Source organism: Cervus elaphus, chromosome 9, assembly GCF_910594005.1.
Source record: "Cervus elaphus chromosome 9, mCerEla1.1, whole genome shotgun sequence".
Taxonomy (NCBI): Eukaryota; Metazoa; Chordata; class Mammalia; order Artiodactyla; family Cervidae; genus Cervus; species Cervus elaphus.
Window position 1 is genome coordinate 19,897,966 of NC_057823.1, and position 72,089 is coordinate 19,970,054.

General features: G+C 42.0%; 1 protein-coding gene and 1 pseudogene across 1 annotated transcript; one reads left to right on the forward strand and one right to left on the reverse strand.

Moving 5' to 3' along the window:
* Positions 1–5,181: 5,181 nt before the first annotated feature.
* Positions 5,182–53,934, reverse strand: LOC122699603 (adhesion G protein-coupled receptor E3-like). The gene is made up of 17 exons (XM_043911764.1): positions 53,909–53,934; positions 43,919–43,969; positions 40,434–40,586; positions 37,635–37,781; positions 35,358–35,419; positions 33,836–33,934; positions 32,149–32,326; positions 28,095–28,214; positions 26,620–26,813; positions 22,185–22,343; positions 19,803–19,997; positions 16,471–16,706; positions 14,698–14,764; positions 10,614–10,705; positions 9,163–9,343; positions 7,289–7,384; positions 5,182–6,034 (listed from the first exon to the last, which is right to left on the reverse strand). Exons 6-17 carry the CDS (start codon positions 33,899–33,901, stop codon positions 5,981–5,983), a joined length of 1,638 nt encoding a protein of 545 aa, XP_043767699.1. The 5' UTR covers positions 33,902–33,934; positions 35,358–35,419; positions 37,635–37,781; positions 40,434–40,586; positions 43,919–43,969; positions 53,909–53,934; the 3' UTR covers positions 5,182–5,980.
* On the forward strand, positions 19,136–19,706 carry LOC122699605 (annotated as a pseudogene).
* Positions 53,935–72,089: the final 18,155 nt, after the last annotated feature.

Consider the following 72,089-nt stretch of genomic DNA (forward strand, 5'->3'; position numbering starts at 1 on the left):
CAGAAAGGAAAAGTGAAAGTGTTAGTCACTCAATCATGTCTGACTCCTTGTGAACCCTTGGACTGTAGCTGCCAGGCTCCTCTGTCCATGAAATTCTCCAGGCATGAATACTGAAGTGGGTAGCTGTTCCCTTCTCTGGGGGATCTTCCCTGCCCAGGGATTGAATCTGGGTCTCCCACATTGCAGGCAACTTCTTTACCTACTGAGCCACACCAACAAATGTTCCAAGCCAGCCTCTTCTGGTGAGTGAGGAATCCATATTGATGTCAAGAGTGATCCTTTGTATCTTTTTTTTCCTTTTGTAAAATCACTTTAAGTTATCCAGGGAAGCCCTCAAAAAGGAAAATGGAGGGTTAACTGATAGAAGCATGGAGTGGCAGGGTGTCCAGAATGACACTCAGTGGCATAGGGTATTAATACCAAAAAGTGAGTTTAGGGGACACTGAGATACGGGTGATGTATTTGGAAAACTAATTGGTTCAGCTTGGAACCTGCTCAGTGAGAGGTGAGTCACAAATATTATCACTGGTGTGGTGGGTGGGCAGATGGATATTCAGTTCTGAAGGCTGAAGCCAGATGGGTGAATCTGTGAAGATTTCTAGTTCATGAATGGTATCTGAAGCCAGGGAAATGGATGGGATTGCCTGGAAGAAGCTGAAGATGTAGAACAGATGTGAGAACAGAACCAGTTTCTAAGAAGCATCGATCATTAAGTGAGATAGGGGATAGAGGATTAGGAGGAGGGGAGGAAGAGAATCAGGGAGTAAAAATGGTTATTTACAGTGGGAAAAAGGAACTTGGTGATGAGAGTATGGTTCAGGGGAATACTTGAGTGAAGAAGGGAGTTGGGGGTAAAAGTGAAGGTGTAATGTCTTGGGATTCAAAGAACCCTGTGATCTCTTTGTCTGAATGTCGGTGGATTCGGGGGTATTGGCATGTGTGTGGTTGACAGTAACAGAGACGGGAAGGTGAAAACATCCTCTAAGAGGATGGTGGAGGGGCAAGTCTGGAATTGGTACTGGTTGATGACCTGGAGCTTTCTGTCCTTGAGTTCCATCTGGCTGATGACCCAGAATTCAGTTCTCTGTGTCTGGTGCCTGTACTAGCAGGACTGGCATCAGTTGGGAAGCCAGAAATCACACTGTGGGTCTCTTCCTGGATTCACTTGGGTTTGGATCCAGAAATCAGAGTTGTAACAACCTTGTGAATGTCTGTGATACACAATGTAATTTGTGATTCATTTCAGCAGGGAGAGAAAAGGGTGGTTGTCCAAATGCTCTGAGAATGTTCTCCATGACTGGCAGTCATTTCATTCCCCCCTCCCCTTTTTTAATCATCTTCTCTTTATATTTAAAGAAAATTTCATTTTGCTTTCAGAAGAGAAGCTCAAAAGTAATATGATGCCTCAGACATTGGAGAAGAAAAGGCAATACTATTTAGACAAGTCAGAGCAGAGCCACTGTGATGAAACTGCACTTCCTATAAGGCTGACCAGCTGCATTTTCCAGAGACCAGTCACAAGGATAACCTCACATCCTGGCAATGTGGTCAGACACCGTCAATGTGAGGGGACCTTGGAGAAGCCCCCAGCAAGTCTGTGCGTTCAGGAGACTGCATGGTCTTCAGGCCTACAGCCCAGTAGGAGACCCTTTCAGGACCATGGACAGCGCAAAAGCTTCCAGGATCTTTGCCCAGCTTGGTGTGGGTGAATCTCTGGGCCATGTTGATGCCTGGTCTCTGCACACCAGCCCTGAGTCCATCCTTGCTCAGTCTTCAGATGTGGCAGAGCTGGACCCAGGATTGGGGCTCTCCTTCCCACACACCCTCTGCAGACAACCAGTAACAGATGGAGATATTCATCGGCAGTCTCGGAAAGTGAAGAGAGCAAGGAAGAGATTGGCTATGGCCTGGAGGGCAGACAGGTTTGCCAGGGAGGCAGAGAGAGCCAGGAGTCCTGAGAGCTAGATTGAAAAATAGGAGAAAATCATCCTGAAGAAGCTGAATGATGAGTGGCCCTTGGGAAGTAGTTTATGGGCGGGGGGTGGGGGCAGCCCTCCATGATACTTGCATCCTTGAATGTCAGCCCTGTTTCTTGATCTGGACTGAGATGCTTTGTTATATTAACACTGTACTCTGTCAAACCCTTTTGTTTGACAAATATGGGATGAGGAAATGTTTCTGTGGTTAAGAGGTTGGGTTTCACGTGACAAAAAAAAAAGATTTTTGCTTGTCCTTGTGCAACTCAATTTCTATTTACTGTGATTTTTAAAATTGACTTTTATATTAAATTCTACAGAGGTTATCTAGCCTGAAGGATTATTTAGTGTTTTATATGTTTTCTTACATTGCTTACACTCAAGGAAGAAATGCCTAAAGAGATTATATATATATATATATATATATATATATATATATATATATATCACATATAATAAAGTGATTCACTTATACATATATACATTAATATTCTTTTTCATTATGGTTTATTACAGGCTATCGAATATAGTTCCCTGTGTTATACAGTAAGACCTTTTTTATCCATCCTATATGTACTAGTTTGCATCTGTGCTGTGCTGAGTTGCTCAGTCCTGTTTGACTCTCTGTGATCCCATGTACTGTAGCCTGACAGGCCTTCTGTCTATGGGGATTCCCCAGGCAAGAATACTGGAGAGGGTTGCCATGCCCTCTTCCAGGGGATCTTCTCAAACTGGGGGTCTAACCTGGGTCCCCCACATTGCAGGCAGATTCTTTACTGTGAGAGCCGCCAGAGATGCCCAAGCTCCCAATCCATCCCTCCCTCTCTCCATCCCCCTTGGTGACCACATATCTCCTCTCTATGTTTGTGGCTGTGTTTCTGTTGCCCAAAGAAATTCATCTGTGTAATTTTTTCACATCCACATATAAGTGATATCATGTGGTATTTGTGTTTTTAAAGAGATTATATTTTTAATGTCAATTAGCTCTGTAGAAATCTCATTTTATTCAGCTTGCTTTTACATCTCATTCTAATGTAAGTTACATCATTTTTTTCATTTTGTGCTAAATCAAGCGTTAAGACATTCTAATGTAAATTTAATTAGCACTTATGCTTCCTGTTACATCCTTATCTGTTGCCTAAAAATTTGTGGCTATTTATTAAAATTAGATTTAACCTTAGATTATTAAGAAGGAACATGTTCTCTAAAAGCATTTGATGTGGAAAATGACTTGCCAGCAAACTTATTGTTTTTCCCTGAAATAGGTCTGGAGTCATTGCAATTTTTCCACCCCACAGTGTGGGACACATCATAATTTTGTAATTATTTAACAAACAATTATTCAATAAACAATTCATTTTACTTAGAAGTGACTTATTCAATAAAATAAGCACTAAAAGAAATTGAGACTCCATTTTTTTAAAAAAAAATTTACTTTATTTTTTATTTTTGCCTGCGCTGGGTCTTCATTACTGGGTGTGGGCTTCCTCTAGTTGTGGCGAGCAGGAGCTACTTTCTAGTTGTGGTTCAAGGGCTTCTCACTGCAGTGCCTTCTCTTGTTGGGGAGAACAAGCTTAAGGGTGTGCAGGCTTCAGTAGTTGCAGCACTTGGTCTTAGTAGATGTGGGTTGTGGGTTTGGGCTCTCGAGTGCCGGCTCAGTTGTGGTACACCAGTTCAGATGCCCCACAGCATTGTGGGATCTTCCCAGACCAGGAATTGAACCAGTGTCCCTTGCATTGCAAGGCAGATTCTTAACCACTGCACCACCAGGGAGGCCCTAGACTCCATTCTTGAAGAGCAGATGCACAGACTTTCTTGCTCTCTCATCCAGCACAGAGGCAGCAAGCTGAAAACAACCTGGTGCTCTGGAAAGCTGGCCTGGATGGCCCCAGTGCACATTCCATCCTCCTCTGGGATCCTGCATCAAGACCTCCTGCTCTGGTGATGCTTCCTGCTAATGCAGCAGCTGCCTTTACAGCAATCACATGGACACTTGGAGGGGATGAAGCTACCTTAGGTACCAGTCCTGCCTCTGGCCAGGGCAGAAACTACCATTGTGGGCATGTGTGTGAGTTTGTGCACTTGGAAAGGAGAGCAACCAGCTTTCGTGGTATTGGTCCAACCACTATGGCCCTGACCCAGATGCCCTCTAAGGGAAGAGTGGTATCAGTTCAGATTTGCAGCCCCAAGCTCTTGAGTTCCAGCCATGCCCCCAGCCAAAGCAGGGATGGCCATTACACCTGGGAGAAGCCCAGCTTCCTTAGGTTTCCTGTTCCAGCCCCAGGTGCCCTGACTCTGAAACTGCTGTTCATTGTTGCTGTTCAATCACTCAATTGGGTCTGACTCTCTGAGACCCCATGGACTGCAATACTCCAGGACCCAATCCTGGGTCAAGCTCTGCCTCATCTGAAGACTGGGCAAGGATAGACTCAGGGCTGGTGTGCAGAGACCAGGCACCAACACGGCCCAGAGATTCACCCACACCAAGCTGGGCAAAGATCCTGGAAGCTTTTGCGCTGTCCATGGTCCTGAAAGGGTCTCCTACTGGGCTGTAGGCCTGAAGACCATGCAGTCTCCTGAACGCACAGACTTGCTGGGGGCTTCTCCAAGGTCCCCTCACATTGACGGTGTCTGACCACATTGCCAGGATGTGAGGTTATCCTTGTGACTGGTCTCTGGAAAATGCAGCTGGTCAGCCTTATAGGAAGTGCAGTTTCATCACAGTGGCTCTGCTCTGACTTGTCTAAATAGTATTGCCTTTTCTTCTCCAATGTCCGAGGCATCGTATTACTTTTGAGCTTCACCTTTGAAAGCAAAATGAAATTTTACTTTGGATAAAAAGAGAAGATGATTAAAAAAGGGGAGGGGGGAATGAAATGACTGCCAGTCATGGAGAATGTTCTCAGAGTATTTGGACCACCCTCTTCTCTCCCTGCAGAAATGAGTCTCAAATTAAATGGTGCATCACCGGCATTCAGAGGGTTGTTACAACTCTGATTTCTGGATCCAAACCCAAGTGAATCCAGGAAGAGACCCACAGCGTGATTTCTGGCTTCCCAACTGATGCCAATCCTGCTAGTACAGGCACCACACACTAAGAACTGAATCCTGGCACATCAATCAGATAGGATTCAAAGACAGAAAGCTCCAGGTATTTACCCGAGAGAAGTGAGAACATGTGGCCACACACACGCACACACAAATATTATATTTGTATTGGAATATATCTTTATTTATAGTGGAAAAATGGAGATAACTCAAATATACATCAACGGGGGCATGGATAAACAGATTGTGATATACAATAGCATGAAATGCTACTCAGCAATAAAAGGAACAGACTAACAACATATGCATGAAATGGATGAATTCCAAAATCATCATCAAGATGAGTGAAACATGGCAGACACCAAGAGGTCATACTGTATGATTCCATGTATATGGACTAAAAGAATTGACAGAATTAGTCTGTTGCTATAGAAATCAGAATAATTGTTTCCAGGGTGGAAGACTGGGGATAAATGATTGAAAGGATTATGTGGGGACTTTCAGGAGTAATGCAAATACTCCATATCTTGACTTGACTGATGTAGTTAATAGATATACATGCAGGAGGAAGAGGGTTCAATTTCTGGGTTGGGAAGATTTCTGGGGAAGAAAATAGCAACCGATTCCAGTATTCTTGACTGGGAAATTCCATGGACAGAGGATCCTGTTGGATTAAGTCCATGGGGTCACAATGAGTTAGAGATAACAGTGACTAAACAAAAACAGCATATACATGTATATATATTTTCAAACTTAGCAAGTCTAAGATCTACATGTCTCTGTAAAATATCTTAATTGAATAGAGCACTGTAACACTACACAAAATATTCAACCAAAGCATACATTCTGTGAGCGATTCTACTGTAGGATGAAGCAGTTCTCCTGGGTGCTTGAGTCACATGGCTGATTCTTTCTCCAGGGTGATTGGGAGGATGACATGGAACTGTTTGTCATTTTCAGACTGAAGTGTTGCTTCTTCTTTTCCCCCATAAGTTAGATGATTTTTCCATCTCCATGTGCGAATTTATGGGAGAAACAGAAAGAGAAATAATGCTGAAATATTCCTGAAAGTAGTTATTGACATCATTTGTTGGGAATTTCCTGACAAAAAGGTGAGATTCATACTGAGGCATGGATCACAGACAAAGTCTGAGTGTTTTCCTTCCAGGCTTAATGTATTTAACTTTGTTTTTTGCATCTCAGAAAGTTGAAGGTATGAAAGTAATCATGATGATATGAAAGTAATCATGAAAGTAAGATGATGAAGTCTGGCCTACTTATCTCAGCCACGAGGAGAATGATGTCAATATCACACCCAAATTAATTTCAGAAGTAGGACTGAAACCAAGGTCTCATATTTCTACGTCTCACCTGAATCCATCCTGTTTATCCCTTCATTCATTTTCCTTCATCATTATCAAGTAAAAGAAGAAAAGTGTTTTGTAATGTCTATCACTTTCTTCAAGTACTATTTTGCATATACCAACAGTCCTTAAATTACGTCTTTTTTTTTTTTAAACACCAGTGTTCTACAAAATGTAAAGATGTTTTCTACAGGAAAAAAAAAAATCCTGGCTAAAGATGTTTGGCAAGTCCCGAGTTCTGTGGCCTCTTTGAAGGTTTACAAAGCATAGGCCTGGTTAAGGCTCAGAGCGTACCAGCAGTGAAACACCTGTTTGGCAACTTTGTGGAACTCATGAACTAGTATAACTTAGTAATGATATAATGTATCTAAGGAAAAGTTTCATTTGTGTTTCTGTAACTCCAAGGTTTGGACTCAGCTTGCTCCTATTGTTTAGTCGCTAAGTTGTGTCCTACTCTTTTGCGACCCCATGGACTATATAGTCTTCCAGGTTCCTCTGTCCATGGGATTTCCCAGGCAAGAATACTGGAGTGGGTTGCCATTTCCTTCTCTAGGGGATCTTCCTGACCCTGGATCAAACCCGTGTCTCCTACATTGTTAGATGGGTTCTTTACCACTGAGCCACCGGGGACGCTCTTGGACTCAGAAACCAATAATTCCAGAAAAGGAAAATCATTCACTGTGCAGATCATATGTGGTAAGTATGCTATTATCCTACCCTAGAGATGCTCAGAGTCAGATACTGCACAGTAAGCTGAGACAGAGACGCTAACAGGTTCCTGTACCAAGAGGCAACGTGTGGTCTCATCACACTACTGGGTGAGGGGCAGACCCAACTGCCGGCAGAAGAGAGTATTTCAAATTAGGAAACAGCATGGGCTAGAAGAGGAAATCATCTTACCACATGGGTTTGGGTGGTAGAGCTGGAAAGGGTGTAGCTGTCAGACTCTGTCTTTTTACTCATACTCCTAAGCCACTTCACATACTCCTCTCTCACCTGAAACAGATGGTAAGTGAAAATCTTGCATTTAAATACATTCCAGATATATGCACGAATGCTACCAAAATAGCATTTATTTTTCCATTTATATTTGCAGATAACTCATAGAGGCTATATCAAACAGATTGAACTATGAGTGATTGTGTGTTAGTGACTCAGTCATGTCTAACTCTTTGAGACCCCATGGACTGTAGACTGCCAGGCTCCTTTGTCCATGGGATTCTTAGGCAAGAATAGTGGAGTGGGTAGCCACTCCCTTCTCCAGGGGGTATTCCTGGCCCAGAAATCATACCCAGGTCTCCTGCACTGCAGGCAGATTCTTTAGTGTCTGAGCCACCAGAGAGGCCCCTGTGAGTGATTACAGAGATATTATTTGTGGATCAGCCCGTTCATATTCATGTTAATGATAACACAGCATTTATATCATCCCTAAGAACATGAGCAGTTTTCTGTAACTACTGAGAATTGCCTCCTCCTCTCAATGTTGTTGCTCAGTTGCTAAGTCTTGTCCTACACTTTGCAACCCCGTGGACTGCAGCATGCCAGGCTTCCCTGTCCTTCAGTATCTGCTGGAATTTGCTCAAACTCGTGTCCATTGAGTCGATGATGCCATCCAACCATCTCATCCTCTGTTCCCCATCCTCCTCCTGCCCTCCCTCAATCTTTCCCAGTATCAGGGTCTTTTCTAAAGATTCAGCTCATCCCATCAGGTGGCCAAAGGATTGGAGCTTCAGCTCCAGCATAAGTCCTTCCAATGACTATTCAGGGCTGACTTCCTTTAGGATTGACTGTTTTTATCTCCTTGCTGTCCTTAGGACTCTCAAGTGTCTTCTCCAGCACCACAGTTTGAAAGCATCAGTTCTTCAGTGTCAGCGTTCTTTATGATACCACTCTCACATTCATACCTGACAACATGTCTCTCTGAGATCCATACAACCCCACTGGAGTGAAACCCAGAGATATCTGCCTATTTACTGAGTCAGAGTGCAATGTAAAATCACTGCTTAAAAAGCTTATATGGTCCAGTCAATGCTGGCACCTGGATTGTCACTACCCACGCACTCTCCTACACTCAGAGCACTGTCCTCGCTACACGTCTTTGGGTTCTGGGACTGGCAAGGGTTTCCACATCAGCCTTACTTCTTTTCTTTGGCTGGTTGTCTCCTACCCACCTTAAGCCCCTCACTGTCAAGCCTAAGGAAGCCCTACGTGGTACTTTAGTATCCCCCTAACAATTTTCCCCATGGCGCAAATCACAGTTGGTTATTCAATGTCTAATTATGTTGTTTCCCATTTCTGATTTCTTCACTGTTCAGAAAGCAGCCCCTGGATCCCCCAAAGCCAGGCATGTAATAATCGTTAAAATCCAATTTGAATATTAAAAAATGGAAACCATTGTCCCCCAAACTTTAGTTTTGTTGGTGTCAGACCCCATATTCATGACCTGAGAAGATGAATGGGGAAGTTACTATCCACTCCTTATTGCAGATTCATGTATTGGGAAACTGGAAAACGGAGACTTGAACTCCCAAAGGGGAATCAAGATGGCAGAGTGGTAGGACATGGAACTTACCTTGTCCCACAAATACATAAAAAATGCATCTACAAACAGGGGCTTGAACTCCTGGACTCAGTGGAGAATGGTAGGCTTGGGGAAAATGGGAACACACCATCAGGCAGGAGGGCACTCATGTGGGAGAGAAGGGCTAGCCAGGTAAATGACATGAGAGGACCCAAGTTGGGAGCTGGGAAGAAGACAGGATGGGTCCTATTACCTGCTGGTTGAGGAGGCAGTGGACCAGGAAGATGTAGACTCCCTGCAGGACATTGGTGATGGTGAAAGCATAGGTGATGATGGATCTGATAGGTTCCTTTATCACTTCAGCGAGAAAGAAGCCAAGGCACCAGGAACAGCCCAAGAGGAAGAGCTGAGCAATGGCTTTAAACGTCAGCATCCTGTTAACACCAAGAAGGAGAATCACCAACTCACCAACTTCTCTCTTGAGTAGTATGTTGTCCTGTCTTCAGACCCCATCTGCCTTCCTCTCCAATGGTAGTAGTTTAGTCCCTAAGTTGTGTTTGACTCCTTGCGACGCCATGAAGTGTAGCCTGCCAGGCTTCTCTGTCCATGGAATTATTCAGGCAAGAATACTGTAGTAGGTTGCCATTTCCTTCTCCAGGGGATCTTCCCAACCCAGGGATCAAGCCTATGTCTCCTGCATTGGCAGGCAGATTCTTTACCACTGAGCCACCTGGGATGCCCGTTCTCACTAATTTCTTGTGAACTTTTCTCAAGCCAGTATGGACTTGGAGAAACTGTGGTGGTGAGTGCAATATTTGGAAGTAATGGCTATCATTTCCATTGTAAAAACTCTAATAGATGAACATGAGTTTATTCCATGGGCGTTTTCCTCTAATATGAATATTTATAATTATAATGATATTTTGTGGTGGTGGTGGTTAGTCATTAAGTCATGTCCAACTCTTGTGACCCAATGGACTGTAGCCTGCCAGGCTCCTGTGTCCATGGGATTTCCCAGGCAAGAATACTGAAGTGGGTTGCCATTTCCTCCTCAAGGAAAGGTATTTTACTATTATTTTTTTTTAATGTGGCAAAAACACATAACACAAAATTTACTACAACGATATTTGAACACACAGTTCATAGGCATTAAATACATTCACATTGTTGTGCCACTAGCACAACACTATCTTTCTACTGAGCTTTTTTTTTCACCCTGAAGAACTGAAACTCTGTATCCAAAAAACAATAAATACCTATTCCTTCCTACCCTCACCCCCTTGGCAACATCAATTCTACTTTCTGGTTCTATGAATCTGCTCATTAATTTCAAGGTTTCAAATATATATGATTTTAAGGGTGATTCTCATTTGACAGTGGCTCCTAACATGGTAGGCAACTCTCTACAGATGACTGTTTAGGGGCTTCTCAGGTGCATCAGTAGGTAAACATTTGGCTGCCAATGCAGGTGACATGGTTTTGACTGTTGTGTTAGAGAGATTCCCTGGAGGAGGAAATAGCAACCCACTCCAGTGTTCTTGTCTGGGAAATCCCATGGATAGAGTAGCCTGGTGGGCTACTGTCCATGAGGTCGCAAAGAGTTGGACACCACTTAGCAACTGAGTATGCATGCATTCTTGAGAAAGCAATCCTTTAGAACTACAACTTATGCTAAGCCCACTAAACTGTCTAAACCCATTTTACCTTGTGTTTTGTATCTTGGACACATCTTTATTGAGGGAAGAAAGTCGGTCTCTCAAAATCCACAGGGTTATCGAGTAAAAGATTAAGTTTATCTGAAAGAAAAAAAAAAGATACTAACTGTGGACCAACATACTGAGTCAATTTTTTGTTTTAATTTTTTTATTGTATTTTTTCCATTTATTTTTATTAGTTGGAGGCTAATTACTTTACAATATTGTAGTGGTTTTTGTCATATATTGACATGAATCAGCCATGGATTTACATGTATTCCCCATCCCGATCCCCCCTCAGAGTCAGTTTTTTTATCATGGCCACTCTGACCCGTGTGAGGTGAACTACTCACTGTAGTCTGATCTGCATTTCTCTAATAGCTCATGATGTTGAGCATCTTTTCATGTGTCTCTTGGCCACTGTGTGTCTTCTTTGGAGAAACGTCTACGTAGGTCTTCTGCCCATTTTTTGACTGGGTGTGTTTCTTCTCATATTGAGTTTCATGAGCTGTTTGTATATTTTGGAGATTCATTCCTCCTAGGTTGCTTTGTTTGCCATTATTTTCTCCCATTCTGAGGGCTGCTGTTTCGTCTTTTTATGGTTTTCTCTGACATATGTATACCGCCATGTGTAAAGACACCATGTGTAGAGAGCTGCAGATAGCTAGTGGGAACCTGCCGTAGAGTGCAGGGCGCCTAGCTGGGTGTTCTATGGTGACCTAGAGGGTGAGATGGGGGTGGGTGGGAAGGAGGCCCATGAGAGAGGGGATATATGTGGTGGCTCAGATAGTAAAGAATCTGCCTGCAATGTGGGAAACCAGGGTTCGATCCCTGGGTCAGGAAGATCCCTTGGAGAAGGGAATGCCAACCCACTCCAGTTATCTTGCCTGGAGAATTCCATGGACATCAGAGCCTAGTGGGCTATGGTCCATGGAGTCACAAAGAGTTGGACATGACTGAGTGACTAACATGCTACATGCTATAGCTAATACACTTTGCTGTGCAACATTGCAAGGCAACTATACCCTAAGAAAAAACATAGTCTAAATAAAAAGCACTGAAGATCATGGGAAAAGGTATGAGATTTTATGGTTAAAATATGTTGAAACTTGGGGACTTCCCTGGTGGTCCAGTGGTTAAGACTGCATACTTCCAATGCAGGGGATGCAGGTTCCATCCCTGGTCAGGAACTAGGATCCCACATGCCTCATAGCACAGCCAAATAGTTAAAAAAAAGAATATATTGAAATTATTTTGGAGCAGACTGGGGATACTTGTACAATACCATGAAGGAGCTCCTGAAAGCTCCCAAAAGAACGTGCACAGGTGGTCAGGTGGCACAAACACAGTGCAGTGTGATGTCTCCACCAATGCCTTTCCTTGCACACACGGGCCATGGGCACATATTTTCCAGGCTCACTTCAGATAGTCTGGGGCATGTGGCTGAATTCTAGTGGATGAGATGTTGGTCACAGTGACATATGCCTGAATCCTACAGTCTTCAACTCTTCCCCTCCAGCAACAACCAATGAGGTCATGTGTCAAAATAATAGAAAAGCTGAGGACTTCCCTGGTGCCACAGGGGCTAACAATCTGCTTGCCAATGCAGGGGATATGAGTTCAATCCGTGGTCTGGGAAGATCCCACATGCCTCGGAGCAACAAAGTTCACGTGCCAGAACTATTGAGTCCACGTGCTGTGACTTCTGAAGCCCTCACGCCTATAGTCTGTGCTCCACAATAAGAGAAGCCACTTCAGTGAGAAACCTGAGCACCCAATCAAGAGGAGCCCCCGCTCACCCAACTAGAGAGAGCCTGCACAAAGCAACGAAGAGCCAGCACAGTCATAAAGAATGTAAGGCTGAATCCCACATGGGGAGGAGCCTCTTGATCCACTCTGGGCTTTGCAAAAACAGCACACAAAAACGTATTTGCTCTGTCAAGCCTTTGGGATGTTGGGACTTCTTTGTCACTGTAGCATACTTTAGGCTAAACTGACTAATCATCAGACTATATCCTAAGAGTTGAACAAACTGAAGAAGATTTAAGAACACTTGGTGAAATAACTTTCAAATCACATAATTTTATCATATTGACAATTACATTTTTATACATCCACTCATTTGTTTATTCAATGAATATATATTAAGTATGTATGGTATGCTAGATATTAGAGATACAAGGATGATTTCTTCTCTGTTCCTCAGCATTTAAATATGCTCAAAAAATTTTATTTCCATTTTTTAGATTTTTATTTTTATAATTAAAAAATTTATTTATTTTAATTGGAGGCTAATTACTTTACAATATTGTGGTGGTTTTTGCCATACATTGACATGAATTAGCCATGGGTGCACATGCATGTGTCCCCCCATCCTGAAGCCCCCTCCCAGCTCCCTCCCCACACCATCCCTCTGAGTTGTTCCAGGGCACCGGATTTGAGGGCCCTGCTTCTTGCATCACACTTGCACTGGTCATCTGTTTTACATTTGGTAATATACATGTTTCAATGCTATTCTCTCAAATGATCCCACCCGTGCCTTCTCCCACATAGTCCAAACGTCTGTTCTTTATACCTGTGTCTCTTTTGTTATCTTGCCTGTAGGCTTGTCATTACTGTCTTTCTAAATTCCGTATATATGTGTTAATATACTGTATTGGTGCTTTTCTTTCTGACTTACTTCACTCTGTACAATAGGCTCCAGTTTCATCCACTTGTTAGAACTGACTCAAATGCATTCTTTTTTATAGCTGAATAATATTCCATTGTGTATATGTACCACAACTTCCTTATCCATTTGTCTGCCAATGGATATCTAGGTTGCTTCCATGTCCGAGCAATTGCAAACAGTGCTGTAATGAACATTGGGGTACATGTGTCTCTTTTGACTCTGGTTTCCTCGGTGAGTATGCCCAGCAGTGGGATTGCTGGGTTGTATGGCAGCTTTATTTCCAATTTTTTAAGGTATCTCCACACTGTTCTCCACAGTGGCTGTACTAGTTTGAATTCCCACCAACAATGTAAGACGGTTTCCTTTTCTCCACACCCTCTCCAGCATTTATTGTTTGTAGACTTCTGGATGGCAAAAATATGCTCAAAAAATTAAATAAAGACATATGCTCAAACATCTATTAAAAGGAAACAAATGAATGTTAAAATAGTGCCTATTTTGCCCTCCTACACTGTTGGTAGGAATGTAAATTGGTAAAACCAGGACGGAGATTAGTGTGGAGATTCTTTTAAAAAGTAAAACTAGAACTACTATACGATTCAGCAATCCCACTCCTGAGCATGTATCCAGAGAAAGCCATACTTTGAAAAGATACAAGTTCCCCAATGTTCACTGCAGCTCTGTTTATACTATCCAAGACTTGGAAGCAACCTAAATGTTCATCAACAGAGGAATGGATAAAGAAGATGTGGTAATATATACAATGGAACATCATTCAGTCATAAAAAGAATGAAATAATGCCGTTTGCAGCAACATGGTTACAACTTGTGATTATCCTACTAAGTGAAGTTAAGTCAGAGAAAGACAAGTATCATATGCTCTTGCTTATATGTGAAATCTAAAGACAATATACGAATGAATTTAAATACAGAAGAGAAATAGGTCGACAAACAGAGAGCAAACTATGGTTACCAAAGGGGAAGTGGGGAGAAGGATAAATTAGGAGGTTGGAATTAACATATGCACATTACTATATATGAACAGGTAAACAATAATGACCTACTGTACAGCGTAGGGAACTATATTCAATTCTTTGATATAATTATAATGAAAAATAATCTGAAAAAATATTCTTTTATATATATAAAAGACTTTTGTATGTATGTAAAACTTTTATATATATATAAAAGTATCCATATATACATACTTTTCCAGATTCTTTTCCATTATACATATATATGGCTGATTCTCTTTACTGTACAGCTGACACTAACACAACATTGTAAATCAGCTACACTGCAATAAAAAATAAAAAGTAGTACCTCTTTTGATCTTCAAATTAAGTTAAATACTACACACCACACACACATACTCTGTATACACATGGCACCTGAGGCAGGTACACACACACTACAAACCTACCAAGATGACTGCTGATATGGGTCCTAAGAAACTCAAGATAAATCCTTTCTCTATGTTGATCCAGCAACTGAAAAACAGAAAGCAACAGTAGCAGCATTTAAAAAAAGTCATGGAATACAATAAATGACCTGCAATAGATAATATTTACATAGGATTTTTTGGGATTCCCAGTGGCTCACTGGTAAAGAATCCGTCCAATGCAGGAGATGCAGGAGACGTGGGTCCAATCCCTGCGTGGGGAAGAGCCTCTGGAAAAGGGTATGGCAACCCACCCCAGTATTCTAGAGAAACCCATGGACAGAGGAGCCTGGTGGGCTACAGTCCACAGGGTCACAAAGAGTTGGATACACCTGAAGCGACTGAGCATGCATATAGCATTTACATGTGTCAGGTACCATTCTAATACTTGGAAGTAGATAGTATTACTGTCCTTATTTTACAAGTGAGAAAACCTGGGAAAGAATTTAACTGTCCCCAGAATCACCAGGCTAGTAAGTGAGGAGCCTTGAATTTGGAACCAGGTAATCAAGTCTAGAATTCATGCTCCTTCAAGTTTATGGAAGCATTTGGTTATGACAGAAAATATTTGTAAAGAATTTCAAATGTCTATCACTTGGAGGTTAATTTTAAAAAGCTTGTAAGAATACACAATGTAACATATTAAATGATGATGTGTATCTGTATTATTAATGTAGAAAAAGTCCACTACATATTACTAAGGGAATAAACAAACTACATGCAATACCTTTATCATGATCCCATTTTTATAAAAATATATATTTACATGTATATTATATATATTGGGCTTCCCTGATAGCTCAAGTGGTAAAGAATCTGCCTGCAATGCAGGAGACCCTGGCTCAATTCCTGAGTCAGGAAGATCCCCTGGAGAAGGGATAGGCAGCCCACTCAAGTGTTCTTGGGCTTCCCTTGTGGTTCAGCTGGTAAAGAATCTGCCTGCAATGTGGGAGGCCTGGGTTTGATCCCTGGGCTGGGAAGATGCCCTGGAGAAGGGAAAGGCTACCCACTCCAGTATTCTGAATAAACAAATTACACGCAGTATCTTTATCATGATCCCATTTTTATATATTTATATGTATATTTATATATATTTAAGGAGCTTCTCAAGTGGTGCAGTTGGTAAAGAAGCCACCTGCCAAAGCAGGAGACACTGGAGACATGGGTTCAAACTCTAGGTCAGGAAGACACCCTGGAGTAGCAAATGGCAATCCACTCCAGTATTCTTGCCTGGAAAATTCCATGGACAGAGGAGCCTAGTGAGTCCATGGGTTGCAGAGTCGGATATGACTGAGTGACTAACACATACTGGGCTTAGTGGTATTACAGAGGTTCTTTATTAGAATATTATTTTTTATAAAACCAGTTATTACTTTCAGTAATAGAAGTAGCAAAGATCTATAAACATGTGACATTTATAAATATAGACATTTATATAAACAATAAAAATTCATGCTCCTTCCAGTTTACTGTCTGTGTTACTTTACACTAGTCGTTCATCTTTTTTCTCTAAACCTGTTTGCTTAGTATACAAAATGGGAACAATTGGAGCACTTTCCTCTAGGGATGTTTTGATAGAGTTGAGAAATGGTATATGTGAAACACTTCGCCCCAGGGCATGGAGAAATAAATGTTCAGCATCTTTATTCTCAACCTGAGTCATGATCTACTCAACCCTCCCTTCCTCCCTCAGTTTCCCATGGAGACAGCTGTGTGCCCACGTCCCCGACAGCACATTCTCAGCCCCGTACTCACTGCTTAGCGGTGCCGTATCCTTGGGGGTTGATCGCGGCAGACACAGCCACAATCACCGCCGGGACCCCGTAGCCTACAGGGTACATGAACCTCTTCTTGAATCTGCCTGCGCTGGTGTAGTTGGCCACCTTGAGGTTCCTGACAGTGAGGAAGAGGTGCAGCCCTTCGAGGAACATCCAGGTGAAGGCGGCCAGGTAGAGGTAGTGCAGTACACCTGCGATGACCTTGCATAGCACCTGGAGGGGAGAGGGGGGCCATGACCTCACCATCTGCTCTTCACCAGGGTTGTCTCTGGGTGACTTTGGTGAGAGATGCTCCTTAGCCTTCTTCACATGTCCTTCTTCTCTTTAGAGTCATGTCTCTAAATGGATGGATGGTCCCCCTTGTTTATTCCCATGCCTTGGCCAGATGTCACTTGGGCCACCCAAGAAAAACTGAAAATGTATCATGTTTAAAGCTGAATGTGGGACTTCCCTGGTGGTCCAGGGCTTAAAATCCATCTGCCAATGCAGAGGACACGGGTTTGACTTCTTGTCTGGCAAGATTCCACAGGCCGTGGGACAACTAAGCCCAAACACCACAACTACTGAAGACTGAGCCCTAAAGCCCATGCTCTGAAACAAGAGAAGCCATTGCAGTGAGAAGTCCATGTACTGCAAGGAGGAGTAGCCCCTACTCGCTGCAACTAGAGAAAGCTCGCAGCAGTGAAGACTCAGCGCAGCCAAAAATAGCTAACTAAAGTTCAAAGAGATCTTTGTCCATCTTAAAATGGAAGAAGATATTATTCAAAATGTGTTAAAGACTGCAGAAATCAGATAGCCCTTTGCCTGTTGGCTAATGGATGCTAGACTTCTCTGAGTCAGATGAAACTGGTGCTGGCCAGGGCTGTCTCCATCCCAAGAACCCTTAACCACCTCCTTGCCCCCTTTCCCCTTCTGAGGATGAGATTAATCCTCGTAGAAAGCTTATGGCCTGCTTGTCCTGCCGTGATCACCGTCTCTTCCATCTTGGTCACTGCCCAGAACTGAAGTCACTCTGGTCTGTGTGACATATATTTTGGGTACATGAATTAATGAATGAGTGACACCTCCAATATTCTTATCCCCTTAAAGCCCCATAGTTTTCTCTTTTGAGCCAACAGCTCATGGTTTCCTCCACTATGAAAGCATCTGCTCTGAATGACATTTTCTGTAGTAAGCAAGCCCTCCCCCATCTTTCTTCAGGTTCACTGAATGTTCCCTCCACGTCTTTAGGACCACTGGTACTTGAAAAAGTCAATTTCCCCCTCTCTTTAGGTTGCACAGTGTGGCATGTGGAATCTTAGTTACTTGACCAGGGATTGAACCCATGCTCCCTGCACTGGAATTGTAGAGTTTAACCACTGGACCACCAGGAAAATGATGTTCCCCCCCCACCTCCATGTCTTTGATAAAAGTATAACCTGACTTTTGTTTGAGGACACTGCTTTCCACACATTTCAAGAGAACGGTGGCCACTCTCCATTGTTAGAGGGAAATGGGTTTCTTCTACACCTCTCATGCTCTCTTCTGGACCATTGACTCTCTTTTCACGATGAATAAAACCCTCCTCTCTTTGGAATCATGTCCTGAGTCTTTCCAGCAACCTCTCATTCCTTGCAAAACTCCACTCACTTTCTGGTTTCTCCCCCTCACTCCTTGAAGATGTTGTTGTATGAAACAATGCTTGATATCAAACCTTCTAGCTTGGAGTCATAAGTCAGTGACTCTCAGGACCCATCTCCACTGTGCATTGTTCATTCAGTCTGTACAAGTTTTCAAATTGACAATTAACTGGTGAAAGGACATGAAGAAAACTCTGTGAGTTCTGGGCATGTTCTATATCTTGATCAGGGTGACAGTTTTATATCTCTATTTCTATATCTGGGCTTCCCTGGTGGCTCAGGTGGGTAAATAACCCGACTGCCAGCCAATGCAGGAGATGTGGGTTTGATCCCTGGGTCAGGAAGATCCCCTGGAGCAGGAAATAGCAACCCATTTCAGTATTCTTGCCTGGGATATCCCAAGGAGAGAGGAGCCTGGCAGACTGTGATCCATGGGGTTGCAAAAGAGTCAGACACAACTTAGCGACTAAACAACAACATATCTATGCCTACAGACACAACTTAGCGACTAAACAACAACATATCTATGCCTACAGACATAGATAATGCCAAGTTCCTCTGTCTATGGAATTTTCCAGCAACATATCTAACATACAATTTAGCCACGAGAAAGGAGGATTCCTGCCTTCTGCAACAACGCAGATGAACCTTGAGCGCTTTATGCTCAGGAGATTGTCAAAGACAAATACTGTATAATCTCTTATCTAAAAAGAAAAATGGAATCTAAAAATCTCAGATTTGTTGAAAGAAAAAATGAGTAAAAACCTTATTGTCAGGAGACAGAGGTTGGGAGGATGAGATTGATGTAATTTGAGGGTATGAACATGTAAGGAGTAGTAAGTAACCCATGGGAATGAATACACAGTTCCATAAATATACTGGAAGCCACTGAGGTGTACATTTAAAAAGGGCAAATTACAGATGTATGAATTATACTGTTGACACTATGTATAAAATAGTCCAATAAAAATTAAAGAAAAAGCTGTTTAAAAAAAGAGAAGAGGCGCGCCGGGGGAGGGGAGCCAGGCCGGGGCCGGGGCCGGGGCTGGGGGCGGCGGGGGCTCCGCGCTCACGCCGACCCACCGCCCCCAGGACGTGTTCTTCATGATCCGGCGCCACAAGACCACCGTCTTCACGGACGCCAAGGAGTCGAGCATGTTCGAGCTGAAGCGCATCGTCGAAGGTATCCTCAAGCGGTCGCCGGATGAGCAGCGGCTGTACAAAGACGACCGGCTTCTGGACGACGGCAAGACGTTGGGCGAGTGTGGCTTCACCAGCCAGACAGCACGGCCTCAGCCCAGCCACTGTGGGGCTGGCCTTCAGGGCAGATGAGGCATGCGAGGCCATGCGCATCGAGCCCTTCTCCAGCCCGCCTGAGCTGCTGGACGTGAGGAAGCCGCAGGACTCGGGAAGCAGCGCCAATGAACAGGCTGCGCAGTGAGAGGCCTCCCCCAACTGTCCCCCCTCAATAGAAGATTTGGGTGTCCAAAAAATAAAAATGAAAAAAAAAATAAAAAAAAAAAATAAAAAAAAGAAGAAGGGAATTCCCTGGCAGTCCAGTTTAGGAATTGGCACTTTCACTGTTGTGGGCTTAGGTTCAATCTTTTGTGGGGGAGCTAACATCCTCCAAGTCATGTAGCATGGCCAAAATAAAAAATAAGTAAGAAAGGGTTTTGGCTAATTCTCCTACCTTGGGCTCTGTCCGTGTGATGCCTGTGAGGAAGAGGAGGTAGGCCAGGAAGAGGCAGATGGAGAGCTGCAGGTGGAGGGAGGTGCTGGTGTTCTGGATGGGTCGACACAGGAGGAAGGTGAGGGCCGCCAGGAGGAGGCAGAGCAGAGACAGGCTCAGCCCCACGTGGGTGATCATGGTCAGCACCGGGTCCTCCTAGATGCGGCAGGAGAAAAGAGACTCCAGCTCGTTTTTGTTTTGGATGCTGTGGTTCCCAACAGGCCAATAAGCCAATTGTGGTTCCCAATAATAACTCTCAATGGGTCTTCCCAGTGCACCAGGCCCGAGCACTTGTCTCATGCATCCCACTGGGAAGACCCAGAGGAATCGGGTGGAGAGGGAGGTGGGAGGGGGGATTGGGATGGGGAATACGTGTAAATCTATGGCTGATTCATATCAATGTATGACAAGACCCACTGAAATGTTGTGAAGTGGTTAGCCTCCAACTAATAAAAAAATTAAAAAAAAAAAAAAAAGAACTCTCAATGGATGGTGTTAATTTCCTCATGAGAAACTGAGCAGATCAATGGTGGTCAGACTGGACTTCCCTCGTAGTCCACTGGTGAAGAATCGACCTGTCATTGCAGGGGACACGGGTTCCATCCCTGGTGTGGGAAGATTCCACATGCTGAGGGGGCAGCTAAGCCCGTGTGCTGCAACTCCTGAGCCTACCTGCTGCGATTACTGAGCCTGTGTGCTGCAAGTAGTGAAGCCCATTTGCCCTAGAACCCACAGTTGGGCTCCTCTGCAACAAGAGAAACCATCACAATGAGCAGCCTGGGCTCCGCAACTAGAGAGAGCACATGTGCAGCAATGAAGATCCAGGCAGCCAAAAATAAATAATTTTTTAAAAAGATGTAGAATACTGAAATGAAACATGACTCTCATCCAAACAATAAAAAAATGATAGTCAACAAAATCGTCACTTTTCTCTGTCTCAATGGAGAGATGAGTTTGCACAGCATAAAGGAGATATTAACTCAAATTCTTCCCAAGAGAGATGAGACATGGGAACTAAATCAATTGTAACAGAGCACAGAAGGAACAGGTAGTTGTTACAGGAGTGGGTGTGAAGAAATCCACCAGAAGTTCACCAAATTCCTGAAGGCTGAATGCAGTGGTTTTGGACGACTAGGTTTCCCAGATAGAAGGGATGTTTCACTCACAAGTTCTATCCCATGAGAACATATGAAAAGAGGCTCCACGCCATTAGTCATCAGGGTCATATAAATTAAAACCACAATGAGATGAAACTGGAGCCCATTATACAGAGTGAAGTAAGCCAGAAAGATAAAGACCAATACAGTATACTGATGCATATATATGGAATTTTAAAAGATGGTAACGATAACCCTATATGCAAAACAGAAAAAGAGACACAGATGTACAGAACAGATTTTGGGACTCTATGGGAGAAGGCGAGGGTGGGATGTTCAGAGAGAACAGCATTGAAACAAGTATACTATCAAGGGTGAAACAGATCACCAGCCCAGGTTGGGTACATGAGACAAGTGCTCAGGGCTGGTGCACTGGGAAGACCCAGAGGGATGGGATGGGGAGGGAGGTGGAATGGGGGATCGGGGAGGGAGGTGGAAGGGGGGATCGGGATGGGGAACACATGTAAATCCATGGCTGATTCATGTCAATGTATGGCAAAAACCACTACAATATTGTAAAGTAATTAGCCTCCAACTAATAAAAATAAATGAAAAAAATAAATTAAAACTACAATGAGATGCCACTATATACCTCCTAAAAGGGTAGTATTTTTTTAACAAGAAAAAAGAGAAATTTATATTAATGCATACATATGGAATCTAGGAAAACGGTGTTGATGAATGAATGTACTTGCAGAGCAGGAATAGAGACTCAGACATAGAGAATGGACTTGTGTTCACAGTGGGGGAAGGAGAGGGTGGGACCAGTTGAGACAGCAGCACTGGAACATATACACTGTGGCTCTCAGGTAGCATTGAAACAAGTACATTATCATGTGTAAAATAAATAGCTAGCTGGAAGATGCTATATAGCACAGGGAGTTCAGCTTGGTACTCTGTGATGACCTAATAGGGTGGGATGGGGTTTCAGTAAGAGGGAGACTCAAAAGGGAAGGGAATGTTGGTATACATATTCATGTTGGTGTACGGCAGAAGCTAACATAGCATTGTAAAGCATTATCCTTCAATTTAAAAAAATGAATAGAAAAAGAGGAAGAAGAGAGGAAGATACATAGCTGTTACTCTGTGAATATTTTTTCATTCTTTTTGAAGATCCCTGCCTTCCATCCCAGCACCGTCCTACAGCAGAGCTGATTTTCAGTGTCATGTGTGTTTACATACATACCTTCAGCTCGACCGAGGCCACGAGGATGGCAAAGGTGGACAGATGGCTGCAACTGCATACAGTTTGAGTTCCGTTGTAAAAGATCACATGGCACCCTTCATTAGACCAGACCAGCTCATCCCAGTAGACACAAAGAGACTTTTTGCTTTCCCCTATCATCTGGAAAGAAAATTGTTGGTTCATGAGACACTGTCATTTAAAATCTGAAGCTTCCCACATATACATGCACACACATGCAACGAAATACTATTCAACCATAAAAAAGAAAGACATAATGCCATTTGCAACAACACAGATAGGCCTAAAGGATATTATGCTTAGTAAAATGTCAGGCAGATAAAGACAAATACTCTACATTATCTCCTATATGTGGAATCTAAAAAATAAAACGAATGGTACATAAAAAACAGAAACAAACTCACAGACATAGAGAACAAACTTGTGCTTATCAAGGGTGGGGAGAGACAAATTAGGACTATGGGATTAACAGATACAAACTACTATCTATTAAAAAGATAAGCAACAATGATTTACCATATAGCACAGGAAACTCTACCCACTATTTTGTAATAACCTTTAATGGAATATAATCTGCAAAAATACTGAATTACCATATTGTATGCATGCGTGCGTGCTTAGTCATGTCTGACCAGAATCCTCTGTCCATGGAATTTTCCAGGCAAGAATACTGGAGTGAATTACCATTTCCTCCTCCCGGGTGTCTTCCCAACCCAGGGATCAAACCCATATCTCCTTCCTCTCCTGCAGTTGCAGGCGGATTCTTACCATTGAACCACCTGGGAAGCCCACTATATTGTATACTTGAAACCAATATGACATTCTAAATAAGTTCAGTTCAGTCACTCAGTCATGTCTGCCTCTTTGCAATCCCATGGACTGCAGCACGCCAGGCCTCCCTGTCCATCACCAACTCCTGGAGTTTACTCAAACTCATGTCTATTGAGTCAGTGATGCCATCCAACCATCTCATCCTCTGTCATCCCCTTCTCCTCCTGCCCTCAATCTTTTCCAGCATTGGGGTCTTTTCTAAGGATTCAGCTCTTTACATCAGGTGGCCAAAGTATTGGAGTTTCAACTTCAGCATCAGTCCTTCCAATGAATATTCAGGGCTGATTTTGTTTAGGATTGACTGGATTGATCTTCTTGCAGGCCAAGGGACTCGCAAGAGTCTTCTCCAACACCACAGTTCAAAAGCATTAATTCTTCAGCGCTCAGCTTTCTTTCTAGTCCAGCTCTCACATCCATACATGACTATCGTAAAAACCATAGCTTTGACTAGACAGACTTTTGTTGGCAAAGTAGTGCCTCTGCTTTTTAATATTCTGTCTAGGTTGGTCATAACTTTCCTTCCAAGGAGCAAGTGTCATTTAATTTCATGGCTGCTGTCACCATCTGCCGTGATTTAGGAGCCCCGCAAAATAAAGTCTGTTACTGTTTCCGTTGTTTCCCCATTTATTTGTCATGAAGTGATGGGACCAGATGCCATGATCTTAGTTTTCTGAATGTTGAGTTTTAAGCCAACTTTTTCACTCTCCTCTTTCACTTTCATCAAGAGGCTCTTTAGTTCTTTGCTTTCTGCCATAAGGGTGGTGTCATCTGCATATTCTGAGGTTATTGATATTTCCCCCAACAATCTTGATTTCAGTTTGTGCTTCATCCAGCCCAGCGTTTCTCATGATGTACTCTGCATTGAAGTTAAATAAGCAGGGTGACAATATATAGCCTTGATGTAGTCCTTTCCATATTTGGAACCAGTCCGTTGTTCCATGTCCAGTTCTAACTGTTGCTTCTTAACCTGCATACAAATTTCTCAGGAGGCAGGTAAGGTGGTCTGGTATTCCCATCTCTTTAAGAATTTTCCACAGTTTATTGTGATCCACACAGTCAAAGGCTTTGGCATAGTCATTAAAGCTGAAGTAGATGTTTTTCCGGAACTCTGCTTTTTTGATGATTCAACAGATGTTGGCAATTTGATCTCTGGTTCCTCTGCCTTTTCTAAATCTAGCTTGAGCATATGGAAGTTCACGGTTCACAAACTGTTGAAGCCTGGCTTGGAGAATTTTGAGCATTACTTTGCCAGGTGTGAGATGAGTGCAATTGTGCAGTAGTTTGAGCATTCTTTGGCATTGCCTTTCTTTGGGATTGCAATGAAAACTGACCTTTTCCAGTCCTGTGGCCACTGATGAGTTCTCCAAATTTGCTGGCATATTGAGTGCAGCACTTTCACAGCATCATCTTTTAGGATTTGAAATAGCTCACCTGGAATTCCATCACCTCCACTAGCTTTGTTCGTAGTGATGCTTCCTAAGGCCCACTTGACGTCACATTCCAGGATGTCTGGCTCAAGGTGAGTGATCACACCATGTTGATTATCTGGGTAATGAAGATCTTTTTTGTATAGTTCTTCTGTGTATTCTTGCCACCTCTTCTTAATATCTTCTGCTTCTGTTAGGTCCACACCATTTCTTTCTTTTATTGTGCCCATCTTTGCATGAAATGTTCCATGTACCCTTGGTATCTATAATTTTCTTGAAGAGATCTCTAGACTTTCCCATTCTATTGTTTTCCCCTATTTCTTTGCATTGATCACTAAGGAAGGTTTCCTTATCTCTTCTTGCTATTCTTTGGAACTCTGCATTCATATGGGTATATCTTTCCTTTTCTCCTTTGCCTTTCACTTCTCTTCTTTTCACAGTTATTTGTAAGGACTCCTCAGACAACCATTTTGCCTTACTGTATTTCTTTTTCTTGGGGATGGTCTTGATCACTGCCTCCTGTACAATGTCATGAACCTGTGTCCATAGTTCTTCAGGCACTCTGTCTATCAGATCTAATCCCTTAAATCTATTTCTCACTTCCACTGTACAATTGTAAGGGATTTGATTTAGGTCATACCTGAATGGTCTAGTGGTTTTCCCTACTTTCTTCAACTTATGTCTGAATTTGGCAATAAGGAGTTCATGATCTGAGCCACAGTCAGCTCCCAGTTTGTTTTTGCTGACTGTATAGAGCTTCTCCATCTTTGGCTGCAAACAAAAAAATTCTTGTCTGGAGAATCCCATGGAAAGAGGAGCCCGGTGGGTTATAGTCATAAAAGTCAGACACGACTGAGCACACAGCACACACTACGTAAAACATGATGAATTTGGACATATGCAAGCACCTGTGATGCCATCACCACCATCAAAGTAACAAAACATACCCAACACTTCCTGAAGTTTCCTGTGTCCCTTTGTTTTGGCTTTTTATTTGTTTTTGTGGTGAGAACACTGAGAGATCTATACTCAACAAATTTTGAAGTGCAAGATACCATATTCAATATAGGCTTTGTTATATAAAGTATCTTCTACCTAGAACTGGAAGACCAGATAATGTATTTTCAAATTCTTCTTCAATTAATTAGAGGCTCAAGTTTCAATTCTTGGGTCAGAAATGAAATCCTTCGACATGTTAAAAAAAAAAACAACCCTTTATCTGACTTCAAAATTTGTTTATTTACTTTTGGCTGTGCTGGGTCGTCATTTTGGTCAGGCTTTTCTCTAGTTTCAGAGAGCAGGGCCTGCTCTCAAGTTGCAGTGTGTGGGCTTCTCACTGTGATGGATGGCTTCTCTTGTTGCTGAGCATGGGCTCTAGGGTGCGTGGGCTTCAGTAGTTGTGACACGTGGGCTCAGTAGTTGCAGCTCGAGGGTTCTAGAGCTCAGACTTAGTAGTTGTGACACATGGGCTTAGTTGCCCTGAGACATTTGGGATCTTCCTGGACCAGGGATCGAACCCGTGTGTGCTGCTTGGCAGGTGGATTCTTCACCATTGAGCTACCAGGGAAGATCTCATCTGACTTTTAATTTTCTAAGTTGAGTCTTTTATTTTTTCCAGCTTTATTGAGGAATACTTGACAAATATAACTGTACATACTTAAAGGATGTGACTTGATGTTCACTTTAAGAGACCTTACTGTGAACATCTTGGGCTTCCCAGGTGGCTCAGTGCTAAAGAATTTGCCTGCCAGTGCAGGAGACACAGGTTCGATCCCTGGGTCGGGAGGATCCCCTGGAGGAGAAAATGCCAACCCACTCCAGTATTCTTACCTGGAAAATCCCCATGGACAGAGGAACCTGGCAGGCTACAGTCTATGGGATTACAAAGAGTCGTCTTTATCTGCTCATTTCCCAACAGTATATAAGGCTACAGTTTTTATCACTTCTTAGTCTGTTGAGGGAGTAATTCCCATCACATAATCTTTGGAGTAGCTATTAACCCAGCACTGGGTTGAATTTCCAATCTCCATCGGCAATTCCTGATAAACCAGCTTGGGGAGAAAGAAATGACTACAAAAGCCATACTTTTTCACTACTGGGTTTATAGGTATGATCAGTAGAAATCTCTAGGTGCTCAAACAAGTGGATACTTTGCCCACCTGTATATGGTGAAACGTGAAGTTCACGGGCTTGGCCAGGGAACAGTTCTTCTTGCAGCCTGTGGTACCACTTATCACCTTGGAATTCAGCTGAAAGTGATCCAGCTTCTCATCAAGGGTTAGGTTTGCCTTAGACACAAAGGAGCCATCTAAGATGGACCCTAAAGACTTGTAAGAGATAAAGACCACAGCACCTGAAAGGAAGCAAGGATACGATCAACCTGAGGAGGAGATGGGGGAATGTGTAGCCAAAGTTAAGAATTTATCTGGCAAGTCTCTAAGAAGTCAAATACGGAATGTAGAATCCTAAATCCTACTTTGTTAGATCACACATCCTTGAAAAAGAGATGGGGGATATTTCAAAGCCTTTCCCCTTGCAGGATGATAAGGCTATGTCTGGATTCTAGAAAAGATACTCTCTGTGTCCCTTGCAGCAGTTTACAATAGTCAAGATGTGGAAGCAACCTAAGTGTCCCCCATAGATGAATGGATAAAGATGTGGTATATATACACAGTGGAATATTCAGTTCAGTTCAGTTCAGTCGCTCGGTTGTGTCCGACTCTTTGCGAACCCATGAACCGCAGCACGCCAGGCCTCCCTGTCCATCACCAACTCCCGGAGTTTACTCAAACTCATGTCCATTGAGTCAGTGATGCCATCCAACCATCTCATCCTCTGTGGTCCCCTTCTCCTTTCGCCTTCGATCTTTCCCAGCATCAGGGTCCTTTCCAATGAGTCAGCTGTTCGCATGAGGTGGCCAAAGTATTGGAGTTTCAGCTTCAGCATCGATCCTTCCAATGAACACCCAGGACTGATCTCCTTTAGGATGGACTGGTTCGATCTCCTTGCTGTCCAAGGGGCTCTTAACACCACAGTTCAAAAGCATCAATTCTTTAGCGCCCAGCTTTCTTTATAGTCCAGCCCTCACATCCATACATGACTACTGGAAAAACCGTAGCCTTGTCTAGATGGACCCACAAAAAAGAATGAAATCTTGCCATTTGCTGCAACATGGATGGACCTGAAGGGTATGATGTTATGTTGAGTGAAATGAGTCAGACAGAGAAAGACAAATCCCACATGATTTCACATCTATGCAGAATCTAAAACACAAGACAAAAGAGAAACAGACCCATGGACACAGAGAACAAAGTGGTGGTTTCCAGAGGAGAGAATATGCAGGGGGCATGGGGGGATGATGGTTGATTGGGATTAAGAGGTACCAACTTTCAGCTGCAAAATATGTCACAAAAATGTAATTACCGACAGAGAATATAGTCAGTAATATTGCAACAGTTTTGCACAGTGAGTTGATCATGCATAATGTATAAAAGTATCAAATCAGCCTGTTGTACAGCTGAAATTAATATAGTATTGTGTATTAATTATTAATATAATTCAATAAAAAATAAAAGTGAATTTCCCCTCCCCCCAATTCTTGAGACGTTGAGATAATCTAGGTAATTTCTGTTACCTCCAGTTCCTCCTCCAGTAACAACAGTGCAATCGATGTCCATTGATGCCTCTTCAGTCTGTAATTTAACTGTCTCATTTTCTGTTTTGCAGCTGTTCTTGATAGTCAGAGCTTTAATAACTAAAAAACAAAAAATCTGTGTGAATATTGGAAATCTTTATAAACACTTATTTTAAAATGTAATCTCCTTGTCCATCTCATTTAAAAAAATGACAAGGACTTCCCTGGCAGCCCAGTGTTTAAGACTTCATGCTCCCAGTGCAAGGTGCACGGGTTCGATCCCTGGTCAGGGAACTAAGATTCCACATGCAGCATGGTGTGGCAAAAAAACAAATAAAAATTAAATTAAAAAAATGACAACTGTAGGAGTGTCTGACACTTTGTGACCCCATGGACTATAAAGTCTATGGAATTCTTCAGGTAAGAGTACTGCAGTGGGTAGACTTTCCCTGGAGTGGGTAGAAATTTCTGTAGGAATTTCCCTATAGGATCTTCCCAACCCAGGGATTGAACCCAGGTCTCCCACATTACAAGTGGATTCTTTACCAGCTGAGCCACAAGGGAAGCCCAAGAATACTGGAGTGGGAAGCCTATCCCTTCTCCAGCGGATCTTCCCGACCCAGGAATCGAACCAGGGTCTCCTGCATTGCAGGTGGATTCTTTACCAACTGAGCTATCAGGGAAGCCCTTGACAATTGTAGGAGCTTCAAATGAAAACTGGAGCTTGGGTGATCGAGTTGGAGTGGACACATAGAAGCTGTTGGCTTTATTTGGGCACCCAGTCTCTTATTGGAGGGAACAGATTCAATACGGTAGAGTTGAGTGAGGCTGGCATGAGATTGTCTCATCTCTTCTAATCATGAGACTGATATCTTTTCTTTTGACCACACTATCATTCAAGAGGAAGTCTCAATTAAAGAGTTTAAGAGGTCATTATCTACTAATCATACACTTTTTCACTTAGTTTGATACATGCTGAAGAATCACAAGGCACTTACTAAGTCAGCTACTATTGATACTATGGGCTTCCCAGGTGGCTCAGTGGAAAAGAATTCACCTGCCAATGCAGGAGATGCCAGAGATGCGAGTTCAATCTCTGGGTCAGGAAGATCCCTTGGTGAGGAAATGGCAACCCATCTAGTGTTCTTGCCCGGGGAAATCCCATGGATAGAGGAGCCTAGCAGGCTATCGTCCATGGGGTCTCAAAAGAGCTGGACACGACTTAGTGACTAAACAATAACAACAAATAAAGTAGATAACTAGTGACAATCTACTGTCGAGCGCATGGAGCTCTGCTCAGTGCTCTGTGGTGACTAAATGGGAAGGAAATACCAAAAAAGAGGATGTGTAGCTGATTCATCTTGCTGTATGGTAGAAACTAACACAGCACTGTGAAGCACCATACCCCAATAAAAATTAATTAAAAAAAGAATCGCAAGGCGTCTTATTACTTCCCTCCATCTCTCCATACTCGCTCTTCTCTCTCTTTTGTTTTGAACAAGCCAAATATTTTAATCACCTAGGCCAAATATTTTAATCACCTACACATTAATCAACTTTAGCACCAACCTTTCTCTTTCTCTCAAACTCTGCATCAAACCTGGCAGCAAATTCACACTTTTTGCTGAAAAGACACCAATCTTGGTGTGAATCGGACTGGGGACACTGACTTCATCTAGACCACCAGTAGATCTCTCCTGGTTCATCCCAATCACATAACTGCATTCACTGTTCCTCCAGAGCAGCCAGTCGGGTCCTTTCAAAATGTGAATCAGATAGTGTCTCCCTGAATAAAAGCCACTGTTGTTACAATTCTCAGGAAGACCCTGTCTGATCTTGCCTTACATCAGTTCCTTGACCAGTCACTTCCAGACACTCTGCAAGTACCTCCAGCACACCAGGAATGATCACCCCAAGCCCTCTGCCCAGGATCATTCTCTGTGACATATGCATGTAGCTCACTCCTTTTTTTCCTTCAAGTCTCCTTACAAATCTCACCTCCTCTCCAAGCCTACTCTAATCAGTCTAATTAGCATCACAAACTGCTTCCCTGGCATTTGCTATCTCCCTCCCCACATCTCTAAGACAGAAAAATGTGATTACATCAAAAGTGGAAACATCTTCACCCAAAAGTCCTTTCAAGAAACCACAGATTGGCAGAAGATATTTAGACACATAAATGAGGTCCATCACATGTAAAGAGCTCCTAAAATTCAATAAGATAAAAACCAAAAATAATGGACAAAGAACAACTGGATAAGGGAAAATGAACAAAGAATATAGATCAGAATAGTTACAGAAATGAAATCCAATGGCCAGCATAAAATAAAGACCTCTAGACTGTGTGGATCACAATAAACTGTGGAAAATTCTGAATGAGATGTGAATACCAGACCACCTGACCTGCCTCTTGAGAAATCTGTATGCAGGTCAGGAAGCAACAGTTAGAACTGGACATGGAACAATGGACTGGTTCCAAATAGGAAAAGGAGTACATCAAGGCTGTATATTGTCACCCTGTTTATTTAACTTATATGCAGAGTACATCATGAGGAATGCTGGGCTGGAGGAAGCACAAGCTGGAATCAAGATTGCCAGGAGAAATATCAATAACCTCAGATATGCAGATGACACCACCCTTATGGCAGAAAGCGGAGAGGAACTAAAGAGCCTCTTGATGAAAGTGAAAGAGGAGAGTGAAAAAGTTGGCTTAAAGCTCAACATTCAGAAAACTAAGATCATGGCATCTGGTCCCATCACTTCATGACAAATAGATGGGGAAACAGGGGAAGCAGTGGCTGACTTTATTTTTCTGGGCTCCAAAATCACTGCAGGTGGTGATTGCAGCCATGAAATTAAATGACACTTACTCCTTGGAAGGAAAGTTATGACCAACCTAGACAGCATATTAAAAAGCAGAGACATTACTTTGCCAACAAAGGTCATCCAGTCAAGGCTATGGTTTTTCCAGTGGTCATGTATGGATGTGAGAGTTGGACGGTGAAGAAATCTGAGCACTGAAGAATTGATGCTTTTGAACTGTGGTGTTGGAGAAGACTCTTGCGAGTCCCTTGGACTGCAAGGAGATCCAATCAGTCTATCCTAAAGGAGATCAGTCCTGGCTGTTCATTGGATGGACTGATGCTGAAACTCCAACACTTTGGCCATCTCATGTGAAGAGCTGACTCATTGGAAAAGACCCTGATGCTGGGAGGGATGGGGGGCAGGAGGAGAAGGGGACGACAGAGGTTAAGATGACTGGATGGCATCACCAACTCAATGGACATGAGTTTGAGTAAACTCCGGGAGTTTGTGATGGACAGGGAGGCCTGGCGTGCTGCGATTCATGGGGTTGCAAAGAGTTGGACACGACTGAGCAGCTGAACTGAACTGAACTGAACTGAGTCCATTAGTAATCAATGAAATGCACATAAAACTATAGCAAGAAACCATTGCTTACTCATAATGTCATCAGGGGGAAAAAAAGTCTGAAAACTTAAGGATATTGTGGGGGGGAAACTATATTTCAATAAAATAATTTTTTTCCAAAAAAGTGTAATCTTATCCTCTAGTTGATGATAGCACCACAGTTTTTTGTGTCCATATATTCAGTCATTCATTTGATGATTAGTAAATACTTTGAAGTACCAGACACTTTACTAGGTGCTTGTTTATGCCCCCAACTCTTATTGATTCTAAGACTAAAGGCTGCTTTATCCTTCAGTGTATCCTTAATAAAGATTTGTACATAACTCTAGAGTGACTCTTGGATTGAAAGTGACAGTACACACAGCCATAAAAGATTCACTTTGAAAATACGTTAGATTTGAACGATGAATGGATGGTCAAGTCAAATGAACTTTCAAGCCTCATCCAATGCAAACTTAGGGTTCTGAAGAGAAATAAGATATTTCATGTCAAGTACATACACAGATTTTGCCCGTGTAAAGAGAGAGAAGGCTGTTTTCTGCCAATGGAATTATAGCTCAACCAACATTTCCTGAACCCAAATTAAGTTCAAAAGTCTTCCTGAGTATCCATGACCACAGCTTACCCATAAATTGTGACTCTCTCCTCAGCGTTCCTCCTGTGGGTTGATTGAGGGCAGCTTCATAGGCTGCCGACTGCACTCTGTGAAGATACTGTGTCGCTAAACGGGCAATTTCTTCCTTGCGTTTCTGAGATGACTCGCTGATGTTGTTGCTCAAGTCGTCAAAAGAATCGGCTATTTTCTGCCATACAAATAGTGGGTGTGCAGATGTAGAGAACAGATGTGTGGTTGCCAAGGGGGAGAGGGGTAGGAGAGAGATGGGCTGGGAGTTTGGGATTAGCAGATGCAAACTATAATACAAAGGATGGATAAAAACAAGGTCCTACTCTATAGCACAGGGAAGTACATTCACTATCCTGTGATAAACCATAACGGAAAAAAATAAATTTACAAATTGTGAGTGCGCTTACAAAATAGACTCACAGATTTCTAAAACAAACTAATGATGACCAAGGGGGAAACACGGGATGCAGGGAGGGGCAAATTAGGACACTGGGATTAACATAGTGAGTAAAGTTGCTCAGTCGTGTCCGACTCTTTGCAACCCCATGGACTGTAGCCTACCAGGCTTCTCAGTCCATGGAATTTTCCAGGCAAGAGTACTGGAGTGGGTTGCCATTTCCTCCTCCATACACAGGGTAAAAAACATGGCCTACTGTTTAGCACAGGGAACTATACTCAACATTCTACAATATCTATATGGGAAAAGAAGCTGTAAAAGAATGAATATATACATATATAACTGAACGTCTTTGCAGCACATATGAAACTAGCACAACACTGTCAATCAACTATACATCAATAACATTCTTAAAAAAGAATAAAATACCTAGGAATAAACAAAAATAGTGTGATATACCACTAAAATTTTTTTAAAAGAATGAAGTATTGAGGAATAAACAAAAAATAACGGATGTGAAAATGACTATTGTCTAGGAGGAAATCATAAAAGGAAACTAAGACTACAGATTCTATTTTCCAGACCTTTCTTGAAACTTCCACAACTATGAACTTTCTCTGGGATTATTCCCATTGTTCAATAGCAGAAGAAGGGAACAGCTTGTAGGGAAAAGACGCGAATGTTTAAACAAAGCTGGAAGAAACTCAGACTTTACACTGTCACTTCATTCCATTGTGAAATAATTGAATATTTTAAATTCACTGGTCCTAGATTTTGCATCACCTTCTACCTGGTTTCCTGGGTTGAGACGATCCCCTGAAGGAGAAAATGGCAACCCACTCCAGTGTTCCTGCCTAGAAATTCCCATGGACAGAGGAACCTGGTGGGCTATAGTCCATGGGGTTGCCAAGAGTCGGACACGACTGAGCGACTGACAATGTGCCCATGCCACCTGGTTTCACCTTTGATTTTCTTCTTAATTTCCCTGCATTTGTGCTTTCTCTTACAGCTTTTTAGTGTACCCCTACAGAAATGATCAATTGTCATCTAATATGGGAAAATGCTTATTTTCAGAAAAGTAGGAAGGGAGAGACCTCTGTAGCCTGTAGAATTAAGGTAAAAATCTATTGTGGGGTTTGCATTCCTCCTGTGAGGTGGAGATCCAGAAAGGAAAAAGAGCTTGTCCCACCTAACTTATAATCAATTCCTTCAGGCATATTGGAGGAAGAAAAAGATGGAGAATTGTCTACTGTGAGAAAACATTCACAGAAACTGGGAATGATCTCAAACCTGTAGCGTAAGTGTGGCATTGTCATCTTTTGGTACTCCTTCTGTCACCATGGTAACAGAGCTCATCCTCTTGTTGTCATTTGGGTCCTTGGTGGTATCCTAAAGGTAAGAATAAAAACATATAATTAGCTTTCATTCAGTTAAAAGCATCCAGAGGTTGTTATTAAGTTCTCAGAAGCTTTATTAAAACAATTGGTCCTGGCAGAGAAATACTCTGACATATCTGTGAATGCAAGACTGCAAAATTAAACACACTTGTTGGAGTTTAACACACACACACAATGTAAATAAAGTTCAATACATTGTTTTGGGACTAGTGGGTATCCATTTGAAAAGAGTGAATGAGTTCAACACCCACCTCATTATCCTCAAAAATAATTTCTAGAGAACCAAAGTGTTAAAAGTGCCTAAGTATAATAAAATCTAAACTCTCAAGCTAGCCCCTTTTTTCCCATTGACAAAATCTAAATTAAAATTGGAGGAGAGGCAATTCAAATATATTAACTTTAGGGGATGGAGACATAATAACCAAGAACTATTCATAATAGTCAAAATATTAAAATTTATTTCTGTTTTTATATATTTTATATAAAATATTTGTATTCCTATATAACATGTTATTTATACATAACCTTTGTATATAACATATAATAGTGTAGACAGGTTCTTCCACTCTTTTAGTAAAAACAATCTTCATAGCATATTTACCTTTATTCTTGACTGATTAGAGACAGTCTATTTTCCAAAAGTGTACTTTGACCTAAATGGTCTAGAAGTCAGGATTTTTAATTCCTATAAGGTCTATATGACATTGGACAACTTTGACCAAACTACAAATAACTTTTAATCAAACAAAGGATTGGATTTTGAAAATTCATCTTACGGGCGTACATACTGGTTTCCTAATTGTCTTAATGTAACATATATTTGTTTTGTAGGTTACCTTTAAAAGATTTATTTCTAATAACACACAGTACTTGCAGCAATGAAATTATATCAATCATAATAATGATTAAATTGAGGGGGTAGGGGTGCCTCTTTTTAAAAAAAGATGGTCATGCCATTTGGCCAGGGATCTTAGTTCCCCGACCAGCGATGGACCCCATGACCCCTACATTAGAAGCATGAAGTCTTAACTGCTGGACCTCCAGGGAAGTCCCAGGGTGCTTCTTTTTTTATAATTAATTCTGTACAAAGCTAGTGTTGACTGAGAACACTTCATGGCTGCCATATTTTCCCCCAAACAATACTTTGTTGCTCAAAATGAAAGCAATTGATAAAGCATAAAATATGGAAGAAATAGGAGAGGATCTAAAAATATTAATATCAAGAAACACTTTTTTATCCCCAGAGACCATTATGTGTGTATGCGCTGGTGGAGTTGGAGTGGGTTGATTTGAACCCTTGTTTTATATTTTATATTTAAGCATATTCCCTCTAGAGAGTATTTTGTTTGTAATTATTGTTTATTTCCACATACTGGTGGTAGGCACCAAACAGATTTACGAAGATGGGAACATACCTGTTGTTTATAGTCTTCCGAAAATGTAACTTGGGTTGGGGCAGGGGAACTAGCGTTGATTCCTAGAAATAGAATGAGAGTTCAAAAAAAAGAAAAGAAATGTTTGTTCACAGTCTGAAGTTGGAGAAACTTCCCTTCCAACTTTCCTCCCAGCTTTCTTTCCAAATGGGATTTCTGCTGCTCAGTCATACCTGCACGTTGTCATGCCTGCTGGCCAACTGAAGTATGTGAGTATGTGTGTTAGTCACTCATTAGTGTCCAAGTCTGTGTGACCCCATGGGCTGTAGCCCGCCAGGCTCCTCTGTCCCTAGAACCCCCCAGGCAAGAATATTGGAGTGGGTTGCCATTCCCTTCTCCAGGGCATCTTCCCAAGCCAGGGATCGAACCTGGGTTTCCGGCATTGCAGACAGATTCTTTACCATCTGAGTCGCCAGGGAAGCCCAAAATTGAAGTATAGTTTATTTATAATATTGTATTAGTTTCAGGTGTATAATATAGTGAGTCTATATTTTTATAGATTATGTCTCATTTAAAGTTATCACAAAGTAATGGGTATATTTCCCTGTGCTGGGCATTATATCCTTGTTGCTTGTTTATTTTATACACACTTGTTTGTGCCTCTTAATTCTATACCCCTATCTTGCCACTCCCCCTTTCTTCTCCCCACTGGTAGCCACTAGTTTGTTCTCTATATCTGTGAATCTGTTTCTGTTTTGTTATATACATCTGTTTGTTTTATTTCTTAGGGTCCACATGTAAGTAATATCATACAGCATTTGTCTTTCTTTGTCTGATTTATTTCACTAAGTATAATACTCTCTAGTCCGTATTGTTGCAAATGTCAGAATTTCATTCTTTTTGTTGCTGAGTAGTATTTCATTGCTTGTATATATCTATATCTATCTGTCTGTCTCTTTATATATCTCACATCTTCTTTATCCATTCATCTGTCAATGGACACTTAGGTTGCTTCTGTAGCTTGGCTATTGTAAATACTGTTGCTATGAACATTTGGGTGAATGTATCTTTTCAAATTAATGTCTTTGCTTTCTTCAGATATATATCCAGGAATGGAATTGCTGGATGATATGGTAGCTCTGGTTTTAGGTTTTTGAGGAACCTCCATACTGTTTTCCATAGTGGCTGCACCAATTTCCATTCCCACATCCTCTCCAGCATTTGTTGTTTGCAGACTTTTCCATGATAGCCATTCTGACATGTGTGAGGTGATATTTCATTGTGCTTTTGATTTGCATTTCTCTGATGATCAGCAGTGTTGAGCATCTTTTCATGTGCCTGTTGGCCAGCTGTATGTCTTTGAAAACACGTCTATACAGGTCTTCCATCCATTTTTAATCAATTTTTAAAACTTTTTGATGTTGTATGTGCTGTTAGTATATTTTGGATATTAACCCCTTATCCATCATATAATTTGTAAATATTTTCTCTGATTCAGCAGGTTGTACTTTAAAACTTTTTTAAATTTTGTATTGGAGTGTAGTTGATTAACAATATTGTGTTGGTTTCAGGTGTATGTACAGCAGATTGGCTCAGTTACACATGCGCATGCGTGCTCAGCCATGTCTGACTCTTCTGAGACTCCATGGACTGTAGCCTCCCAGGCTCCTCTGTCCATAGAGTTTTCCAGCCAAGAATACTGGAGTTGGTTGCAGTTTCCTTCTCCAAGTTATACATGTATAGGCAGCTATTCTTTTGAAAAAGAATTTGTCTTTGTGTTTTTTAATTGAATTGCTCTATCTTTGGATTTTTTTCAATAGAAGTAAGGATGACAAGTTAAAATACCAATAAATTAATAGCCACTAGGGAGAGCCTTTGTGGTTACTTTAACAGAAGTTGTGCATTTGGAAGGCATCTCTGCTCAGTGGTCAAGAACCCGTCTGCCAGTTCAGGAGATACAGGAGACACGGGTTCGATCACTGGGTCCGGAAGATCTCCTGGAGGAAGCAGCCATGGCAACTGCCTCCAGTATTCTTGCCGGCAGAAGCCCATGGTCAGAGGAGCCTGGTGGGCTACAGTCCATTGAGTCACAAAGAGTCCAACATGACTGAGAGACTGAGCAGACACACATACATGTTATGCACACACAAACACACATAAACAGCTATAGCAAATGACAGTGTTTAGATACTGAGGAGTTTAAAGGTTATTAGCATATTGAAGTCAGATCCACACTGATTCATTGTTTTTCCTCATTTGTTTTGGTCAAATCTTTCTTTTAGAAAGTTTTCACCTGAAGGTGTCAGAGAATCTGCTTACCTATGCAAGTTCCTCCGGAGCCAGTAAATTGAGCTCTCCCATCAGGAGTCTCAAACCCAGGATTGCAGACACATAAGTAGCTTCCCGGGATGTTCTGACATGTGGCTGTCAGTGGGCACGCTGTGGTGTTCAGGCATTCATTCTTATCTGTGGCAGGAAAAGGATGAAAAGTGAATCAGTCAGTGACAGGGCTCCATGGGGTCACTCAGGGCTCCATGAGTTCACTTCTTCATCCCAAGCCTGTGCATGTCCACCACACACAGGTCACAACATCAGTCAGCATCAGAGCAGTGGACAGTCTGTGTATTTCAAGGCACTCACCTTGAGTGAACTGAACAACAGCAATAAATACTTCAATAAAACACTTTTTAACTAAAAAATTAAAAAAGAGATTTAATACATATTTGGGCTTCCTTAGTGGCTCAGATGTGGGAGACCTGGGTTCAAGGATAGGGAAGATCCCCTGGAGAAGGAAATTACAGTATTCTTGCCTGGGAAATCCCATGGACAGAGGAGACTGGTGGGTTACAACCTCCTACAGTCCATGGGGTTGCAGAGTCAGACATGAATGAGCAACTAACATTAACTAACATATATGCTTATTTATTTAAAAAAAAGTAGAAGGAACAGGAAGTGATGAACAGAGATTTTTAAAGTACTCTAGAAAACATGTGTTGGAGGAAGTGACAAAGTATAAGAGAATATGAAAACACCATACAAGAAATTCCCCCCCCCTCCAAAAAGCCCCCAAAAACAGAGAGGTAAGATTTAGGAAGAGAATGGAACTCATTGGGCTTCCCAGGTGATGCTAGTGGTGCTAGTGGAAAAGGATCTGCCTGCCAACGCAGAAGACACAAGAGATGTGGGTTTGATCCCTGGGTCAGGAAGATCCCCTGGAGGAGGAAAATGGCAATCCACTACAATATTCTTGCCTGGAAAGTTTCATGGACAAGAGGAGCCTGGTGGGCGATAGTCCATGGGGTCAGGGTATGATTGAGTGACTGAGCACACGTAGAACTCATCTGTGTAGAAAACAATGGAAGAACGGACGGCTTTATGATGAGTCCATATTTTCTGTGTCTTGATCACAGGTGGTAATCTTATATTCAAAGTCTACAAACAATATATGCTGGAGAGGGTGTGGAGAGAAGGGAACCCTCCTACACTGTTGGTGGGAATATAAATTCATATAGCCATTATGGAGAATAGTATGGAAATTCCTCAAAAAACTAACAATACAATTGCCATATAATCCGGCAGTCCCACTCCTGAGAAAATTTCTCTCTACCTAAAAAATAAATACATAAACAACTCTTTTTATATGAGTTGATTTCTTCATGTGAAAAACTCAGGAGCAATATCTGAAAACTCACTAGTGTGTTTCAGGAGTTGAGTTCTTTTAAAACGTTTTCTAAAAACTACATTCTAAACCTCTGAAATAACATGTTAGAATATACAATGAAAACTAATTCCCATGCACAAATCTTTAAGTTTTTTTTTTTTGCTATAAATACAAATGTAAGTGATAAAAGAGTTTTTTGAAACCCTAAAATGCAAAATGGTAGGAATAGGATTTTGTGTGAGCTATATATTTTTAATATATTAGGAAACATTCTCCTTGGAAGGAAGGCTATGACAAACCTAGACATTGTATTAAAAAGCAGAAACACCACTTTGCTGAGAAAGGTCAAAACTATGGTTTTTCAAGTAGTCAAGTACGGATGTAGAGTTGGACCACAAAAAGGCTGAGTGCTGAAGAACTGATGCCTTCAAATTGTGGTGTTGGCGAAGACTCTTGAGAGTCCCATGGACAACAAGGAGATCAAACCAGTCAATCCTAAAGGAAATCAACCCTGACTATTCATTGAAAGGACTGGTGCTGAAGCTGAAACTCCAATCCTTTGGGCAGAGCTGACTCATGGGAAAAGACCCTGATGTTGGGGAAAACTGAAGGCAAAAGGAGAAGAGGGGCGCAGAGGATGAGATGGTTAGAGAGCATCACCAACTCAATGGACATGAGTCTGAGCAAACTCTAGGAGAGAGTGAAGGACAGGGAAGCCTGGCATGCTTCAGCCCACGGGGTTGCAAAGGGTCAGACACCACTGAGTGACTGAAAAACAACATTTCCAAATGAGAAAAAATTAGTATGCTACACGTGCCTGCCAACCCCTTATTAATATGGACTTAAGAATATTCCAGATTGAGGACAAACCCCTTTTATACATCCCTGGCTTGCATCCTTCTTACTTAGTGCTGCGCTGTGCTTAGTCGTTCAGTCGTGTCTGACTCTTTTTGACCTCATGGACTGTAGCCCGCCCGGCTCCTCCATCCATGGGGATTCTCCAGGCAAGAAGAATGTTGCCAGATCCTGGCAAGAAGAATCCAGGGTCTGCCACATTGCAGGCTTATTCTTTACCAGCTGAGCCACCGGGGAAGCCCAAGAATACTGGAGTGGGTAGCCTATCCCTTCTCCAGAGGAACTTCCCGACCCAGGAATTGAACCGGGGTCTCCTGCATTGTATGCAGATTCTTTACCCGCTGAGCTACCAGGGAAGACCCTTTTATTTAGTATTTAGATCCCCAAACTATGCAATCTAAACAAAAAGACCCTTGAGCTACAGAATTTAACGGCTCTTTATGATATTCAACAAAAAATGCTTTCCATGCCTAATACGTAGGTCTCTACTATCAAAGCCGTTGACTTGATCAGTTATTCTCCAAATTTAGGTCCAATATCTCAATATGAAGGATAAATAGACCTACTTTTTTCTAGAATGTTCTTACCTAAATAACACTCACCTTTGCACGTCACTCCGGGACCACGAAAACGTATCTGCCCGTTGCTTGATTGATATCCAGATTTACAGGTGCAGAAGTAGCTTCCCGCAGTGTCAAAGCAGATGGCTTTCGAAGGGCAGGCCTGGGTATCCAGGCATTCATTCACATCTGTGACTAAGGATCCATAAAGGTCAAATGAGTGACTTCAGGTCATGTCACTATCCTATCATGCAGGCATTCAGTCCACTACAGAGTACTCCTTAGGTTCCCAGCACCTGGTTTACCATTCTCTTACCCACCTGTTAATGAAGCACTCCAGGTCCTGGTTCCACAGAGCTTATATTTTTATGAGGGGACAAGGGAGCAACTTATCCCATATGGAAAGGATTGCAAATAGATCCAAGAAGCCAGATTGAGGGCAAGAGGAGAAGGCGATGACAGAAAAGGGGGTGACAGAGAATGAGATGGTTGGATGACATCACCAACTCAATGGACATGAGTTTGAGCAACCCAGTGTTCTGTGACAACCTAAAGGGGTGGGATGGGGTGGGAGGGAGGTTCAGGAGGGAGGGGACATATGTACACCCATGAGTGTGAGCAAGCTCCGGGAGTTGGTGATGAACAGGGAAACCTGGTGTGTTGCAAACAGTTGGACGCTGAGCGACTGAACTGAACTGATAGCTGATTCATGTTGTTGTATGGCAGAAACTAACACAATACCATAAGGCAATTATCCTCCAATTAAAAATAAATAAATTTAAAAAAAGAAGCCAGAGACTAAGAGGGAGTCAGGAAGAGAAATTCTGTTGGATGACCAGGGCAACTGTGGCTGAGATGACTTAGTGCTAAGTACAAGAAAATCTAGCAGAAGGTGGGATTTTTTTTTTTCTTTTCTGGCCCTGCCACATGGCATGTGGGATCTTAGTTCCCCAACCAGGGAACAAACCTGGGTCCTTTGGGTTGGAGGCATGGAGTCTTAACCACTGGACAGCCAGGGAAGTCTCTAGCAGAAGGTTTTCTTGAGCAGTGGGACAAGTCGTGAGATGGAGACCATCTTGGTGTGGAAGGCTAGACAGGAGTGAACAGGGAGACAGACTGATCATCCCTGAGTTCAGAATGTAATTTCAAGGGCTCCCCTGTTGACTCAGTGGTAAAGAATCCACCTGCCAATGCGAGAGACGTAGGTGTGATCCCTGGTCCAGGAAGATTGCACACGCCTCGGAGCAACTGAGACCCTTTGCCACATGTGTTGCAACTGCTGAAGCCTGAGAGCCCTAGAGCCTGCACCCCACCAGAGAAGGCAGCGGTGAGAAGCCTGAGCACTGCAACTAGAGTAGCCCCCACACGCCACAACTAGAGAAAAGCCTGTGCAGCAGTGAAGACCCAGGACATCCAAAAATAAATAAATAATAAAAATGTAATCTTCTATGGTTAACGTCTCGGGGCAATCTCCTACTAAATATTAATAAGGTAATACTTCCTTACTATTCTTTTTAATGGCTACAAGGCACAGGGTATGGGGTCTTAGTTCCTAGAACAGGGATTGAACCTGTGCTCCGTGCAGAGGAAGTGGGGAGTCCTAACACTTTATCCATGGAGGTGCTGTACTATTTTACCCTCCAGTAACAATCTATCTGCTGGGGAAGACCCCTGAGAGTCCCTTGGACAGCAAGGAGATCAAATCAGTTAATCCTAAAGAAAGAATATTCATTGGCAGGACTGATGCTGAAGCTCCAGTCCTTTGGCCACCTGATGCCAAGAGCCGACTCACTGGAAAGACCCTGATGCTGGGAAAGATTGAGGGCAGGGGGAGAAGGGGACGACAGAGGATGAGATGGTTGGATGGCACCACTGCCTCAATGGACATGAGCTTCAGCGAACTCTGGGAGACAGTGAAGGACAGGAAGCCTGACGTGCTGCAGTCTGTGAGGTCACAAAGAGTCAGACATGACTGAGCGGCTGAATACCAGCAACAATCTTTGAGACTTCTGGTTGTTACACATCCCTGCCAACATTTGGTACTGTCTGCTTCTTAAGTTTTAGCCATCCTGGCAGGTTAATAGCAATTATCTCATTGTGATTTATTGCATTTATTTTTTGGCCACACCTCAAGGTATGTGGGATCTTAGATTCCTGACCAGGGATCAAACCTGTAACCCCTTCAGTGGAAGCATAGAGTTTTAACCATTGAACCAAGAGGCAAATCTCATTGTGATGTTTAACTTGCAGTTCTCCAGGCTGGATTGCTTTTTTTGCTTTCATTTTATCATTTGCAGGATGAAGAAAATAATTCTACATATTTGGTCATCCTATGACCCAGTGATTCCTCTTAGAGGAATTTCCAGAAGAAAATCTCCTCCCAAAATGAAAACATACATCCACAGAAAGACTTGGACAAGAATGTTCACAGAAGCCCTATTCATCATAGTCAGCCATCGGAGAGTCAGGTGTCCACCAACAGGATAATGGGCCAATAAATTGTGGTGTATTAACAAAATGAAATGCTATGTCAGATTGACACGAAGAGATATTCAGGATATACTAGGTGAAATAAAAGCATACTGTAAAACACTATGAACTGTGACCATATTTGGTAAAATAATATATATGAAATCACACCTATATTTATTAAATCTCAGTCTATATCTGTATCTCTTTATGTGTGTAAATACACATTCATATTTATGTACATACTATTTAACATACACAGGCTGTCTACACAAAGAACCCACAAAAGTTATATGGAAACAATAGAAGATGATGACTCTTTTTACTATGGCTCTTATGTCTTGAGGGCTTTCATGGTGGCTCAGTGGTAAAGAATCTGCCTGCCATGCAGGGGACCTAGGTGTCTGTGTGTGTGTGTATATATATATATATATATATATTCATCATATATGCATCATACATATATATATGTAGGTAAAAGTGCATATATATAAGTACCATAATAAAAAGAGATAAAATAATAATAATAAAAAGAGATGTTTTCTCTTTATTATTTCTATACATTTGTTCTCCTGATTTTTGTGGATTCTTTGTGTAAATAGCCTCAGTTAAACAGTAAGAATAAGACAATAAACCTATTTCTTTTTACCATCTGAACCACCAGGGAAGTCCCAAGCTATTTCTTTTCAAGTGTCATAAGTTTAGTGTGGTAGGAAAAACTGTGAAGTCTGGAATTACTTGGAGAGTTACATGAATTTGAGCAAATGCTTACCATTTCCATATTTCTCTTTTTAAGTCTGAGAGCAAAACTTGTTCTGCTTATCCTCACACTGCTTTGTAAAGAAACATCTATGGGGACTCCCCTGGCGGTCCAGTGGTTAAGATTCCATCTCCCAGTGCAGGAGCTGCGGGTTCAATCCCTGGTCAGGGAACTCAGGTCCCACATGCCTCGGGGTGCAGTCAAAAAAAAAAAAAAAAAAACCAACAAAATAGAAACATCTGTAGAAACACAGGCTACACAAACTATTCCAGATTCATTCTGCCCATCACCCACATACCTTGAAATGATGAGTTAGGAATATTCAGGAAGAAAATTAAGCAGGGAAGTCCTGGGAGAGAAAACAAAAGGGGAGTTTAATTTTTTAAATACTCCAGTAGCCTGAATCTATTGAGGCTGCCTTTGCTTTTTTTCCCCCAAATAGCTCTTGTATACTTAGTTTCCCCAAACACATTGGGCACACCCAACATAATTTTGGCCCGCTAATGATCACTGAGAGTTAAAAGTTTATGTTGATCAGGGTAAACAAATGTTCCCAGATCCATGAAAATATTTTTGAGACTTCAGGGGAAAAAATGGATAAAACAGGGAAAAACTTAGAAAGCTGAATAATATTGATGAATAAATGTTCACTTGAATGCCTTTTTGCAGGTATATAGATAGAATTATATGACTTCATCACTTCTTGAATTTGATATTCATTAGCAGTCTATTCTATTTGAAAATAATACATAAGTTAGGTTTTCTCACTCGACAAGTGTTTCATAAAAGTCATAGGAGTTGGGGAATTCTCTGGCAGTACAGTGGTTAGGATTCCACTCTTTCACTGCCAAGCGGCTGAGTTCGAACCCTGATCCAGAAACTAAGATCCTGCAAGCTGCCCACTGTGGATATAAGGAGGAGGAGCCAAGATGGCGGAGGAGTAGGACGGGGAGACCACTTTCTCTCCTACAAATTCATCAAAAGAATAACTGAACGCAGAGCAAACTTCACAAAACAACTTCTGATCACTAGCTGAGGTCATCAGGTGCCCAGAAAAGCAGCCCATTGTCTTCGAAAGGAGGTAGGACAAAATATAAAAGATAAAAAGTGAGACAAAAGAGCTAAGGATGGAGATCCGTCCCAGGAAGGGAGTCTTAGGCTGCATTGCTTGGGGTAGGGTCCGGGCCTGAGTGCCCTGAGGACAATCAGAGGGAGTTTCTGTGAGTTGCCAACTTGAACTGTGGGAGAGCAAAAGAGAGAGAGAAAATTAACCGGCCCGAACACACTGCCGGCCTTTCGCAGAACAAAGGGACCGAGAAAGTCCAGAGAAGAGCTCGCAGGCTGCGGACCGGCCCAGCCCCGCCGGAGTCAGGAGGCAGGGGGGAGGGGAAGGGGGCAGGCTTGGCCCCAAGGACCGCATCCCCTGCCGCACTGCAAACAGGCCTCCAGTTTCTAATCAGAGACCTCCTGAGATTCTGGATGGTCGACAGCCGCCGGGAGGGTCGCGGCGAGACACAGGGCTCAGGCATCCGACCGGAGCGGGCGGGGACTGGGGCTGGGGTCATGGAGGGCAGAAGGTGCACGCACCCGACTGGCGCCAGCGGAAACTGAGACTGGGACCGCGGAAGGGAGTGGGCGCACCGCACCTGGAGAGAGTGCGCCCATCAAGCCCCTGGCTGCCTGGACCGCTCTGATGGGGAAGGCACAGAGAGCAGGAGCAGCTTTTTGTTCCCTGCTTTTGTGGAACACCGGAGGGCTGGAACCGCGCGCAACGCCGGGCGCGCTCCCTATGGAGCGGCCAGGAGCCTGAGCAGCGCAGACGGAGAAAGCAGCGCCAGCCCCTCCCGGCAGCGCCAGCCCCTCCCCGCAGAGCGACGGAACTAGCTACTTGAATAAGAGTCCACCTCCGCCTGCCTGTGTCAGGGCGGAAATGAGGCTCTGAAGAGACCGGCAAACAGAAGCCAAATAAACAAAGGGAACTGCTTCAGAAGGGACCGGTGCAACAGATTAAAATCCCTGTAGAAAACACCGACTACACCGGAAGGGGCCTGTAGATATCGAGAAGTGTAAGCTGAATGAGGAGCTATCTGAAACAGAGCCAAACCCACACTGACCGCAACAGCTCCAGAGAAATTCCTAGATATTTTTTTACTTTTTTTTTTTTTTAAGAAAAAAAAAATTTTTTATTTTTCTATTTTTTCTTTTTTCTCTTTTCTTTTCCTTTAAAATTCCCTATTACTCCCCCATTACTCCTTAACTTTCATTTTCATAGATTTTTACGATTTTGTTAATTAGGGAAAAAAATTTTTTTTTCTTTTTTCTTCTTTTTTTTCTTTCCTTTTTCTCTTCTATTTTCTATTTTTCTTTTTCTCTTATTTCTTTTAAAGTCCTCTAGTACTCCTCTACTACTCCTTAATTTTCATTTTCAATACACTATAACCTTACAAAGAAAAAAAAAAAGAAGAGAAGCCCTATTTTTAAACTGAAATTCAGTTCCCATTTTTATTCAGGAGTGTGTTGATTATTCTCTCCCAATCTTGACTCTCTGTTTTCTACCTCAGAACACCTCTATTTCCTCCTTTCCCCTTCTCTTCCCAATCCAATTCTGTGAATCTTTGTGGGTGTCTGGGCTACGGAGAACACTCTGGGAACAGACAACTGTGTAGATCTGTCTCTCTCCTCTTGAGTCCCCCTTTTTCTCCTCCTGCTCATCTCTATCTCCCTCCTCCCTCTCCTCTTCTTCATATAACTCTGTGAACCTCTCTGGGTGTCCCTAACGGGGGAGAATCTTTTTGCCACTAACCTAGAAGTTTTATTATCAGTGCTGTATAGTTGGAGAAGTCTTGAGACTACAGGAAGAATAAAACTGAAATCCAGAGGCAGGAGACTTAAGCCCAAAACCTGAGAACACCAGAAAACTCCTGACTACATGGAACTTTAAGTAATAAGTGACCATCCAAAAGCCTCCATACCTACACTGAAACCAACCACCACCCAAGAGCCAATAAGTTTTAGAGCAAGACATACCACGCAAATTCTCCAGCAACGCAGGAACATAGCCCTGAACGTCAACATACAGGCTGCCCAAGGTCACACCTAACACATAGACCCATCTCAAAACTCATTACTGGGCACTCCATTGCTCTCCAAAGAGAAGAAATCAAGTTCCACGCACCAGAACACTGACGCAAGCTTCCCTAACCAGGAAACCTTGACAAGCCAATCGTCTAACCCCACCCACTGGGTAAATCCTCCACAATAAAAAGGAACCACAGACCTCCAGAATACAGAAAGCCCACTCCAGACACAGCAATCTAAACAAGATGAAAAGGCAAAGAAATACCCAACAAGTAAAGGAACATGAAAAATGCCCACCAAGTCAAACAAAAGAGGAGGAGATAGGGAATCTACCCGAAAAAGAATTTAGAATAATGATAATAAAAATGATCCAAAATCTTGAAAACAAAATGGAGTTACAGATAAATAGCCTGGAGACAAAGATTGAAAAGATGCAAGAAATGTTTAATAAAGACCTAGAAGAAATAAAAAAGAGTCAATTAAAAATGAATAATGCAATGAATGAGATCAAAAACACTTTGGAGGGAACCAAGAGTAGAATAACGGAGGCAGAAGATAGGATAAGTGAGGTCGAAGATAAAATGGTGGAAATAAATGAAGCAGAGAGGAAAAAAGAAAAAAGGATCAAAAGAAATGAGGACAACCTCAGGGACCTCTGGGACAATGTGAAACGCCCCAACATTCGAATCATAGGAGTCCCAGAAGAAGAAGACAAAAAGAAAGGCCATGAGAAAATACTCGAGGAGATAATAGCTGAAAACTTCTCTAAAATTGGGAAGGAAATAGCCACCCAAGTCCAAGAAACCCAGAGAGTCCCAAACAGGATAAACCCAAGGTGAAACACCCCAAGACACATATTAATCAAATTAACAAAGATCAAACGCAAAGAACAAATACTAAAAGCAGCAAGGGAGAAACAACAAATAACACACAAAGGGATTCCCATAAGGATAACAGCTGATCTATCAATAGAAACCCTCCAGGCCAGAAGGGAATGGCAGGACGTACTGAAAGTAATGAAAGAGAATAACCTACAACCTAGATTACTGTATCCAGCAAGGATCTCATTCAGATATGAAGGAGAATTCAAAAGCTTTACAGACAAGCAAAAGCTGAGAGAATTCAGCACCACCAAACCAGCTCTTCAACAAATGCTAAAGGATCTTCTCTAGACAGGAAATGCAGAAAGGTTGTATAAACGTGAACCCAAAACAACAAAGTAAATGGCAACGGGACCACACCTATCAATAATTACCTTAAATGTAAATGGGTTGAATGCCCCAACCAAAAGACAAAGATTGGCTGAATGGATACAAAAACAAGACCCCTATATATGCTGTCTACAAGAGACCCACCTCAAAACAAGAGACACATACAGACTAAAAGTGAAGGGCTGGAAAAAAATATTTCACGCAAACAGAGACCAAAAGAAAGCAGGAGTCGCAATACTCATATCAGATAAAATAGACTTTCAAATAAAGGATGTGAAAAGAGACAAAGAAGGACACTACATAATGATCAAAGGATCAATCCAAGAAGAAGATATAACAATTATAAATATATATGCACCCAACATAGGAGCACCGCAATATGTACGGCAAACACTAACGAGTATGAAAGAGGAAATTAATAGTAATACAATAATAGTGGGAGACTTTAATACCCCACTCACAACTATGGATAGATCAACTAAACAGAAAATTAACAAGGAAACACAAATCTTAAATGACACAATGGACCAGCTAGACCTAATTGATATCTATAGGACATTTCACCCCAAAACAATCAACTTCACCTTTTTCTCAAGTGCACACGGAACCTTCTCCAGAATAGATCACATACTGGGCCATAAATCTGGTCTTGGAAAATTCAAAAAAAATTGAAATCATTCCAGTCATCTCTTCTGACCACAGTGCAGTAACATTAGATCTCAATTACAGGAAAAAAATTGTTAAAAATTCAAACATATGGAGGCTAAATAACATGCTTCTGAATAACCAACAAATCATAGAAGAAATCAAAAAAGAAATCAAAATATGTATAGAAATGAATGAAAATGAAAACACAACAACCCAAAACCTATGGGACACTGTAAAAGCAGTGCTAAGGGGAAGGTTCATAGCATTACAGGCTTACATCAAGAAACAAGGAAAAAAGCCAAATAAATAACCTAACTCTACACATAAAGCAGTTAGAGAAGGAAGAAATGAAGAACCCCAGGGTTAGCAGAAGGAAAGAAACCTTAAAAATCAGGGCAGAAATAAATGCAAAAGAAACTAAAGAGACCATAGCAAAAATCAACAAAGCTAAAAGATGGTTTTTTGAAAAAAATAAACAAAATTGACAAACCATTAGCAAGACTCATTAAGAAACAAAGAGAGAAGAACCAAATTAACAAAATTAGAAATGAAAATGGAGAGATCACAACAGACAACACTGAAATACAAAGGATCATAAGAGACTACTACCAGCAGCTCTATGCCAATAAAATGGACAACTTGGATGAAATGGACAAATTCTTAGAAAAGTATAACTTTCCAAAACTGAACCAGGAAGAAATAGAAGATCTTAACAGACCCATCACAAGCACAGAAATCAAAACTGTAATCAGAAATCTTCCAGCAAACAAAACCCAGGACCAGATGGCTTCACAGCTGAATTCTACCAAAAATTTATAGAAGAGCTAACACCTATCTTACTCAAACTCTTCCAGAAAATTGCAGAGGAAGGTAAACTTCCAAACTCATTCTATGAGGCCACCATCACCCTAATTCCAAAACCAGACAAAGATGTCACAAAAAAAGAAAACTACAGGCCAATATCACTGATGAACATAGATGCAAAAATCCTTAACAAAATTCTAGCAAACAGAATCCAACAACATATTAAAAAAATCATACACCATGACCAAGTGGGCTTTATCCCAGGAATGCAAGGATTCTTTAATATCCACAAATCAATCAATGTAATACACCACATTAACAAATTGAAAGATAAAAACCATATGATTATCTCAATAGATGCAGAGAAAGCCTTTGACAAAATTCAACACTCATTTATGATTAAAACTCTCCAAAAAGCAGGAATAGAAGGAACATACCTCAACATAATAAAAGCTGTATATGACAAACCCACAGCAAGCATTACTCTCAATGGTGAAAAATTGAAAGCATTTCCTCTGAAATCAGGAACAAGACAAGGGTGCCCACTCTCACCACTACTATTCAACATAGTGTTGGAAGTTTTGGCCACAGCAATCAGAGCAGAAAAAGAAGTAAAAGGAATCCAGATAGGAAAAGAAGAAGTAAAACTCTCACTGTTTGCAGATGACATGATCCTCTACATAGAAAACCCTAAAGACTCTTCCAGAAAATTACCAGAGCTAATCAATGAATATAGTAAAGTTGCAGGATATAAAATTAACACACAGAAATCCCTTGCATTCCTGTATACTAACAATGAAAAAACAGAAAGAGAAATTAAAGAAACAATACCATTCACCATTGCAACAAAAAGAATAAAATACTTAGGAGACTATATCTACCTAAAGAAACAAAAGACCTATACATAGAAAACTATAAAACACTGATGAAAGAAATCAAAGAGGACACAAACAGATGGAGAAACATACCGTGTTCATGGATTGGAAGAATCAATATTGTCAAAATGGCTATTCTACCAAAGCAACCTATAGATTCAATGCAATCCCTATCAAGCTACCAACGGTATTTTTCACAGAACTAGAACAAATAATTTAACAATTTGTATGGAAATACAGAAAACCTCGAATAGCCAAAGTAATCTTGAGAAAGAAGAATGGAACTGGAGGAATCAACCTGCCTGACTTCACACTCTACTACAAAGCCACAGTCATCAAGACAGTATGGTACTGGCACAAAGACAGAAATATAGATCAGTGGAACAGAATAGAAAGCCCAGAGATAAATCCATGAACCTATGGACACCTTATCTTTGACAAAGGAGGCAAGGATATACAATGGCAAAAAGACAACCTCTTTAACAAGTGGTGCTGGGAAAACTGGTCAACCACTTGTAAAAGAATGAAACTAGAACACTTTCTAACACCATACACAAAAATAAACTCAAAATGGATTAAAGATCTAAATGTAAGACCAGAAACTATAAAACTCCTAGAGGAGAACATAGGCAAAACACTCTCCAACATAAATCACAGCAAGATCCTCTATGACCCACCTCCCAGAATATTGGAAATAAAAGCAAAACTAAACAAATGGGACCTAATGAAACTTAAAAGCTTTTGCACTACAAAGGAAACTATAAGTAAGGTGAAAAGACAGCCCTCAGATTGGGAGAAAATAATAGTAAATGAAGAAACAGACAAAGGATTAATCTCAAAAATATACAAGCAACTCCTGCAGCTCAATTCCAGAAAAATAAATGACCCAATCAAAAAATGGGCCAAAGAACTAAACAGACATTTCTCCAAAGAAGACATACAGATGGCTAACAAACACATGAAAAGATGCTCAACATCACTCATTATCAGAGAAATGCAAATCAAAACCACAATGAGGTACCATTACACGCCAGTCAGGATGGCTGCTATCCAAAAGTCTACAAGCAATAAATGCTGGAGAGGCTGTGGAGAAAAGGGAACCCTCTTACACTGTTGATGGGAATACAAACTAGTACAGCCACTATGGAAAACAGTGTGGAGATTTCTTAAAAAACTGGAAATAGAACTGCCGTATGACCCAGCAATCCCACTTACTGGCATACACACTGAGGAAACCAGATCTGAAAGAGACACGTGCACCCCAATGTTCATAGCAGCACTGTTTATAATAGCCAGGACATGGAAGCAACCTAGATGCCCATCAGCAGATGAATGGATAAGGAAGCTGTGGTACATATACACCATGGAATATTACTCAGCCGTTAAAAAGAATTCATTTGAATCAGTCCTAATGAGATGGATGAAACTGGAGCCCATTATACAGAGTGAAGTAAGCCAGAAAGATAAAGAACATTACAGCATACTAACACATATATACGGAGTTTAGAAAGATGGTAATGATAACGCTATATGCAAAACAGAAAAAGAGACACAGAAATACAGAACAGACTTTTGAACTCTGTGGGAGAAGGTGAGGGTGGGATGTTTCAAAAGAACAGCATGTATACTATCTATGGTGAAACAGATCACCAGCCCAGGTGGGATGCATGAGACAAGTGCTCGGGCCTGGTGCGCTGGGAAGACCCAGAGGAATCGGGTGGAGAGGGAGGTGGGAGGGGGGATCGGGATGGGGAATACGTGTAAATCTATGGCTGATTCATATCAATGTATGACAAAACCCACTGAAATATTGTGAAGTAATTAGCCTCCAACTAATTTAAAAAAATAAAATAAAATAAAAAATTAAAAAAAAAAAAAGCTGCCCACTGCGGCCAAAAACATCAAAAAAATCATAAGGCTTGGACAATTAAATGAGTTATCCTGGGCAATAATTCTAGAAATCCTCTTGGTATTTTTAGCAAAAAAAAAAAAAAAACACAACAAAACCCATAAAACAAAACCAAACCCACATAGCATGGAATGAGGAACAATTTTAATATGTTTTATATAATACAGGTTGGGGCTTCCAAAATTGGGAGTAGGAAGCATATGTGATCTCTCCGGAACAGACGAAGCATCCTTATCAATTTTCAGTTCCTGTCATGGGAGCTTCAGATCGCAAGAGAAACCTTGCAGTGTTAACGAGCCCTTTGCAGGTTCTGTCCCACCCATATGTGACCACCAGGGGGCGCCGTCCACACGCAGCTCAGCTGTCTTGTTCTGAGCCAATAAACACCAACAAGGTGAGACCCCAGCAGAAATTCTGACCCGCTAAGCAAGTGGATCCGGAAGAATCCAACTCAGTTTCAGGAAGAAAAATGAGCACGGGCAGCTTTCCATGTCAAAAATCTGGCCCGGACACGAAAGAATCCATTCTTATATGAGATTCATGGTTTGCAAGCATTTCCCAGTAATGCAGGAGCCGCAGGAGACGAGATGGCAAAGATCTCCTGCAGAAGGAAACGGCAGCCCGCTCCAGTACTCGTGCCTGAAAAATCCGGTGGACTGCAGCTCGCCAGGCTCCTCTCTCCATGGAGTTGCTAAGAGTAGGACTCGACGGAGCACAGTACAACCAACACCCCCAGAAGCTCAGTTTGATCCCATCCTTGTACGACGGAATATAAGAGGTTGCAAGCTCTGAAGAGCCCCATTGCCTGATGAAACCATGCTGAAGGTGCCCCATCTTAATTCCTCCAGGTATTTACATAGGAGGCATACCTCAGCCATGGTCTAAAAGAGCAAGTGGATGCCCCCTGCCCAAGCCACAACGCTGAGAACAAGATAGAGTATGAGAGTTGAAGTGTCCTTGCTATTTCTACTTAAAGAGAATGAAATATTTAAAAATTTTTTATTATTTATTTTAAAATTTATTTTTAATTGGAGGATAATTGCTTTTTTTTAAATAAAATACTTTTTTAAATGGAAGGATAATTGCTTTACAGAATTTTGTTGTTTTCTGTCAAACCTCAACATGAATCAGTCATAGGCATACATATATCCCCTCCCTTCTGAAACCCCCTCCCAATCCTGCCCCTGTAGGTTGATACAGAGCCCCTTTTCGAGTTTCCTGAGCCAGACAGCAAATTCCTGCTGACGATCTACTTTACTTATGGTAATGTAAGTTTCCATGTTACTGTTTCCATACATCTCACCCTCTCCTCCCCTCTCCCCATGTCCGTATGTCTGTTCTCTGTGTCTGTTTAGGATAATTGCTTTATGATGTTGGGTTGGCTTCTGCCATACAACAACGTGAGTCAGCCATAAGTATACACATGTCACCTGTCTCTTGAACCTCACCCCCACCCCAGTCTACCCCTCAAAGTTGTCACATAGTGCTGGGTTGCACTCCCCGTGTTATATAGCAACTCCACACTAGCTATCTATTTTACACCTAGTAATGTGTATGTTTCAATGCTACTCTCTCAATTCATCACACCTCCTTCTCGCCCCCACCTCCCTCCGCTGTGGCCACAAATTCATTCTCTATGTGTGTGTCTCTATTCCTGCCCTGCAAATAGGTTCATCAGTACCTTTTTTCTAGATTCCATATATATGCATTAATACACAATATTTGCTTTTGTTAGAAGAGAATAAAATATTTTAAAGACTTACCACTCCAAGGCAAAAAGAGACTTCGAGCCATTACGACAAAATGAAAGCAAAAATAGGAACTTACACTGTGTTTTATCTTTCTCTGGCGTTTCTCAGGGAGAACTGGGGGTTTTGTAACAGCGACTATGGGACGGTCTTCTAGTTTTGCAAAGTGCAAATGAAGAGAATAGCAATTTTTTAAAAAAAATACAGAAACAGAGACAGTTAACTGAAGCCTTCAACTTACTCTGAAATGCATTAAAAAAAAAAATAAGATGAACTAATGAATGTGAGTGTGAATGCGTTAGTGGTTCAGCAATGTCCAACTGTTTGCGACCCCGTGGAGGGAGAGAGCAATGCAGACGTGAGGATACCGTGTAAACACAAGTAAAACATTCGCTGAAGGTTGCAGGTCCGTGTGCAGGACCCTCAGTTTGCTCCCACACCAGAAATGGCAGTTGGTTTATAATTTGCCCCCAGCTGCGAAAGTGTGAAGTTATTTTTAGTCCCCTCTAGTTTCTTTGCATTTTGTTGTTCAGGGAGATGTTTGTCCAAGTGGAACCACTGCAACAAATGGTCCCAGGTCCCAGTCTCTCTCAGGTACATGGGCGTTCACTGTAAAATTCTTGCAGCTTGGCAAGTTTTCATAATAAAATGATGTTTAAAAATCTTAAAGTACATTTCTTATAGAAATCTTAGAAAACCTGAATTTAAAAAAGAAGAAAATAAAAGCTACATCTAATCTCTATGCTCACAGCTCCTACTAATGTTAGAAAATGTTAATTAAACTCTGCATATTCTTTTCTCTATCTTGGGATTATTGACATTGGAGTTGGATTATTCTTTGCTGTAGGAGTCAGCTGTAAAGTCCATCCACTAGGTACTAGAAGTACCACCCCCCCACATGTGATCGCCAAAACACTGTCTCACCTCCCACTCCCCCATCCTAACGTTTCTCCTCCTCCCCACTGGTAACCACTAGTTTATACTCTGCATCTGTGAGTCAACTTCTTTTTTGTTATATATATTCACCCATTTCTTGTATTTCTTAGATTCCACCTCTAAGTGATATCATACAGTTTTTGTCTTTCTCTGTCTGACTTATTTCACTTAGCCTAATGCCCTCCACGTACATCCATGTTGCTGCAAATGGCAAGTTTTCATTCTTTTCTATGGTTTAGTAGCATTCCATTGTGTGTGTGTGTGTATTATATACACCCTCCAACAACACAAGGAACAACTCTACACATGGACATCACCAGATGGTCAATACTGAAATTAGATTGATTATATTCTTTGCAGCCAAAGATGGAGACGCTCTATACAATAAGCAAAAAAAAAAAAAAATGTAAATCCATGGCTGATTCATGTCAATGTATGACAAAAGCCACTACAATATTGTAAAGTAATTAGCCTCCAACTAATAAAAATAAATGAAAAAAAAAGAAAGACTGGGAGGTGACTGTGGCTCAGATCATGAACTCCTTATTGTCAAATTGAAGAAAAAAGGGGAAAATCACTAGGCCATTCAGCTATCATCTGAATCAAATCCCTTATAATTACATAGTGGAAGTGATAAATAGATTCAAGGAATTAGATCTGATAGAGTGCCTGAAGAACTATAGATAGAGGTTTGTAACATTGTACAGGAGGCAGTGATCTAAACCTTCCCCAAGAAAAAGAAATGCAAAAGGCAAAATGGTTGTCTGAAGAGCCCTTACAAATAGCTGAAAAAAGAAGAGAAGTGAAAGGTAAAGGAGAAAAGGAAAGATATCCATGCAGAGGAGATAAGAAAGCCTTCCTAAGTGATCATTGCAAAGAAATAGAGGAAAACAATAGAATGGGAAAGACGAGATCTCTTCAAGAAAATTAGAGACACCAAGGGAACATTTTATGCAAAGATGGGCACAATGAAGAACAGAAATGGTATAGACCTAAGAGAAGCAGAAGCTATTAAGAAGATGTGGCAAGAATACATGGAAAAACTATACAAAAAAGATCTTCACGACACAGATAACAATGATGGTGTGATGACTCACCCAGAGCCAGACATCGTGGAGCAAAGTCAAGGGGGCCTTAGGAAGCATCTCTACGAACAAAGCTAGGGCAGGTGATGGAATTCCAGCTGAGCTATTTCAAATCCTGACAGATGCTGCTGCTAAAATGCCGCACTCAATATGCCAGAAAATTTGGAAAACTCAGCAGTGGCCACAGGACTGGAAAAGGTAAGTTTTCATTTCTTTTAGGAACGTCAAAGAATGCTCAAACTACTGCACAATTGCACTCATCTCACAAGCTAGTAAAGTAGTTCTCAAAATTCTCCAAGCTAGGCCTCAATAGTATGTGAACTGGGAGCTTCCAAATGGTCAAACTGGATTTAGAAAAGGCAGAGGAACTAGAGATCAAATTGCCAGCATCCATTGGATCATGGAAAAAAATAAGAGAATTCCAGAAAAGCATCTACTTCTGCTTTATTGACTTGGCTAAATCCTTTGTGTGGATGGAAAAAACTGGAAAATTCTTAAAGAGATGGGAACACCAGACTACCTGACCTGCCTCTTGAGAAACCTGTATGCAGGTCAAGAAGCAACAGTTAGAACTGGACATGGAACAATGAACTGGTTCCAAATTGGGAAAGGAGTATGTCAAGGCTGTATATTGTCACCCTGCTTATTTAACTTCAAAGCAGAGTACATCATGAGAAAAACTGGGCTGGATGAAGCATAAGGTGGAATCAAGATTGTTGGGAGAAATATTAATAACCTCAGATATGCAGATGACACCACCCTTATGGCAGAAAGTGAAGAGGAACTAAAGAACCTGATAAAAGTGAAACTTGATAAAAGTGAAACAGGAGAGTGAAAAAGCTGGTTTAAAACTCAACGTTCAAAGAATGAAGATCTTGGCATCTGGTCCCATCACTTCATGGCAAATAGATGGGGAAACAATGACAGATTTTATTTTTTTGGTCTCCAAAATTACTGCAGATGGTGACTGCAGCCATGAAATTAAAAGATGCTTGCTCCTTAGAAGAAAAGCTGTGACAGACCCAGATAGGATATTAAAAATCAGAGACATTACTTTGCTGACCAAGGTCCATATAGTCAAAGCTATGGTTTCTCCAGTAGTCATGTATGGATGGGAGAGTTGGACCATAAAGAAGGCTGAGTACTGAAGAATGATGCTTTTTAATTGTGGTGTTGGAGAAGACTCTTGAGAGCCCCTTGGACAACAAGGAGATCAAACCAATCAATAGTAAAGGAAGTCATTCCTGAATATTCATTGGAAGGATTGATGCTGAGGCTGACGCTCCAATACTTTGCCACCTGATGCGAAGAATGGACTCATTGGAAACAACCCTGATGCTGGGAAAGATTGAAGGCAGGAGGAGAAGGGGACGACAGAGGATGAGATGGTTGGATGGCATCACTGACTCAATGGACATGAGTTTGAGCCAGCTTTGGGAGATGGTGATGAGCAGGGAAACCTGGTATGCTGCAGTCCATGGGGTCACAAAGAATCAGACAAGACTGAGCAACTGAACAACCACATGTATACACACACACACACACACACACACACCCCACATCTTTTTTCCATTCCTCTGTTGATGGACACTCAGGTTACTTCCATATCTTAGCAACAGTCAATAATGCTATGAACTTTAGGGTGTATCTTTTCATTTAAGTGTTTTTGATAATCTACAATAAGTGGTTTATTGAAGGATATGTGATTTCAGATGATTCTGGAGAGATTAATTAAGTCTTGACACATAAAGGAGCATGATGTGTAAGTGGGCATCAGGGCTAGTATTCAGAATTTAGTTCACGGACCAACAACCCTGCCAGGTTGGACGTTCAAAGTCCAAACAGGGCCAGGAATATCAGGGTGTTAGTTTCCATCCTGACCTGATATTTCTGACCAAAATAAACTTGCAAATTTGGGGGAAGAGGTGGGCAGGAATCAGAAGAAGGAAGTCTCTTTTCTTCTGCTTTTCTAAGAAATATGATGTGGGCACATTAACTTTTACTTAGAGGCTGCTTTTCAGTCAAGCCCTACAAAGAGGAAGTTATCAAATCACTGAGCTGATCCCTTCCAGATGGAGGCCCAAGTTCGTGAGATGCTGAATGTCCCATTGTGGCCTTTCTTTCTGCATTGACCTCTCGGTCGCAACATATGCCCAACAACAACTTGATCATGCTATATTCTCCACCTGAATCTTACTTCCTTCCATCAGAGACCAGATCAATGCCTTTCATTCATAGAAGGCTATTTCTATTTTCTTTTCTTTTAATTAATTTTTTTACATACAAAAATGCTGTGCATAATGAATATATACAACTCAATGAGTTTGTAGATTAGTACACACTCGTAAGATCATCACTGATGCCAAAATATTGGTTCTCGGTACACAATGCTGAAATGAGATATGGAGACAGAGTTTTGAAGGAGAAAGAAAGAGCAGATTTATTCTTTGTCAGGCAAAGAGGGAGTATAGCAAGCTAGTGTCTCGGGAAGTGTTCTCCCCTCTCCTGGGGGAGACCAATCAAGACATGGAAATCTTTTCAGCCCCTCAGAATATTCTCCAATGCTCCCTTCTGGTCAGTACCATCCTCCCAACCCTGGAATTAACCCATCTCCACCACCACAGATTATTTTTGTCTGTTCTTGAACTTTTATTATGAATAGACTCACACCATCTGTTGTCTCTTCAATTGCTCTTCTTTTGTTAATCAGTGTCTATTAGATTTATCCATGTTGGGGCATGTAGCTGTGTTTTGTCCTTTTTCATTGGTATATGGGATTCCATTCCTTGAATATACCCTAATCTATTTATCCATACATGTCTATTGGTGCATATGGGTACTCATTGCTCTTGGGAATATCTCTAGGAGTGAAATTACACACACACACAGCAACAAGTATATATAGAAAACTATAGATAGGGATAAAGATCACAGAGATACAGTAGATGTGGCCAAATAATTTTCCAAAGTTTTTATACCAGCATTTATTGTTTCTCCCACATTTCTTAAATGACCTGCACCGAGAAATGGGGTGCTTTAATTATGTGCTATCTGGTTGCTATACTTGCTTCCTAGATACTGACGAGTATTTTTTCCCAGACTAGATTGTTCAGTTCTGTAAGGGTGGCACCCTGATGCATGTTGCTGCAAAAACCCACTTCCCCCATTTTCTTCCTGTAGTAACTAGCAGAACTCAGGTTGCAAACAAAGGATGAATGTTTGTTTGGTTATTTTTTAAATTAATTTATCTTTTATTGAAGGATGATTGCTTTACAGAATTTTGCTGTTTTCTGTCAAACTTCAGCATGAATCAGCCATAGGTATACATACATTCCTTCCCTTTTGAACCTCCCTCCCATCTCCCTCCCCATCCCACTCCTATAGGTTGATACAGAGCCCCTGTTTGAGTTCCCTGAGACAAAGAGCAAATTCCTGTTGGCTATCTATTTTACATATGGTAATGTAAGTTTCCATGTTACTCTTCCCATACATCTCACTCTCTCCTCCCCTCTCCCCACGTCCATAAGTCTATTCTCTATGTCTGTTTCTCCACTGTTGCCCTGTAAATAAATTCTTCAGTACCATTTTTCTAGATTACATATACATGCGTTAGAATATGATATTTATCTTTCTCTTTTTGACTCACTTCACTCTGTATAATAGGTTCTAGGTTCACTCACCTCACTAAAACTGGCTCAAATGCATTCCTTTTTATGGCTGAGGTAGGACTGTATTGCTATAAACTTCCCTCTTAGGACTGCTTTTGCAGCATCCCACAGGTTTTGAGTTGTGTTTCCATTGTCATCTGTTTCTAGAAACTTTTTGATTTCCCTTTCAATGTCTTCAGTAACCTATTGGTTATTTAGAAACATGTTGTTTAATCTCCGTGTGTTTGTGTTTCTTACACTTTTTTCCCTTCTAATTAATATTTAATCTCATAGCATTGTGGTCAGAGAAGATGCTTGATATGATTTCAGTTTTCTTAAATTTACTGAGGCTTGACTGGTGACCCATGATATGGTCTATCCTGGAGAATATTCCATTTGCATTTGAGAAGAAGGTGTATTCTTCTGCATTTGGATGGAATGTCCTGAAGATATCAATGAGATCCAGTTCACCTAATGTACCACTTAAGATTTGTGTTTCTGTATTAATTTTTGTTTTGATGGTCTGTCTATTGATGAGTGGAGTAAAGTCTCCTCCTATTATTGTGTTACTGTCAATTTCTCCTTTTATATCTGTTAGTGTTTGTCTTATGTATTGAGGTGCTCCTATGTTGGGTGCATAAAAAAAAAAAAAAGCTCGAAAGCTCAATTGGATTTCTTAGTGCCAATAAAATTGACAACTACAACAGAAAGGGGGAAAAAAGAAAAAAGGAAAAAATCCAAAATAATCTACAGAGCAAGTCAAAAAATAAGAATAATAAACATTTCTCTTGAGTCACTGCTGTCAGAGTCCTTTCCCTCACTGGGAGTCACAGTTACCTCACCTCTCTAGGATGCCCTCCAGTACTGTGCTGAGCTCTGGACCTGCTGTGGGGGCAGCTCAGATTCTAATCTGGTCCCACTCCTTTGTGTTCTTGCCTCCAATATCCACGGCTACCAGAATGAGTGTGTTTTCTTTTGTGGAGCTCTCAATGTCCCTTTATATATTCCATAGACACAGAGCTGCCTAGTTGATCACGTGGATTTAATCTGCAGCTTGTACAGCTGATGGGAAGGTTTGGGGTCTTCTTCCTTAGCCACACTGCCCCTGGGTTTCAACTGTGGTTTTATTTGCACCTCTGCATGTGGGTCATCCACTGGGGTTTGCTCCTGAGGCTGCCCTGGAGGACTTGCGTTTGCTCCTGTGAGGGCCAGGTGTGGAGGTGATGCAGCTGCTTGGGTCCCAGGGGTTCTGGCAGCACCAGGTACTCAGAGGGGTTGGTGGCTAGGGCAGCAGGAAATACAGTGCTCTAGAAGGGTATGGCTCAGAGGGTAAAGCGTCTGCCTGCAGTGCAGGAGACCCGGGTTCGATCCCTGGGCCAGGAAGATCCCCTGGAGAAGGAAATGGTAACCCACACCAGTATTCTTGCCTGGAGAATCCCAAGGACAGAGGAGCCTGGCGGGCTATGGTCCATGGAGTCACAAAGGGTCGGACACGACTGACTGACTTTACTTTCACTTTCACTTTCAGAAAGGTATGGCAACCAGTATTGGCCAATACGCTCCAGTATTCTTGTCTGTGAACCCGTCTCTGATAGAGAAGGCTGGCCGGCCATAGTCTACTGGGTCGCAAAGAGTCAAACACTACCGAAGCAACCCTGCACGCATAGATGCAAGACTTTTTTGCTTGTGGCCGCTCTGCCCCAGTCAGAGTTGAGGTGAAGGCGGCGCAGCTGCTTGGCTTGCAGGGACCCTGCCCGGACCAAGTGTGCAGGGACATGGACTGCCTCTGCCACAGGAGTTACGGTTCTATCAGAGTCTTTTTTCCAGTCCCTGGTAGCTGGCGATCAGAAGGTCTCTTTGGCCAGTCTTTCTCCATAGCTCCACCTGTTGAGGCACTTAGAGGGCTCCCTTGCCTGGGGTCATTCTCTGATGTTTGGTGTATCAGGCACATAGCGCCCCCAACCCCCACCAGCTGTTTGATGAGCCAGACTCTCTATTATTCAGCTGCAAATGCTGACGTGTAGGGGGAGAGAGGCTATGGGGATTGTTCCACCCCCTACTCATGACTCAGCAGTACTGCCTTGCTTCCACGGCTGCCTGGCTTTCCCTCACCATCATTTCTCACCACGATCTCCTCTCTCACATCCCCTCACTCCATCTCTCCGCAGTCAACAGAGGCTCTAGCCCTGGGATTGCTCCACAATCCCTAAGCTCCAGCTCCCAGCCGCTGCACCTTCCGGGGGCCAGCGTTCCTGTCCAGGGCACGTACGGCTGCGGCAAGGACTGTCTGATTCTCATTCCATTTAGACTGCCACAGATCAGCTGTTTCACTCTCAGCCTTTAAATATTTCTCCTCTGATTCAAGACAATTGCCCCGATGTGGGGATTGGACCCCTGCTTCGGTTCCCCCACCCACTGAGGGCAGGTCCAGTCCTACTAACACTCCCGATACTCCCCCTAGTTCCTTCGTCCCACCGAGTTTTGCGTGGTTCTGTATATTCTTTTCCACTGGTCAGGTACTCCTGTCTGCCCTCAGCTGGTGTTCTGCATGCACTTCTGTGTCTGAAGGTGTATTCCTGACGTATCCGTGGAGAGAGATGTGCTCCACGTCCACCCCCTCCTCCACCATCTTGTTCTCTTGTGTTCCGTTGTTAATTCTAATATGCAGTATGACGTTCCCATTCCACAGACATCATTTTAATAACCAGTTGCTCTTAAAAATATAAAATGAATGGCAAAAACCACTATAATATTGTAAAGTAATTAGCCTCCAACTCATAAAAATAAATGAAAAAAAATGAATTGTAAGTACATTTATTACATATTTAGGCAAATATAGATAACAATGGAAATGCACAAAACAATGCTAGATACTGTTCACTGATAGGGGTGTTTTATTATGACTTTATATTTAAATGCATATCTGTTCAGATGCATATAGTGCACATATCTGTGAAATTCAGAAAGGAAGGATATATGCTAAATAAATACTATTTGCCGCCTTGGGGAAATGGAAAGAGAAATAGAACCTGGGGTTGGAGAGTCAAAGGGAGTCATTGTATCCATCAAGTGTTATTTTCATTGTTTAAAAAGACCCAAAATGAATAAAATTAAATGTTACTAATTAAGACCCAAAATAAATACAATATAATGCTGCTGTTATTGCTGTTTAGTTGCTAAATCATGTTTTTGGGATCCCATGGACTGTAGCCCACCAGGTTCCTCTGTCCATGGGATTTCCCAGGCAAGAATACTGGAGTGGGTTGCCATTTCCTCCTCCAGGGGATCTTTCCAACCCAGGGTATGAACCTGTGTCTTCTGCATTGGCAGGTGGATTCTTTATCACTGGGCCACCAGGAAGCCCAATAAAATGTTACTAATTCTCCTTTCTAGGTGGTGGAAATGTAAATGTTTGATATATTACATAGTAATTCTTTGGTTTTAATTTCTTTCTTTAAAAAGCAATTTTTTTTTTTTTTTGGTCAAGAAAAAGATCAGGATTTGGTTATGGGTTAGCAAGAGACTAAAGATTGAGATTTCATGAATCTGAATTAAGTGGTTCTTTCTTTCCTCCTTTGGCTCTCTGTTCCTTCATTTCTCAAATATTTATTGAGCTCCAATTAATCTGTAAATCCTCCTTGGGAATATGAATGTTATCCCTGTTTCTAAGACATTCACAGGAGAGAGAGGTGAAGGAGATGCTCGGTGTCTATGGAGATGTCACTCACGTGGTACATGGGTGCTGGGTACATCGGTACTATCATCACATTTCTGTAAATCTGAAACAGTTCTTTTTTACTGAAGTATAGTTGATGTACAATGTTGTGTTAGTTTCTGGTGTATATATCTATCCTTTTTAATAGATTCTTTTCCATTATAAGTTATTACAAGATTTGAATATAGTTCCCTGTGCTATACCGTAGGTTCTTGATGTGTATTTTATATACAATAGTATGTATCTGCTAATCCCAAACTCCTAATTTATTCCTCCACCCGCCCCTTTCCCATTTGGTAACCTTAAATTTGTTTTCAGTGTCTGTGAATCTGAATCTCCTTCTGTTTTGTAAATAGGTTCGTTTTTATCATTTTTTCTAGATTCCACATAGAGACGATATCGTATGATATTTATCTTTGTCTGACTTACTTCACTTAATATGAGAATCTATAGGTCCATCCATGTTGCTACAAATGGCATTATTTCATTCTTCTTTATGGCTAACAGTCTGCTGTATACATGTATCACATCTTTGATATCCATTCACCTGTGGATGGACATTCAGGTTGCTTCTGTATTTTGACTATTGTAAATAGCACTGCTCTGAACATTAGAGTGCATATTTCTTTTCAAATTAGTTTTCTTTGGGTATATGCCCTAGAGTGAGATTGCTGGATCATATGGTAGGTCTATTTTTAGTTTTTTAAAAGAACTTCCATATTGTTCTACACAGTGGCTGCACCAATTGATATTCCTACCGATAATGTTCTTTGCAGCACTGGGCTTTATTTCCCTCACCAGTCACAGCCACAACTAGTCGTTTTTTCACTTTGGCTCAGCCTCTTCATTCTTTATGGAGTTATTTCTCTGCTCTTCTCCAGATGCATATCGGGCACCTACTGACCTGGGGAGTTCATCTTTCAGTGTCATATCTTTTCATGCTGTTCATACAATTCATGGGGTTCTCAAGGCAAGAATACTGAAATGGCTTGCTATTCCTTCTCCAGTGGGCCACGTTTTGTCAGAATTCTCCACCATGACCCATCTGTCTTGGGTGGCCCTACACAGCATGGCTCATGGTTTCATTGAGTTAGACAAGACTGTGATCCATGTGATCAGTTTGGTTAGTTTTCTGTGATTGTGGTTTTCATTATGTCTGCCCTTTGATGGGTAAGGATAAGAGGCTTGTGGAAGCTTCCTGATGGGAGGGACTGGCTGTGGGGGAATCTGGGTCTTGCTCTTGAAGGGTTGCAGCTGCGAGCCGTGTGTTACACTGGGATCTGTGACCTCCAGAGGAGAGAATTTCAATCCAAGGTCAGCGACAAGCCTTGACTACTCGGAGATTTTTGTGCAGCAAAGTTTTATTAAAATATAACAGAGATAGAGAGAGCTTCTGACACAGACATCAGAAGGAAACAGAAAGTGCCCGCTTGCTAGTTTTTAGCAAGGTGTTTTATGTCTGCTGGTGAGCTGTTAATCAGATAAATGAGGCTCCTCAAGGCTGAGGGAGTTTCACCAGCCCCCTCTCTCACAATATGCATTTTGGAGATAGAATGACATGAGGTGTCATGCCCCAGCCATGAAACAATTGATATGAACACTGGTTTGTGAGCCATTATCAGCCCAAGGTTAGAGAAAAGAAAAAAATGGTTAGTCTTAGGCAGAACTGGTTTTGTCAACAAAAAGGGGGGAAAAAAACCATCTGTCACTTGCACTTTATTTTCTCCTGCTGCCTGGGGACCGCTGGCCTCCTACCTATTACCCTTTCACTTCCCCCTTTTCTTTTAGGAGAATTATGTTGCCTAGGGATTGGGGCAGCGTTCTCATCCCATAACTGCTTCCACTGATAAGGGGTGTTGTTCCTAAATTCATGAGGCAACATATTCTCCTCATCCTCATATTGGGGGTCTCTGATCCAGAGGCCCCAGGTAGTACTTGGAGGAAGCTGTGGCACTCATAGGAGTTTGGCCAACTGTTTGTAACTTAAAAGCCTTCATGCAGCTAGAAACAAATTCAACTACACAGTTACAGATGCATGGAACAAACAGCAAAAACAGAACAATCAGCAAGTTAGAAGTCACCTTATGTCCATAGTTAAGGTACAAAACGTTACACTAGTCCATTTTAGGATTGTTAGATGTCATCAGATTAAGAGGCATCACATATGATTGTTGTTGTTGAAGGCAGTTGCAGACTTGGACAAAGTCCTTTCCCTGATGTGGAGATGCCCACCATGGGAAGCCTTCCACCGATGAGGAGGGGAGCACTCCGCAGACCCAGCAATTAGACCTATTGTGGAATGTGGCTTAGAAATGAGCCCAGGACAGGAAGGCACTGTCTTGAGAGTCAAACAGTGGAGTCAGGATTTTTGGAGTCAACAGAAGCAGAGCCACAGAGATTATTGGGCCCATCTGAGAAGTGAAAAGTAAAATCATAGAGAATAAAGACATAAAAATGACATCACTTAGTCTGAGGGGTCAGTATGCCACTTTTTAACTCAAGCGTGGTGTACCCATGAGTCAATTCTTGGTGCCTTGACAGTTGTGAGAGAAGAAAGAGTAAGCTGTTAAGGGCCTTCCCAGAGGGGCTTGAGAGATTGCCCCTCAGGTCCCAATGTCTTTATCAGAACCTCCGTTCCTGGCTCAGACAGTGGCTTGCTTGACTCAGAGGCTGAGTCAGGAGTCCCTTCCTAGAGTTCCTGGGGAGAGAGACTTTGCTTTTAAAACCTGTCCAGCCACCAACATGGCATAATGTTTTCTGCTTCCCATCCCAAACAACAGAACTGCCATCTGTAAATATTTTCATGTCAGAATTATCTAATAGGGTATCCATTAGATCTTCCCGAGCTGTATAGTTTAAGGTTAGAAACTGATCAAGTGTTTCATTTTTTTCTCAGGAAGGAAAGTGGCAGGATTTAAGTTTTCACAAACTTTAAGCTTAGTGATTGGTCCTTCTAACAACAATGACTGATATTTAAGAAGCTAACTGTCTGTCATTCAGATATTAACTTTAGAGCTTAAGATTTCACCGACATCATGAGAAGTCAGTACAGTAAGATTTCGCCCATTAAAACTTAAGAGCTTCAGGTACTACTAAAGCAATAGTAACAATTACTCTTAGACACTGTGGCCACCGACATGCCACGACATCTAATTCTCCACTCAGGTATCCTAAAGGTTGCTGGTGAGGTCCTTGAGGTTGTGTCATAACTCCCTAGGCCATACTTTTTCTTTCAGTGACAAACATATTAAACTCTGATCCAGTGGGCAAGCTCAAAGCAGGAAATGCAGGAGATCAGTTCAAAGAGCCTTAAAAGTCTTTTGAGTATCTGGAGACCAAATCACCTTGTCAATTTGGGCTTGTTGAGTTTCAGTTATAAGTTTATATAAAGGCTGGGCAAGTTTCCCATAACCTGGAATCCAAATGCTGCAGTAGCCTGTGATGACCCCAAATCCTCCCAATTGTCTTAAAGTCACAGGTAGGGGATAATTTTGTATAGGCTTAATTCTTTTGGGGCCTATGGCCCTCATCCCTCTGGGTATGATTAGGCCTTCAAATCAATGACTGAACAATGTTTGGCTCATTCAGGAACTTCAGACAATAAAGTATAAGAATTAGGCACCATGGGGTGTAAAGGAACCGCAGTCTCATTTATTATTTGTAAATCTTGAACTAGTCTCCATTTATCATTTGACTTTTTCACACCCAAAGTAGGAGTGTTGCATGGACTGTTGCAGGGAATTAATAGCCCCTGCTCCTTTAAATGTTCAATGATAGGTTTTAACCCTTCCTTAACCTCGGGCTTTAGAGGATACTGCTTTTGATGTGGAAATATGTGAGGGTCTTTGAGCTTGACAGTGACGGAATAGCATTTTGGGCTTGCCCCACAGTTTTTCCATCATCCCACACTCTAGGATTTACATTTTGTTCAATTAATGGGAAAGAAAGAGAGGGCTTCATATTCATGAAAACAGAGGCATGGACCTTGCTCAGCATATCCTTCCCCAAAAGTGGTGAGGGAGACTCTGGCAGGATCAGAAACTCGTGTGAAAACAGCACAGAGTCTCAGTTGCAGCTTAGAGGACAACTGAAATAATAACATTTGGCTCATCCAGACAGTCCAGTCCCATTACAGTAGTGGATTGGGGGAAAGTGGGCCAGGGGCTTCAGTAAGCACAGAGTAAGTTGCCCTGGTGTCCAAAAGGAAATAAACAGATTGCCCCCCCCCCCAACAGTTATTAATACCTGGGGTTCCTCAGGTGTATTTAGGACGGGAGCTTGTGTGGGCACCTTCGGTCTTGGTTGTCCTGAGAGTCTGACCTCTGGGGCCTATGTCTCTGGGGGCAGTCTCTCCTGTGTGGTCCTTTGAAGACAGGACAGGCACCCAGGGGTGGCTTAGAAGCCGGAGGGCAATCCCACTTGAGGTGCCCCTCCTTTCCACAGTAATAACAAATCCACCCCTTTCCACCTGGGTCCCACTGGCCACTTTTTTCAGTCTGTCTCAGAATGGTTCTGACCGCCATTATTAGGGCTTCAGTCTGTTCCTTGGTCTTTCTCTGCCTTTCTTTCCTCTCCTCATATTCCCTGCCATAATAAACTGTCTGAGTCAGTTGCAACAAGCTATCTAAAGACTGATTTGATACATACACTTGTTTTAGTAGCTTATGGCAGATATCTGGAGCTGACTGAGTGAAAAATCTATCCTTTAAGATCACTCTTCCCTCTTCACTTTCAGGATCAACCTCAGTGAATCTGTGAAGGGCTTCTCACAGTCTATCTAGGAATTTACCAGGTGTTTCCTTACCTTCCTGTTCTATGTTTGCCAATTTGGCATAGTGTAAAGTCTTAGCATGTGCTTGCCTGAGTCCTTTGAGAATACATCTGACAAAACGACTCTGACCCCCTCTCCCTTTAGCTGTGTTATAGTCCCAGTCTGGTTCTATAGTTGGGACCACTGGATTCCCAGTAGGGAGGGTGGCTATCTCATCTTACCTCTTTCCTGCTGATTCATTACCAAGCCATTCATCTCCATAACTCAATAGCTTTCTCCAAAACTCAAGTTTTTGAGTCAGGAGATAGCATCTGCCCCAGAATATACATCACATCCTTTTAAGTAAGGTCATAAAGCAGAGTAACACCCTTAAAGTCTCTAATATATTTTTCTGGGTCCTCTAAATGGTCTCCCAGGTCTTCCTTGATTCTTTGTATTTCTCGATAAGAAAAGGGCTCATTAACTCTCATAGATTGATTATTTTTCCTGGTGGGTGCTTCATGGAGAGGCAACATCTTGTTTGACTGTTCCTCAGCCTCTCTGGCTGTCCTTCACATACGATCCCAAGGATAGACTGGAGAAACCTGTTTTTCCTTATCTTTTTGTCTCCTGTCCTCCATCTCATCCTGTTTGTCACTCTTAGTTTGAGCTGTATGAGCTTCTTTTACTTCAACTGTCTGAGTTTCAGTTGAAAGCAGAGTAGTCTGAGGTCATATTGAGACAGCAGTTTGAACTGCCACTGAGACTGGGGCAGTTTGAAATTCAGTCTGAGTTTCTACCAAGACAGAGGCAACCCTCCCTTGAGGGGTGCCCTGACTTTCAGCTTGCTCAGTTGGAAGCCCCCAATATGGGGGCCAAGTAGGAGGACAGGAGGGAGCTGAAGGTTTCACACCCAAATCTATACCCTTAGGACATAAGTCTGGCATGTCTCGCAGAGGAAAAAAAGGCAACACATATGCTACTTCTACCCATTTCCCTTGTATTCTACAGAACTGGTCTAATTGTAAGACAATATTATAATTAAAGATGCTCCAACTGGCCACTGTTCCCCTTCCTCCAATGGATACCATGGCCATACAGTTTCACATAGGAAGATCAGGTGATTCTTTTTTAAGCCCTGGGGGTCGAATCTATCCCAGTTTTTCAGGATGCAGTTCAAAGGAGTGAGGCTGGAACTGTTAGCTCCCATCTGTAAGAGACAAAAAGCAGCGTCCAGTGGCCTTTACTACCAGAGGTGTCCCTCCCTGCTCTAGGTGGGGGTGGAGACAGGCCTTCCACCTAAACTTCCTTCCCTGGCTGGAGTTAACCTGTCTCTTACTGACCCAGGTGTCCCACTACCATTCCTCCCCATTCTACCACCAAGGTGGGATGGAGATGCACCAGAGGCAGACCTAGTGGCATCCCAGATTGATATCCAGTTCCTTACCATCAAAACCTCTGTCTGATTTCTGCTCCTCCTCTGATGCCACTCACGGTTCAAGAGAGTAGCCTTCTGGAATGCCTCCCAAGCTAAGACTGCCAGGGGAAAGATCCATCTCCTGCATGCCTGTGCATAGTCCTGAGTATATTCCTAATCACAGGAGAACTGGTAAATCATAAAGGACAAACACAAAACTCAAGATGTCCCTTCTGAGTGCCACCACGCCAGTATAGGTGATAGCAAAAGAGGTGGTGAAGGGCTAGCCAGTGAGGAAAAAGTGATTTTTTTCCCCTTGAGTTCTTAGGGCCAATCCCTCCAAAGTCACCAGAGAGCCTCCTCTGGTCCACTAACAGCTAGTGTTACCAAAGGAAAAAGCTCATTGCTTTTTCCAATCTCACCAGATCCTGGGATTCCTGTTCTGTGTCCTCAGAAATCTCATGGTCCCCAGCAGGACTCCTGTCCACATAGACCGGAGGCACAGCCATGATACAGACTCACTCTGAGGTCACTACTTCCTGAATCAGGCAGCTAAGAGAGTGACTTCTAGCCTGAGAGACCTTCTGGGAGCTAGAGCTCCACCTAGCTACTGAACATGCTCTTGTCTGCAGTGCATGAAAAAATAACCAACAGCATGGATTCCAAGTCCTTTGAAAGTCTATATTCTGACATGTTTGGTTAGTATTTCTAATTCCTCAGGCAGTAGTGAAATGGTCAAAGAGACCAGAAAAGGTGGCTGAAGAAAGAAAGCTTGGTCCACATGCTTCACCTATTTCTGACCTCTCCCCTTGCAGGAACTTTGGGTGCCTCTTAACATTGGCAGGTCAGTATAAACCTCCAGCAAGGCTTCCCTTGGAGCTGCCTTTGGTCATTATGAGGCACCACAAAACCGCAGAACAGGGTTCAATGATCGCTTCCTGGCCAACTCCACATCTCATTCATGCTGCTTTCACACACACAGGCACACCATAGAGTTAGTGAAGTACTGCAGAAAGTGTGTTTACTAGGATAACAAAGAACTAGAACTCTAAGCATCCTTACCTTGTCTTGAAGTTCCCAGATGAGCCCCCAAGATGAATGGCTGCTGCTCCAAGACGTGTATTATACCAGGATTTGTGACCTCCAGAGGAGAGAATTTCAATCCGGGGTCAGAGACAAGGCTTGACTACTTGGAGCTTTTTGTGTAGCAAAGTTTTATTAAAGTATAATATAGATAGAGAAAGCTTCTGACATAGACATCAGAAGGAGACAGAAAGAGTGTCACCTTGCTAGTTTTAAGCAAGGCGTTTTATGTCTATTAGCAAGCTTCTAATCAGATAAAAGAAACACCTCCAGGCTGAGGGAGTTTCACCAGGCGCTTCTCCCACAATATGCAGTTTTGAGATAGGATGGCACGACGTCATCCCTGGCCATAAAACAATTGACATGAGTTTTGGTTTGTTGAGCCATTATAAGCCCAAGGTTTGAGAAAAGAAAAAAAGGTTAGTCTTAAGCAGAACTGGTTTTGTCAACAGAGAAGGGGAAAAAACATCTGCCACTTGCAGTTTATTTCCTCCTGCCGCTTGGGGACCTCTGGCCTTCCTACCTGTTACCCTCTCAACTCCAGAAATAAGGGATATTATATGATATTTCTCCTTCTCTGTCTGACTTACTTCACTCAGTATGACAATCTCTAGGCCCATCCAGGCTGCTGCAAATGCATTATTTCATTCTTTTTAATGGGTGGGTAATATTCCATTATATATATATGTACCACATCTTCTTTATCCACCACTCTGTTGATGGACATTTAGGTTGCTTGCATGTCTTGGCTTCCATGTCTGCAGTTCATGGGGTAGCAAAGAGCTGGACATGACTAAGCAACTGAACGACAACATCATGTCTTGGCTATTGTAAACAGACCTGCGATGAACCCTGGGGTTCGAGGATCCTTTCTGATCATGTCCAGGAGTGGGATTGCAGGGTCATAAGATAGCCCCAGAGGTTTCATCTTGTTCTTTCATTTGAAACATACTCCTCAGCCTTCTCACTGTGTTTCACTTTCTTCCTTTGCCCCTATGAAATTGGTTGAAACAGTAACCTTTCCCAGTTCTGAAGGCGAGTCCTTGTTGGGAGTGTCTATGTGAGCTCATTTGCTTTAGTTGGGAATGGTTCTAAAGTGAGCTTGGAGTGGATCTTCCCCCTGGTACACTGGCAGCTGCTGCCTCGATGGGAGGATGAGCTAGATTCAGAGGAGTTAGACCCAGAGCCAGATGTGAGCTGGGACTTTTCCTAGACTCCATGAAATCATCGTCCTAACGATGTCTGATGCTTTTGAACTGTGGTGCTGGAGAAGATGCATGAGAGTCCCTCGGATAGCAAGGAGATACGGCATTATAACGTTTGCAAAGACAATAGCTCTGCTGTCTTGTTAGGACCAAATCCACATTGCAAAGAGAGCTAAAAACAGAGACACTACCTAAAGGATGACACCATCCACAGTCTAGGAAAAATACTCACTTTGCTATACAGCGGGGATTCCCTGGTGGCTCAGTGGTAAAGAATCTGCCTGCCAATACAGGAGACATGGGTTCAATCCCTGGGTTGGGAAGATCCCCTGGAGAAGGAAATGGCAACCTACTCCAG

Excerpts from the sequence above, each read along its gene's own strand:
- LOC122699603 (XM_043911764.1), bottom strand. The coding sequence starts at position 33,901 with ATGAGCTCTGTTACCATGGTGACAGAAGGAGTACCAAAAGATGACAAT. Across the intron at positions 10,706-14,697 it reads CCATATCAGCAGTCATCTTG|ATAAACTTAATCTTTTACTC; the intron begins GTAGGTTTGTAG and ends TTTTTCTTTCAG. Across the intron at positions 9,344-10,613 it reads TCCAAGATACAAAACACAAG|GATGCTGACGTTTAAAGCCA; the intron begins GTAAAATGGGTT and ends TGGTGTTAACAG.